Here is a 60,948-nt window from a genome sequence, read left to right on the forward strand (position 1 = left end):
AAATTTTAACTCTGGAACCCCAAAACGGGATTTAGCCAGGTTTATCGTCAGATTGGCTCTCGAACGTTTCGCTTATGATATCATCTAGGTAAACAAAAATGTACGGTTACAGCTTTCCTCGTCCTAACACCTGGTCCATCAGACGTGCCAGAGTGGCAGGTCTGTTAACGAGACCGAAGGGTAGACGAGTAAATTGAAACATACCCCTGCCGGGCACACTGAAAGCAGTAAACTTACGACTGCCCTTAGCCAACGGAACCTGGAGAAAAGCCTCCTTTAAGTCTATTGTAGACAGGTACTTGGCTTTAGGCAGGCTTCCTAAAATGCGCCCGGGATGGGGCAGAGGGTATGCATCACGTACTGTACGCTCATTAAGAGGCCGGGCATCTAGACAAAGCCGAATTGAGTCGTCTGGTTTGGTCACAGCGACAATATTCAAAGACCAATCGGAATCTGACTCTTCAATATTACCCATAGAACGCCAACGGTCGACTTCTTCCCAGACTTTAGACAGTTTTCTTGGGCTCATTTCATAAGGATATCGACAAACAGGCGCGGCACTTTGGAATTCTTCCCTAATTACGATCCTGTGCTCTGTTAGCGAGGTCGTGTTCAATTTTCCGGGCACTACAGCCTGAAAACAGGTCGTAACCTGTTCGATACAGGCCATCTGTTCCGGAGTAAGTATAGACTCACTCGGAGCATCAATCTCTACTTCTCCGTCCCGTTCCGAACCTGAGTTCAACAGAGCACAAGTTTGCAACTCGGGTGTTATTCCAAAGGCGCGCCAAAAGTCCATACCGAGTATTGAAGAAACTGTTAATTGCTCCACTACAAGGGTGCAAATAACCTTTGTCTTGTTTTGGAAAGTGTACGGAAGATATATTTGTCCAAGGATCGGTAAGGTCTGTCCATTTGCCGAACGAAGTTCAACTGGCCTTTCCAAACCTTTCAATGGACTTTTGGAAAACTTTCGGTACAACTTTTCGGTGATAATGGTGGCATTACTACCACTGTCGAGCAAAGCCTTGAAGGACTGGCCATATACTGCGACAAAAACGAAAGGACGATTATCGGACGGATCATCGAGGATGATGGTTTCAACAAACAACGGATCACGATAATCCTCATCATGAGCTGGTCGAAAACTGTTGTAAATTTGGGGGTCTAATTTTAGGCTTTCTATGGGGCGCACATCCTTACACAACTGCGACTTTAGTTGGTACGAATCCCGTTTTTAAGCAGTAGGGACAGCGAGAGACATCGAAACCCTTGAATCCACACAAAATACAGAAGACGCGTCTAGGATTTTTGCACGCCTCATGCTCGTGTCCAGTACCACCGCAGTTGTAACAGACTCCGAGACTAGGAGGTCGATGCTGTTCCACCAGATAGTCGAGACAAATCGCCGGTTTTTGTTTGGATTCCGGTTTCGAATTTCTCTCGACAAGATTCTTTTCCGTCTGAACACCTGGCTTTTTCTTCGTGTTTTCAGACGGCGTTTTGGAAGCAAAATTATCCTTTTGGGAATTTTTGCTCCAGAATGTTTTGGTTTCAATGTGGCTGTTATTCGAACCACCTCCCTTTCTGTTTTGTTGGGCCTTTTTCGAGGTGTTAATTGGTGGATTTACCGAATAAGCAGCGGCTTCCTTTTGAGAACCGAACACTTTTCGGTAAATCGGTGTTCTGTACGCGTCAATCGATTTACCTAAAGTCATCAATTCTGCAAGCGTACTCACTGGCTTCGAAATTAGTATTTGCTTATAGTCCGGCCTGAGGTTCCGCTTGAGCACGTCGAGTTTTTCGCTCGGTGTCATGGGAACCGTCATAGCACGAAATTTTTTTTCCATTTCCTGGAAATAATCCAGGAAACACTCGTTTCGCATCTACAGGCGCTGGGAAACCTTTGATTTGAGAGCGGCATCAAGTTCCGGATGAACGAAGTTTGCCTTAAGCTCACAAACCAAATGGTTCCAGTTGTAAAGCCTGTTCTGCGATCTCATAGCCCGATACCAAGTGAGAGCGTTGTCAGTGAGTAGGTGCATTGCAGAATTGAACAGCTCCTCCTCAGAAATTTGCTCGCATTGAGCATAATTCTCAACGGAGTCCAGAAATTCATTCAGTCCTAGCCCATCATCTGTCCCAGCGTATTCTCAATTTTCCAATCGGATGCACGCTGTGGTCGACGATTATAATGGTAGCCCGAGCAGGATGGTATTCCATTACCCGTATGATTGGGCAAAGGAAAACGCCCACCTGTCGGGCTTGACTTTCCATTCACATGGTGTTGTGGGGCCTGGGACTGAATGACTGGTAAAGCTGGTTTCGTGTTCCTAATCGGAAGTGACGGACATCGCTCTTTCAGGAAGTCCAGGAGTAACTTTCCCACCACGGTTTGGTTAATTGTGGGCGCCAGTGGTGGATCAGGTACTTCCGGTTCTTCTGGCTCTTCGATTTGGTCCGTCTCACATCTTTCGTCCAGATCGGTCTGCAGATCATTCTCGGGAACGCCAGCTGGCTTAGAATGTACCAGCGCCCGAAGTTCACTGACGGATTCACGAAGTGAGACAACTTCTTGAACCGTCTTTCTTAAAACTGAAGCATGCGTGTTCAGTGAAGCAATCCCGCCCATTAGCATCTGAGTAGCTTCCAAAAGACTATCAGACCTCTCAGCCGCTAGAGCTCTATCCTTTTGGGATTGCTGACGTAAAAGTCGAATCTCGTCCCTTAACTCGCTCAAGATAGACCCAACATCTTCTTCTACGAGCGGACCAGATCCTACACTTTGCAGGGAAATGGGTGCCGTTTGTGATGGTGGCACGTTCATGTCCAGTAAATCTCCCAAATCTGCTCCACCTTCCCCAGTATTTTCAATTGGAGGAAGCACTGCCGACAAATCAAAATGTTCTTGATATGTAGCTGCAACTTCCGCCAACAAACCCAAAATTTCCTGGTTGACCTCCCCTGCTGTGTATTTGTGGATTATCTGGAGTCTAGACACCAGATGGAGTAACCTTGTTCGGTAAACCTCCTTGTTTGGGCATCTATAACGGAGATCTTCCTTAATGGAACTCAACTTCCACAGGCAGATCTCCATTTCTTCCGCAGCATCCCCATGAAACACGCGCAAGTGTTCCACCGGAGACGACCGTTCTTCGGCCAACAATCCCTGTAAACGACGCTGCCGCTGAACCCCCGATGGATCCGAATCAGCCGAGACGACAACATTCCGTCGAAATGCAAATGGTCAACCCGCATCAGCCAATAAGCTCTGTTGAGCTCTTCCACAATCATCGCCATTCTCCCGATGTTCTAGGAAAAGAACTCAAAGGCACAAAGCATAAATATTGACACGGTATGAAACTTTGTATTTTTTTTATTTACACACTAACGATTCCCTTTTATTTTAGGAATCTGAGCGGAATTGGAAAAATGTTTCGAATCGGATTCAATTTTAAAGGTTGGCAACCACCTTGACTGGGAAAGACTCAAGCTTTCCACAACTCGTCTGGCAGTTCCACCAAAACCAACGCAAAATCACCGATTCAGAAAACAAAAATAATAAATAAATGTATATAAATACTTAATAAACAACAACAATATATAAATATTTAATACGACCGCGAACAATATTGCGGAAGAAACCTCACCACTTGCGTAACAAAAGTTCTAGCAAAAATCCTATTTTCGATAGAGGTACCCCACACTCGAGAAGAAAAAAAATATTTTTAAAAAAAATTATTTTTTTCAGTGTGGTTTTTGCGCTGTGCGCCAATTATTAGTATGTGTGTACCTCTAAACACTATCAGACTCTTGCTAGAACACAAAAAAAAAAACAAAGAAAACAAATAAATAAAATAAAAACTTATCAATTTTCAGTTTTCCTCTAGCTGTTGGTGGCGGGAATCTCCAGTTGTGGTCGTCTGGTGTTGCTTCCAAGCTGCTCCTGCTGCAGTCGTCGGCGGGGCTGATGTTTTTTCTGCTCCTTTACAATTAGCCGGGGTAGCGAGAAAATTAGCTTACCCTATTCGGCGAGCCAACACCAAACACAGTCGTACACACGCACTCGATCTACGGGCCAACGGAACAACCTTCGTTGGTCTAATAAAGCGGAACAACCTTCACTTTATTTTCACAAGAGACACAAACTGTAACGAAAACAACAGTTATAAACGCGCACTTCACAACAAACAAACGCCGCGTGTGTCTCTTCCCGTAGTCGAGGCTAAACTCATCATCCCGCGATGGCTGCCTATGTTGCCGACCACAACAAACCCGCCGAGACTGGATTCAGCACCACTTTTTCGCAGCTGGAGGAAAATACCGGCCTATCTATCCCTAACAATTATTCCACAAACATGACAAAAAAAATATCGAACCTAACTAACGCGACAATATCGTTCACAAACGAAAAAACGAACGAATTTAAACGAAAATAAACAAACTTATGTGAACGATATTCAGCGCATATGGTGACAGTTGTCATGTTGGGTACACGCTGCTGCGGGGGTGTTCAAGTGCGGGTAATTTTCACTTATACACTCTCTCGCAGCGGTACCCAAAATGAGGGTTACTTTTACGCGTACACGCTATTGCAGCGTTACACATAATTAAGTAAATTTTCCACTCGATGCTAAAATTGTAACCGCACTGGTTACAGATGGAAGCTGGGTACCAGTGTTACGTCTGTTAGTCTGTGATAAAACTATGTAAAATGAGTGGGTTAGTAACGGAAGGCTGAAACTCAAAAGACAAACACGAAAGGCTGAAAAGTTTGTATCATATACGAAAGGCTGAATCATAAAAGGCTGAAAGTTTTGTAATTTGAACCAGAATCAAAAATTTTCGTTAGGTGACAAAGTATAATTGTTTTGGTCGCATCTCGATAAAACAAAAAGTAATTTGTTACAATATATGCTTCTGAGGCAAATAAAGGATTAATGGCAATGGAATAGATTAATGGAGAAATGGAAACCTGCCACAAATTTGTAAAATTACTAGATTTTTCGTTGAACATACTGATTTAAAACCATACCAATTCCGCGAGGAATCGACGGCCTTGTCTCCAAGCCTCACCAACCCTAGGGTCACCAACCGCTCACCAACCGCTTCGTATGTCCATACTCATAGATATGCTCGTACCCATAGCTGTATACCTGATGCGGCTTTGCCGCATAATCGAGGGCAAGGGACTGCGGCGGCCCTCAAGGCCAGCACTGCTCCCACAGCCCGAGCCGGCCGCCGACCCGCCGTCGGAAGCGGCGGCCACGTGCACTCAAACAACTGATCTGTTGGATTTCCTAGGTCTATTCCAAACATAGGGGTGATCCCCTAGTTTACGTAAGAACGAGCGGTAGCGAGTAAGGACAGCATTCACCCCGGACAATCGAGTTGGCCAAAGGCCACGAGTGTGCTGCATCATATGTAGTTTTTACTATGAACTTATGTTTAAGTGCAGAAATTGGGCTATTGAATGTTCTCATAGACCGGAAGAGTCTTGGAGGTAAACATCGCATGAAAATAGGGTCAGAATTCGTGAAACGGATCACTAATAACGCGATGTCTATTTTGCAGTGGTGGGCACCATTCCGCTAATTAGCTAATTAGCGACGCTAACATTCAGTTCGCGTTTAGCGATTTCGCTAATTTTTGAGCTGGTTAGCGAAACTGTTAGCGTCGCTAACATTTTGGCCTTCGAAACGCTAATCGCTAATTCGTTAAATTTTGTAGAGAAGCGACAATAGGAATATTTAGAAAAACTGTGAATTGCTGATGGCGTACGTAAATTGCTTCGAAAGATGAACATACTTTACTGCGAAAGTTACTTTTGTCAGTTTTTTACCCTAGAATGGAGTTCTAGTTATCGTACAAGATACAGGAGCATTTTGAAGAACAAGCACAAGGTCTAGATTGAATTTTCGGCACACTAAGAACTTTGGTAAACTGCAATACGCTTGAAATTATGACAACTTTGGTTCTACTTTTTCGATTCAGATAATAATTGAATTTTTATGAAAACATTCCTAAGAGTATCTATTTTCAATGCAAGCTAAATAACTTTTGTTTTTCTTGTTTTTACAAAATCAAATATGAATACCGTTTCGTGAACCTCTTACTGTAAATAGCTTTAAAAAGTCTTGTTGGTAATACTCGAACAGAAAGAAAAGACCGGTTTGTAAATGACAGATTTATTTAATCTGTATCTTGGAGCGGTTGAAAATGAACTAACTATTCCTGGGTGAAAATTCTTGCTTCTATACCCTCCCAGGATGTTTATATGTTACCAAAGTAACGACGCTTATGTACAACAGTAGAAGCCGTCAGCCTGGTTGTTATTTACGAGATATCCTCGACAACTCCGATCCTGGCTTTGGTAAAACAACGGGTTGCTGATTTCACACAAAGTAATTGTTTTCGTTCGTTTAACCAAAAAGGATCAAAGTGGTCCAAATCTTACAAAACACGAGTAATAAATATAGCGATATGACTATTTACATATTAAAACGTTAGCGATTAGCGAAAGTTCCGCTAATGTGGGTTTAGCGTTTAGCGATCATCGAGCTTTCCGGTTAGCGACTTAGCGATTAGCGTCGCTAAATTTTCGATTAGCGTTGCCCACCACTGCTATTTTGTTTTTCAAAAAAATATCAAAAACTTCAAGAGTTTCGCTCTGGAAGTTGATTTTCCAATTTTTACTGAATTTGAGTAAGTTTTCAAAATGTTGTTTCTTTGAAATTTTCACAGCAGATGCATCCTAAGTTGTAGTTTCTTAAAATATTTTTTTGGACAAAAACATTTTTAATAGTAACTTTTTGAAACAATATGTCGAAAAACAATTTTCTGGGGCACTGAAAAATGTGAAAAAATCACAAGTATTTTCGACAAAATTTCGAAACTGTAATGAAAATTTTGAGTTGGTGATATTTTTTGTTCAAAGGATATGGGGTTTCAAAGTTGGTGCAGCCACGGATTTTCAAGCGAGAAACGCCCCTAAACCCACCTTTCTTCAGTTTTCGTATCAAAATTTGCAGCATATTTACCAAAAGCATTAGTATGGGTGCTCTTAACCCGCTGGTGCGTTTTGTACAGTTCTTTAACTAAATTTTGCATTGTTTTGTAGTAAAGTGTGTAGGTAGACTTGAGAGTTGTTCGGGGTATAAAGTTTATTGTCTTCGTCGTTAAATCGGGTAACAGACTAAGCATATTCTGACCGTTCTTCGGCTTAAAATCATTTCCATCAAACTTAGTTTACAAACCTTACAGAATGAAAACATAAATTACAGTAGAACCTTTCTGTTGTGTTTTCCGTAAAAACAGTACATATGAGAAACATCCTCTGGGAAAATGATTTATTCGGAAAATGGTACATTATTTTTCGGGGAAATGTTACATTCGGGGAATCGTTTTTCGGGGAAGTGTTACATTCGGTGAAATATTTTTCGGGGAAGTGTTACATTCGGGGAAATAATTTTCGGGGAATTGGTACATTCAGGAAAAAATCTTTCGGGGAAATGATCTTCGGGGAATCGGTACATTCGGGGAAATATCTTTCGGGAAAATGGGTTTCGGGATAATGGTTTTCGGGGAATTGTTATACAATCGTTTCCATCATTTAAACTTTACCATCGTACATCTCTAACATATGATGCAGCAATTCTTGGCTGGACTGTTCTAATCCGTTCCGCGGTTGAGCGGTTAGAAAAAAGATTCGTCTTCCCTTTGAAACACAGTTTATTCCGAATATATGATTGTGGATAACGGAAAAATAAAAGAATAGACAGTGTAATGTGCTATTATTAACAGATTAGTGAAAATTGCTTTATAACTTATGTATACCAAACATATGTGGAGTGTATTATATGAAGCACTTGAATTCCAGGGCTGAGAAGGCAAAGCTCAATTTGGCGAAAAACTTCATATGAATTCTTGAAAATTTTAAGCACTCACATTAGTAAGAAATACTCCCTGTGTTTAATAAAATTGCGTTTGCGAATTTCCGTATTTTTCTGCTGCATGGGTGAAACGCATATTAATTTCTGACAGCAACGCGAATGTCTACTTGACAGGTAACCTTCGTGACCCGTCAGCCAGCAAACCATCAGGCCAGGCAGCAGCAAAAGCATTATAGGCACAACGTGAAAGGAGGAAAAATTTGGTGCTACTGTGGAAAGAACTTTCCATCTTCGGCGCAAAAGTGAATTTTCGTTCGAAAAAATCAAGCAATCCGCAGGAGCTAACGATTGTGCACGTCGTACAGTGAGCGGAGGTTGTCCACGCGAACTTTGAATTATTCTGCGTGTCGGAAGCCGATCCACAGTGCGAGCGAAAAAAGTGGTTCTTGACTACCGTCCCACCAGTGGTGAAGAGTGGTTAATCATCCATCGCGCACATACACCAACACATAAGAACGTATTTCAGTAGGCGAAGCATTGGAGCAAATTGGAGGAAAAATGGCGTCGATAGATTCTCAAATGAAAAACCGAATGCAAGGTTTTAAAAACAAAGGAAAGGATCAGGAGGTAAGTGTTCCGGTTCGTTCGATAACCTGTTCGTGAGTAGTGTAAAGGAAAACTTCGTTTATAACTTAGTTCTCTTGAAACTGATGAATAGGATTTGTGCGCAATACGAATTTCACAAGAGGGCGGAAAGCACTGGAATTCTTGGGAACAGAAACATTCTGATAAATCATTTGTGATGCGAGCGGTCCGTGAAGTGGACTGCACTTCCAATTGGTATAAATGAATAATCATATTGGAGAAAAATGATGATTTTGACCTTTCGACTGCTGGCCGTCAACTCGCACCTATACAACAATAGTAGAGCAGATGCTGAGCCAGACAGCAAAAAGAACAAACGCAATAATTCGGGTTGAAGGTGGAAGCAGATGGTAGTCGGTGACAAAAAAAGAAAACAAAAAGGTGAAGGAAAATATGAACCGACAACCTTCGTTTGGGTCGAACAAAATCTCTGGGCGTAGAATTTTTGGTTGGGTTACACTCGATTGCCTTATGAACACATAATGCCAAATATTGTTAAATGGTGAACAATAATTATTTATTACAGTTATTGTTTTTCCGCAATAAATTTTGGTTAACATTTTTGATTAGGTACTTTAATCGGAAAATCAAACTTTCAATCGAAAACTGAACAGTGTAGGAAGAAAATCTGTATCTGTATATTTCAGAAATTCTAGATCATATATTATCGTAAACAAGAATAGATTTTTTGAAAGGTTGCATAATGGGTACGGCAGAAACGTTAATTGCATTCATTGACTGGTAAGTTGAAGTTGAAGCAATGTGAAGGTTGCAATTACTATAAAAACACTGCAATATTGAAACTGCAAAAAGCCGTACATTTCCATGGATCAATTTTATTCCAAATACGGCAAACTCAATTAACACGTAAATGCATTTTATGGATAACTAATATGTAGTGTAATGCAGTGGTTCTATTTCTGTAAGTTTGCTTATTTTATTTTTTCTTTAAATTAAAAACATGTTGCTCAATATGGACCAATTCAAGCCCTTTGATGAATTGACACATTTTACTCATTTTTACACTTTATAGGAGATGCGTCGTCGTCGTAATGAGGTGACAGTCGAATTGCGCAAGAACAAACGCGAAGAAACGATCCTCAAGCGTCGCAATGTGCCCCAAACTACAACCGAATCGACAGATGAAGATGACTACACATCGCCATCCAACCTGAAGAAGCTGGTTGAGAAGGCAGGAAACAGCTCCGACAAGGACGAACAGCTTGCAGCAGTACAGTCGGCACGGCGTTTACTTTCCTCAGATCGAAACCCGCCAATTGATGCGCTGATACAGAGTGGAATATTGCCAATCCTGGTCAGTTGTCTGGAACGGGACGATAACCATTTGCTGCAGTTTGAAGCCGCTTGGGCTTTGACAAATATTGCTTCAGGAACTTCGGCACAGACTAACCAAGTAGTTCGCGCTAATGCAGTGCCACTTTTCCTGCGTTTACTTGGCTCTCCTGCACCAAACGTATGTGAGCAGGCCGTTTGGGCGCTTGGCAACATCATTGGTGACGGACCATGTCTACGAGACTTCGTGATCAAACTAGGGGTTGTCCAGCCACTTTTGTCATTTATCAAACCGGAGATTCCAATACCGTTTCTGCGAAATGTCACCTGGGTTATTGTCAATCTGTGTCGCAACAAGGATCCCCCGCCACCGGTCGATACAATCCTAGAGATTCTACCAGCGTTGAATATGCTAATTCATCATACCGACATAAACATCCTTGTCGATACCGTGTGGGCTCTCAGTTATTTGACCGACGGAGGCAACGAACAAATTCAGCTCGTAATAGACAGTGGCGTAGTGCCGAAGTTAATCCCTCTCTTATCGCACGTTGAAGTCAAAGTACAGACAGCGGCTTTGCGGGCTGTTGGTAACATTGTCACCGGTTCAGATGATCAAACACAGGTATATCACTATTCTAACGTTTTAAATGCTAAACCTATGCTTAAGCTTACACTGTCAATTTAGGTTGTATTGAATTGCGACGCCCTGTCTCATTTCCCCTCGTTGTTGAGCCATGCGAAGGATAAGATTCGCAAAGAAGCGGTTTGGTTTTTGTCTAACATCACGGCTGGCAACCAGACGCAGGTGCAGGCAGTCATCGACGCCGGTCTTTTGCCCAAGATCATCGAAAATCTCACCAAGGGCGAGTTCCAGACTCAGAAGGAAGCAGCATGGGCGATCAGTAACCTGACGATAAGTGGAAACCGTGAACAGGTGGCACAGTTAATCAAAGACGGAGCCATACCACCCTTCTGCAATCTGCTTATCTGCAAGGACACTCAAGTGATCAACGTAAGCAGATAATTGTAACTGATCTTGTCGGTGTTGATTTATTGTAACAAAACTTTCAATAATAACAAACAGGTGATCTTAGATGGCATCAACAATATGCTGAAACTGGCCGGACCACACACGGAGGAAATAGCCAACATGATCGAGGAATGCGACGGTGTTTCGAAAATTGAAATCCTGCAAAATCATGAAAACATTGAAATCTATAAACTGGCGTATGATATTATCGAGCAGTTCTTCTCGGATGAGGTGAGTTGGGGAAATGCACTGTCAAATTCCGGCCAGCGATTAAAACTTCCCCGCTTTTATTTCAGACCGACGAAGCTGTTTTGGACGAACTGAGACCTGCTGCCGACGAGAATGCGTTCCAGTTTAATCAAAATCCTAATGTGCCCAGAGATGGGTTCAACTTTTAAAACAGATCAGCAGAATCAACCACGCAGGCACGACTACAGATAGCAGTTGTTGATTGGTAAATGGAACTGATAACCGGAAACACTATCGACTACTATATCTTCCTCTGAAATCCTACACACCTTGCTTAGGTTTTGTAACTTGACAAACCAGTCACCAGCTCTTGTTCTTTTTTTTTTCTCAACCTGCACCATTGAATCAGCTCAGTTAATCTGATCAGTTGCCAGACAAACGACAAGTTGAGCGCTTGGATGAGCAAGCAAGTAAGCTAGTTATCTTAGGATTCACTTCAAATCTTATTGAAAGAAGCAAGTTAATAATATCTATTTATTATATAAATCACAAACAGTAAATCAACAACAACAACAACAAAAATCAGTGCTGAGAAGACAGTTTAGCATTAACTGACGAGGAAACAGCAATACCATCATTAGTCAAACACACACATACACTCACTCACACAGCCCATATGAAGACGCTTATACATACATACATACAAACACGTGACCGTTGGAAGAATTTCTAACTTTTTTTTAATTGTAAAAAAAAGAAAAATGTAGGCGGATTTAAAGTTCCTTCCCTTCTTCTATTCTAAGAATAGGGCGTTTCTTGTAGGAAGATTTTTATGTCTATTTAAAAAACAAACAGTTGTCAGTGTTTATTTTTAGAAACACTTTAATCCTATCGATGCGTAATCATGCTGGTAGGAGGAGTCAAACGGGAGTTCAGTTGTTCTTATCATGTTCCCGCCCTTTAGGAAGAAGGGAAGGAGTGTTACGAGAATATAACAAAATTTCACAACATAAAGCATGATTTGATACTCGATCACAAATGTTGAGAATGGAAAAACGCGCATTTTGCTGTTTTTTTTTATTAGGAGGAACGGGCTGACAGGCGTTGAAAAATATAGTCGAATTAAAGCATTAGGGAAATGTTGCTTTCAAAAAAATCAGGATCCATTCGCTGGAAAGGAGAACATATATTTCCATGTATAAAGGCATATTTTTTTATATACTTATAAACACTACTCGGATCGAAATAAACCAATGGACTGTAATTTAGCAATTTGTTGTAACGCAACCGTTCCGAGCTGGAGCAAGAGTGCAGGAAAAATTGTAAAGATTATCGCCAAAGAGAAGTAAATTACTACGATGAAAAACTTCTCATTTTTCCGAGCCAGCCAAGGCTTCTCTCCTTTTGATTTAGTTTAAGCTTTAATAGTAGAGAACCAATAAGAAAAATGCGAACAGCAAGCAGCTCCTGTTTCGGTAGGGGTACAGGATATGAGAAGTAACGCGACATTGTTTGAAAATGCGTCTTCTCGGAAGTTTAACCATGAATCGCAAACGCGACAAAATGGCTCTTAATGTAATTAAGCAGCAGCGCACTCACAGAATTTTTGTAATTATTTTCACATTCACATAAAGAAAAAAAAAGCGAATCAAACTTAGGTTGCCAGTCCCTTGCGCGGGTAGCAGCGGATGTATTATCAACTGTGGGGGAGAAAACGAAACTCACACCACACGTAATATGCGCGCGTTATAGGAATTTTAAACAAATTTTGTTCTTAACGGTAGGCAATTGAACGTTGCTCTCAAAAAGAACGCACTATTTTTTGGTAAGTAAACCAAAAATAAAAAAGTTATTTAATGTAAACCGAACGAGAAAGCAAACAAACTTAAAGCGGAGACGACAAACTGAAACTAGAAAATTAAATTTTCGAACTATGGACTTGGAAAACAGAGATGAAAAATCGGTTAGGAAAATAAAACGACATTACCATTTTTTTACGTATCTAAGCCTAAAACAAGTTGAAGCAAAACGAGGAAGAAGAAGAAGAAACAGAAGAACAACACAGACATACACACACACCAACTGAACAGCAGAGGAAAAAAAATTAGACTTATTTTTGTCCTTACTGGAACGATAATAAAAACAACAGGCAGTTGAATGCGGAATATTAGGTTTTTTTCCGGCGGGGCGTCATTATCCGAATTGTCCTTCACGAACTGGTTTAGAAAATAATGAATGCATCTGCCGTAAGTAGCATTGTTTATGTTTGTTAATTGAGTATAGAAAGAGTACTGGGATGTTTCTATCGTACAACCGTTCAAAATATTATTTTCAAAATCGCTTTTTCTAATTAATTCGGGTTTCACAAAAAATCAGCCCTTCTTTATCCGATTTTGTTCCAACCAAATTTGTACTAAAGTATTAGAACACTGTTTGCTAACAACGAACAATGATTAATTATGGGTTCTTCTGTTCACGATTTATCAAAGTAGGCTTGATTTGAGGGAGTAAATTGTTCAGCTGTCATATTTTATGAATTGTGCGAAATTAAAAAAAAAAAAACTATTATGTTATCCAACAGTTAATCTGTGATTATTGTAATGTGGTTATTGCTATAAATTATAAAAAAGGGTTGACTATTTGACGTGTATCAGAAGTACAGGTGAGTACAAATAAAATTTGTCTCAGTTTGTTAGAGTAAACAACGCGAGTGTACATGAATTTTGTATAGTAGAACTTTTTAGAATAGATTCTCATAGTTGTTGAGAATGATTTCATTATTTTGAACGTTATAAACTGTAAACTTGCGGCCACGCACGGCTACGATACCAATTTAGTCATTTTGTTGTTGATGAAACGCGTTCTGCTTGGTTTTAGCACACTTGAGATACATTGACTCATTGCGAGAAACTAATGTCGTTTTCGTTTTTGCGGTGTAGCTACCCCGCGGACTACACTTTGTCCTATCACTGTTTTTTTTACATTTTCCGGACTATCCTTTTTCTGTCCCGGACAGTCCGCGCAAGAAACAGAGTGCAGTTTTGAAGACACCAACACATTCACACGTATGTGTCAAAATAAAAAAAAATGTGTCAAAATCGGTTTGCTTTGATTATTGTTCTTCGCGTGTCAAACATCAGGTTGAATTTTATTTATTTTATTTTGTTATTTTGTGATTTTTCAGTAAATTGGCAAATTTTTCGTACAGTAGCACAAACGCGATAAAAGACAATGGCGATAATGACCAAAACAAAAGTGACAGCTACCTTTGGTATTACGCACACCATTGCTACTGCTCGGGAAGTGTTTTTTTTAGCTGCAAAGCGTAGTCCGGGACGGGATAGTCCTGCCGTAAAAACGAATTCGACATAACGTTAAAAGCAATCAAAACATCGTTGTAATTTTCAAAAGTATAATGTTTAAAATACCTAATTCATTTTATTCATTTAATCTATTTCCATCTGACCTTATTGGTCTCCATGAAAGTTAGTGGATGGGGAAAAGTCTGTTTAAGACCGTTCTCGTGGAGGCATAACTCCATCATCTTTTGTTAAAAATATACACTAAGGTCGCTTTTTACACGGGTTTTTTTACGCGGATTCCGGAATTTACGCAGTTGTTTTACGCGGATCCCGGAATTTACGCGGTTTTTTTTTGCGCGAATTTCGGTTTCCCTTCACTCGGAATACAGAAATAACTCTGTTTTTTAAGCGGATTTCGGAATTTACGCGTTTTTTTTACGCGGCACGTATCCCCTGCGTAAAAAGCGACTTTAGTGTACATGAAATATTGTGTTAAGTCAATTTACGATAGGTCAATAACAAAACTACGAACATTACAAACGTAACCTCGAACTTAATATCACATTAGATTCAACTTCATCATTACATAAAACATTAATCCTATTATTAACCATCATTCAACACATTGAACGTTTCTTGACTTAAAATAAAATTGTATGACATTTCCATCATTTGAAAATACTTTAATGAACACCAATAGATGTCGCTTGACAGAAAAAATCACATAAAGTTAGTTTAGTATTGTAAGTGGACGCAGTATCTATCCAAAGTTGAAAAAAGTAAAATATTCACGGGGTATTCTGGACTGAATGGGGTTAAGCAATATGGTCAATTATAAAATATTCGGCATGGACACTTTTTGAAGAAATTTGTGTGACGGTTTGCCGAACTTAAAGATCTCCTCTACTGCAGCGAAAGCGTGTCGTAGTGATTCTCGCATCTTCTGTGAGTTTCAATACGCACAGCTCAGCTGCAAGGAATCGGACGGGTCGCAAGTTGTGGATAGCGAAACGGCTTCCAGATATGGAGGTTAGGTGCGAATATAATGAACAAGTACCCCCGAACAAGCAGCAGGAATTAGGGCCTGGGAGGTTCGTAGTGGGCTTTACACAATCTTCCCCTAACGACTTCTAAAAGCCGAGTCAACGCTGCCAAAACCCGGAGCGCCTGTTTTCTACGAAGAGCGGCCCAAATAGCGTCTGGTTTCCAGGGAAGAAGCTGAAGTAAAAATGCGGTTTCTCGTCAGCTACACCCAAGAAGGCAGCCCCGTCATGAGAATACGAGACGAGTAGAGCCATCAGAGAATCCGCGATGACTGCACTAGAAACAGAGGCGCCGAGTGGCAGAAACGACTGGTATGATGGGGAATGTCAATGGGAACTGGAACGGATCTGGGAGTGCCAGCAGTAGATGGAGCAGGTACGATTTTCACGGAGCGAAACTTTACGACGGTGGGAAAACCTACACCAGACTAAAAGCGGAAGCTCAGCGTATTGGACTGCTGATCGATGCGAGGATATGAAGGAAAGAGGGTTCAAGGAGAACAATGTTAGCCTCCCACCCCGGACCGTTGCAAACGGCGATGAGCTCGAGGTGGTAGACGAGCACGTGTACTTAGGATCGCTAGTTACCGCTGACAATAACAACAGCAAGGTGATACGGAGACTCATTCAAGCGGGAAATCGTGCCTACTTCGCACTTTGTAAGACGCTGAGATGCAATCGAGTGCGCCGCCGTACGAAGCTGAAGCTGTACAAAATACTAGTTAGACCGGTGGTCCTCTATGGGCTAGAGACGATAACACTGCTCTCAGGGGATCTCATCGCCTTTGGAGTTCACGAAAGACGTTGCTAACCATCTACGGTGGAGTACAGACTGAGGGCGCAGAATGGCGTAGACGCATGAACCATAAGCTGCACGCGCTGCTAGGAGAAAAACCCCCTTGCACATCTGAATGATGTGAACAGATTGCGATGTTCCGGACGACAACCCGGTTAAAATGATTCTTCTCAGTAATCCCATCCGGCACCAGAATCAGAGGAGCACAGCACGATGGTTTGATTAGATTGAAAGTGGCCTTCGAGTAATAAGGCAACCCAGAACTGAGTGAAATGGAGACGACTTCTTGATACAGCACGAGCCACCACGGCTCTAGTCTGCTGGTAAGGTAAGGTAAGAATGCAGTGACTGATTCATTATATGCAAACAATGAGTGATGTATCTTGGGATGAAGCAAGCCAATAGATCGAGTGTTTTGATTCACCAAGAATCATCAAAAAAGCGCATCAAAACGCACAACCAAAATTAGTACATACCTACACTGCCGGTATCCGGATAACTGTCCCATAATGAAAAACAACATGTTGAGAAATCGGCGATTTAATATAATCCGTGAATTTTCGGATTTCCAGCAATTAAATCCAGAACCAATGACCATAACAGTTTCATGACAGCATAAGTTTATCGTTGAGAACAAAAAACCATGGATGGAATTGGTTTTACGTTATATAACTTGAAAAAAAAAAATTGGACAAAATATGCGGGTACATTTCAAAAGTACTCGCATATTTTGTCCCATCACATATAAATTCAACCAGCAACCGGCAGTACTACAGAAAAACAACATTAGTCTAGTTAATTAAATGACATACTTCTATATGCCTAAAATAATCCGATATACACTAATCTGAAGCAAAATTATATGTTTGCAGTTTGTACCACTATGCAGTGGGACTGTAATGCGAGTACTTTCAATATGGGACAAAAACAACTTGGTATTTTTTCCATGTTTTTCCATACAAAAGTATCAATTTTTTTTTTTTCAGAAAATATGATAACAATTAAGTCGATTCCCGATGATAACTCAAAAGTGACCAAAATCAGTATGGGACAGTTATGCGGGTACCGGCAGTACAGCTTACATCCAGCACCTAATAGCAATGTCACATCGTTAAAGTAAAGCAGAAAAGCAGCGGCCCCATATTACTGCCTGGTGGTACTCCAGAAATGTGGAGGATAAACAAAAACTAAGCTTCAGACGTAGTTTTCAAATACATAAGAAAGATCGTAACCCAGTCGATGAATTGTAGCGATGCACCAAGTCGAGAAAGTATTCGATGATATGTAACGAAACGTAACGCCACCACCTACCCCCTTATAACAATTACGTAACGCAGGATAAGAATTTGCCTTATAAAAATATTCGTTTTTGGAGAGTCTCTCCAGAGATTTTTTGTTACGTTACGTTACGTTACGCTGATTTTACCTTCCCCCTCTCCTATACCAAATCGTAATGCTCAGGGATACTCCCTCTCCCCCGTATAAGCGTAACTGATTTTACTTTACTTTGTTGACTAACGGACCGTTCACCGGTCTAGGGCCGAACGCATTAGAGATGTCCAGCTTCTTCTGTCTTGGGCAGCCGTTCTCCAGTCTCCTCGTACGCAGATCGTGCATCTTCTACCACCGCACACATGCGAGGCCTACCACGGAGTCGACGGCCTCTTCCTGGTTCTCTACTGAAGATAGTTTTGGCGGCTCTCGTCAGACATTTTGGCTACATGTCCAGCCCACTGAAGCCTGTCCCGCTGTATAACCTGCACTATATCAGCATATTTGTGGTCCCCGTGGCTCTGTGGTTAGCGATGTCGGTCGGCTACCTCTCCCACACGGTCGTGATATCGGGTTCGATTCCCGATCGAGTCGAGGATCTTTTCGAGCTGGAAATTTTCTCGACTCAGGGCACGGTGTATCGTTGTACTTATCCTTCATATGCAAAATGTGCCAAAAACAATATCGATATCGAATTCTCAACTAATCTAGTTGATCGAGACTGCTATTAGCCCCAAGGCTAAGCGTGTGTGTTCAATTCGCTTGATGAGTGCTCGAGTTCTGCAGAAATTGTTTTATTTTTATTGGAAATCTCCCTTCCAGAGAAGTGAGAGGTCTCGAACTATTATAATAACCTTTCCCAGCTCCAAAAACCCTACAAATTTTCACGCCGATCGCTTCAGTCATTTCCAAGTCTATATAGATCTGACAGATCGTTTTAGTGATGCACTCGCGGGGAGCCCAGGGAGAGGAAGCAGGCTTATTCACTAGTGGTAAGTTTAGCCCTAACCACTGGCATAAAACATTACTAAACAAGTTAGCAGATCATCAACATCATTAATTTCAAGTCATCCGGTCGAAACTATGTGAATACTCAGTGAGAGCCGTGAAATTATTTCGCGGTATTAGTTGTTGTTACTTCACATAGAAAAATATCAGTGAAAGTTTAACCAAGAATTTTCTACAAAAAAAAAATTAAATAATTAAGCGAAACCGCATCGCGAGGTCCTTTTACCCAGGTATTTCCAATCTTTATGTCTTTATAATTTAGTTTTCGGTTAATTGTCACAGCGATAAAACTACTCAAACACGCGAAGTATTGAATCTTTTGATATACAGCAATGTTACTGAATACGAAGTAACGGTTTTTTTATCCACTGTGCCCCTCGAATCCACCCAAATTGAACAAGTAAAATAGGACCATGTCATCTTGGGCAAGGAAAACTAGCATGTTTTCAAAAAATATAATCTTTTTTTTTAATATTATACTTTTCCTGTGACTGACTTCAACATTTTCGGGAAAATATCGAAAAATATCAACTATTTACAGTTCCAAAGATGAGAAAAAAATGTTTGCGTGCGGAAAATTGCCTACTCAAATGTTTGATTTTCGGTTCCAACAACAAACAGTATCTGAGAATACTTTCGCGCGTACAGCCAGCCGAGGGTGACTTAAAACTAGTTAAACTCGATTCGATAGTGTTGTGTTCATCCTTATTTGTCCTGTGCAATGTATTCAGCGTTCTGCTGTACGAAAATAGTTTCAACAATCTGGGTGCGCGCGATGAGTGTTTATTATTAAAAGTCGATGCAAGAAGGAGTCAATAAATAATTTAAATATACGATTTAAAAACCGCGCGATTGGTGAGTGTGGCGGGGAAGGACATAACAACAGATAATTAATGCTAACCACTGACGACATTTCAGCTGCCTAATAAATAATGGAGGGTAAAAAATTAAATACTATGAAAAAATATACTTTAAAACGAAGAAACAACAATCGTATTCTTTACGGTATATAGTTACAGTTTTACTGTTACCTCGTTTGCGGCTCATCTCATTGGTTGGGGGAGAGGTGGACACAAACCGAACATCGACGACACCCCGGAACAAAACTTAGTGTTTACAGAAACGATATCAACATGTCTTTTTTTTGCCTTCCCCCATGTAGTGATGCGCGGAATAACAGTAAGGTACATTCTATCAGTATATATGCTAACGGTAAAAGCGGACCAACTATCGTACGACTTTTGGGATTCGCTGCTGCATGCTGCCCGCGTCTCGTGCTGTATTTTTTTTTGTTTCGCGAGACCGAGCAAAAAATTGTTCTAGCTAATTAAATAGTATAAAATGAGTATTCGGATCGATTCCTTTTGCCAACCGAGCGAGAAGGTCTCGAGCATAGGCTGTAGGCATTGTTCCACGATTTTGTATTCGAAGTTTTTAGCTTTGCATGGTTTTTGGTTTATGCTGACGATCGCCCAGACTAGCATCCGACGACGACCATCAGCTGCTGCTAATGCTACTGCTGATGTTGCTGCTGCAGGGCCTCAGATGCTGGCACTAGGACGGTACTGGTCGTACCGTCCGAAGCGGTTTGCTGTTGAGCGACCAGTTGTGGAAGCGATATTTGCACCGGTAGTGTTTGATTGTCCGATGTCGGAACCTGTTGGGTATGGTAAGGTTGCGGGGTTAAATAAGCTGAGGGTATTTTTTAACAAATGATCCATTCTTACGTGTATTGTAACACCTTGTGGCAGGCAAATGCCCTGCGTGAGAGGGGAAGGCTGAGGCGGGTTAAGGTTCTGCATCGAGTTTGTACTTGTGGTTATTGTCAGACCGGGTGGTATTCCTGCCGGCAGAGCTAGCGACACCGGCGTCGCACCTGACGACGTCGTCGTGTCGGGATTGCTACTGCCATTGCTACTGTTGTTGTTGTTGTTGCGACCTGTCGAGCTGTTACCACTGCCGGACATTTCCTCCTTCAACCGTTTTGTCATGTGCGATTTTATGTGCTTGCGGAGGTGATCCTTCCGGTAGAAGCCTTTTCCACAGTCGCCGCAAATCTGTTGAAGAAGGCAGTATGTAAATTAAAAGTTTAATTCTTTTTTTTATCTAATTGTAAGTAAATTTCCTCGGGATTGATACAAATGTAGGTGGTAGGTCTTCGTAAAATAAAAAGGAATTTTACAGGCAGTCATGCGATGCCACCGGGACAATTTCGGTGGAGGTCCTTTGTATTTTGATAAATTATTTGAAGTATTTTAATGTACAAAACGGGTTTTTTTTAATTTTTTATTTCTCTTTCTTAAGGAGATTTTCAGCCTCCGGCTGGTTCATCTCCGGAAGCCCCGGAAGGGAGTTTCCCTGTTTGTTATACATAATTGTTACAGATAGTACATTCGAAAAAAAAGAGAGGTTTTTCCTTTCTCGTGTTCACTGTCGGAGTTTGTTCTGGTCGGTGTTATTTCGTTTTCGGTTGCCTGTCTAGGTACTGTCGATGAAATGCTTGACGTCTTGTTTGTCATCATGTCAGATTTGATTATATATACCGGTATCCTTCATGAAATTTAATAGTGTAGCTTCCGTTGATGGATCGTTCGCCAGGGCATCTCTAATACTGTCCGGGATTCCATGGAAATCCCGGATGCTTCGAAAACAGGGACAGTTTATAACCATGTGTTCCACCGTCATTGTAGTATTACAAGTGTCGCATCTTTTTTTAAAGGTTGTTTTTTCTGTCCTGATCGTAGGCGGGATAAAACGCGTTGGTCGCGCCAGTTCGAAACATCCACCCATTTGGTGGTTTCGCCTTTTACTTTACGGGTGAAAAGTGTCGTGTTACTTGACCATTCTGCAGACCAGGAAGAACGAAGAGCACATTTCACAAATTTTTCAGCGTCGTGTCCTGGGACATATTTGGTTGCCAGCGTGCCGGAACGTGTTGCCTTGGATTCCGCAGTGTCCCGGGATCCAAACAAAAACTGTATTCTGGGGGGCCCACTTTTGTACTGCTTGTATCCATGGGTGTTTTGATGTCGGTGATTCCAATGCAGCGAGGGCACTAAAGGAGTCGGACAGAATACATAAAGGTTCGTCAGCTGGTGTGGTGGCCGCGTAAAATATTGCTGCTGTTTCGGCCGAGAAGATCGAACATTGATCTGGCAGACGAGAGAAAACGCTGCAAGTCTGATCGGCAATTCCGAAACCTACCCTGTTTGCAGTCTTGGAACCGTCAGTGAACCGATGGTGAAAATCTTGATATTGCTTACCCAGCGATTCCGCAACGTGTGCGTGCATGGCACGAGAATCATCTCCTGCTCGAAATTTGTTACTAATGGAACGATCGATTTTAAGAGCTGGCGCATTCCATCTCCTAGTTCCAGTCCAGTGGATGCATGCCACCGGAGGGAGCTCTAGATGGGTGAGGGAGCTGAGAACTCTATTCCCCTCTTTGAGGAGAAAGACCTCAGAGTTTCCATAGGTTTTCTCTAAATAACTGATGGTTCTGCAGTTTAATATTTCCGCGAATTGGTACTGGAAGGGCAGGATGCCGAGTTCAGCGCAGGCGGATTCGGCTGGGGTAGATGGGAGAAGTCCTGCGATGATTCGTGTTGCATGATTGTATACGGGAGAAAGTTTTGTGTTAAACGAGTCGCCGGCCATGCAATATAACTCGATACCGTAAAATAATTTACTGTTTACTGTGGCTTTGGAGACTCGGAGAAGAATGTCTCTGTTGCTGCTCTTGTGTGGTTTAGAGAGCGTTTTGAGTATGTTCAAACGAGTCCTACATTTTTCTCTAGTATCGTTGAAATGATCTACAAATTTAAGGCAACGGTCCAGTCGTACACCGAGGATTTGAATAGCCTTTTTAAAAGGGATTGGGGTTCCGTTCGAAGTAACGGCCTTTGGTAGTGGACGATGGCGAGATCTGCATATGTGGGACCTCAGCAGCTGATACGGCGGCTTGAATTTTCGTGTGTAGTCTTTTCAGAGTGCGACCCACTGCTTGCAGGACAACATCGTCTGCGTATACGAAGATGTACACATCCTTCACGAGGGATTTGAAAATACCGTTCATGGCGATTAAAAAGATGGTGACACGCAGGAAATTCTTTATGAAGTGCAATAGATTTCCGCCTAGTCCCCATTCGATAAGCTGTTGAATAACGCGTGGGGTCCACGCGCGGTTGTATGCTTCTGCCAAATCCAGAGATACGATGTCCACGTGCATATCTTCCTCCACTGCGTCTTGTAATACGTCTGCGAGGCCTGCGAAGTACGTACTCGTCCCGTGACCAGGGCGGAAAGCGTGTTGGCGGTGGTCTAGAAGAGCGTTGTCCTCGAGGTGTTTAATCAGGCGACGGTTGACCATCCTTTCTAATATTTTGCTGGCACAGCACGTCAACGATATAGGACGATAGTGGCTTGGAGTAAAAGCTGCTTGACCTTGTTTAGGGATAGGGACTACTAGGCTGTGGTTCCAGGCTGCAGGTAGGGTGTTGTTTGTCCAATGACTGTTTAGAAGGTTCAGGAACGCTAGTTTAGTTTCGACTGGGAGGTATTTAAACATAGGGTAACCAATATCGTCAGGGCCGGCGGAGTTCCCTTTCCCTTTACACGCGGAAAGGAGCGTTGATAGCTAGGGGAGGGTTGTCTTCCGGGATGACCATGTCATTCAACGATAGTGTGGTTACGTTGTTTCGCCGTATAAAATCATTGTCTTATCTGTCGATGGCAGATAAGGAGGCGAAATAATCGGCAAGAGTGTCAGCGACAATTATGGGATCACGTGTGATACCATCTGGCGAACGGATAGCTATCCCTTTCGCTTTTCGTTTTCCGTTTAAGGCATTAATTTTGCTCCATATATCGGATGTCGATTGACCAGCGTTAATGCTTTCTAAGAACTCGTTCCAACTGTTTGTTTTCGCTGATCTAATGATCTGGCGGCATTCGTTTCGCCTCATTCGATATAGCTCGATAGCCTTATCTTTATCTGGGTGGCCGACAGGGAGTCGTTTAGCGGCTCGAAGTGCCTTCCTTCTGGCTTTAACTGCAACTTTTGTTTCGGGAGACCACCAATGAAGCGGTTTCCGACCGGGGTTTGAACTTGACTTAGGGATAGCCGCGTTGGCCGCTATGAGAATGCACTCCTCCAATTCCTCCATGTTTACCAATGGACTTTTCTTTGTTAGCTGAACCATAGTTTGTGTGTACATCTCCCAATTGGCCTGGCCGTATAACCATCTATGACGACGAGATGTTACTGGGGTAATGTTTCCCATAGAGACGATGATTGGGACATGATCGCTGCCTGTCGGGTCTTCCAAAGTTTTCCATATGAACCTGTTAACAATGGAGGAGCTGACGGCGGATACGTCGATCGCTGTTTCGGTTTGTCCACGGATAAATGTCATGGAACCGTCGTTAAGAACAACGAGGTCCAAATTTTCCAATATTTTGGCGAAAGTAGAGCCGCGGTGGTTGGCTTTTAGACTTCCCCACGAAGGATGGTGTCCGTTAGAGTCACTGAGAACTAAAAGTGGACCTGAAATATTCTCTAGTGTATGCTGAAGTTTGGGGTGAAGGTCGGCAAGTTTACCGTTGGGCAAGTAAATGCTTACAACCGTTATCGGAAAAGGGTAATCTAACTTTATACCGACGATTGGGAGATTAATGTCGAAGTGCATCGGGGAGAATTGAATGTCTTCTGATATGCCAATCGCTACGGAATGGTAGATGTTAGATTGGCTGCAATTATAGATCCAGCGATACTTTCCGCCGAGTGTACGATTCATATGTGATGGATCGGCTCTATGTACCTCCTGTAAAGCAATTTTAACGGGGGAGTAGTTTCTCACCAAGAGTTCTAGGTCGCCAAGGTTTTTATAGTAGCCATTGATATTCCACTGTATGGAAAAAGTTGGTTGCTGCGATCTTCCCGGTTCAAAGGATCGGGTGGTTAGATTGGCCGATGTGGGGGTAGTGAAGGGTCCCGAGGCCCTATTGGGTTGAAAAACTCTGGCCGTGGGATTAAGTTATGGGGCATTTCCTTTCCAGTGATCTTGCGGGGGGAAAGTGAGGTTATCACGCGACCCCGAAAGATGTTGAAGATCGGGAGTTAACATTTGTGGTATTGCGGGGCATGATCTGATGGGAGCAGTGTTTGAATGAGTCACACCGGTGGAGAATGATCGACTGTAAGGCTTTGATGACGATCCTGCTACGGGTAAGGCAGTGCCTCCTGTTTCCGCATACCAACGATCGTAAACTTCTGAATCGGTACGGGCGAGTATCGGTATGGTTTTTCTGTTGGGGGGTCTAATAGATCTCAGGTGGTTGGTGACATCCTGTAGGGGGGTCGTGAAGTTATCACTCGATTCAGCTTCCAGGCCTCCCTCGGTGTCCTGTTGGGAGATTGTGATGTTATCACTCGACCCGGTGGCGCCCAAAAAGAGTCCCGACCGAGTTTCCAAATAGGCCATCTCATCTTCAGTGTTCGAAAAGCTTTTGAGTCCGTTGTTGTCCTTAGGGGGATACAGGATAACTTGCTTTTCCGTCCCTTTCGCGACCCAAACAGAAGACCTAGGGTTGTCCGCCTCTTCGTTGCTGTGCGTACCGACAGGGCCTCGGTGCTCCTGTGATCCGGTCACGTTTGTTGTTTTTGTGGTGGTGGTGGAAAAGGTGTTCGCGGTAGCGGATCCCGAGGGAGTAGATACAAGGTTTTGGTTGGTTGGGATTGTGGTGTATGATGTGGTTATAATTCTGTTAGAGTGATTTTTGTCCTCAGCGGCTGGTTTCTTGCAGTTACGATTTTGAATAGGTTTTGGAGCCATTGGTGTTGTAGGAAGTGTTGTTTGTCGGTTAGGTGTTAGGCCAAGCTGAGGACGAGGATGAACAGGTTTTATTGGAGTTCCAACGAATCTATTTGATTCATTGGCTCGTCGCCCGATGATATCGCTAGGTCTAGGTTATCGGTAGTACCCGAGAGCATGTTACCATTCTGGCTCGGAGTTTCTTCGAAGTCCGAAAAAATGAATGGTGAGTCAGTTCCTTTTCTTCTTTTCGGTTCCAAATTCTTCTGTAAAGTGGGTTTTTTCTTAGTTCCGGTGTTCTTCTGATGCTTGGATTTTGATTGGGAGGTATTGGTTACATTGGATATTAGATCTTCGGTTGGTTTTGTTGTGTTAGCTGACAGTAGTTCATCTGATGTTGGTAGGGAGTTCTGGGTTTGGTTGGCACGAAGGGTAGCAATCTCGTAATCTTTAGAGGCCACATCTTTTTTGAGTTGCTGAACTTGGGAGACCAGGTCAGAGATTGTTCCGTATTTTTTCGTTAATGTCATCCTATCTTGTCCTGTAAGGGCGTTTTGCAAGCTTTTGATTCTCGCGTCTTTACATTGCAGTTCTTCGCGGAGCTCGGTGATAGCCAGCCTGAATTCGACTAATGTTTGTACATTAGAGTCATTAGCCACTGGGCTGGTCTTTAGTGTTTCTTCAAGAGCGTTAATTTTCCTGTCCTTATCAACTAGTTCCTTGATTGCTTGTTCCAGCCTCAATTCCAGAGTTTCAATCGTCTTATCTTTACTATCTTTGGTCACACCTGCAAAGGATTTGTTGCCAGTGGCCGTTTCAAAGATCCTTCTCGCTGCGAGGTACGAGATTCCCTTGTCCACCCGAATCCGCTGAATGGCGTCTTCTTGTTGATATACCGGGCAATTGCGACTAGAGATTGAGTGAAGGTTTGTTAAGCATCTGGGGCAGAAAGCGGTTGCAGTACAAGGGGAGTTTTCCACAATAGTGTGTTTCTGGGCACAGTGACCACAAGTAGAAGTTAGTTGCTGGCATCGCAGTTTAGTATGTCCGAAAGTGTAGCACTTGAAACACAACATTGGGGCAGGGTAGTAAGGACGAGTTTTGCATCGGAGGTATCCGATATCAATGTGCTCAGGGATCCGTGTCCCTTCGATTGTGAGAATGATTGTTGCGGTGGGTTCCCTTTCGTTTCCGGGGCCGGTTCGTCTCGTGATCCGGCGAATACTTTCGACTTTTTGTTGTTTTAGATTTGATAAGATAACTTCATCTTTTACCTGTGCGATTTCCTGGCAACTGATCACGCAGCGAACTGTGTTGAGATTTGCATGTTTGGTAATTTGAATCTTAGTTCCATCATCTAATTGGTTCAAAGAGAGCATGCGTTCCACTTGCCATTTAGATCTAACCTTGGGAGCATAGGTTTTACCTCTAGCCTCGGGAATAGCACCGTCAATTTTACCCTTAATCCACCCTTCGATCGATGAGCGGATCATGAATGGGTTTGATGGTAGTTTTCCATCTTCGAGAGCTGATTGAAGTTTTAATACCACCAGTTCGCCATGGAGTCCATTAGGATTCATGTAGGACGGTAACGTTGCGCCGGTGTACGAACTATCCAAATATTGAGATATTCCTACCCCCACCTGAATCAGGCAGAGGTGGAAACATCCCGTCCAGCGACATCGCTGGCACGGGGTCAAGTAGTGATATAGGTTGCCAGCAGTTTTTTTTTTCCGATAGCCGCTCAGATGAATTACAACCGATACAGGGGAGCGAAGGGATTTGCTCTACGAGAGAGGAACGGTAGAGAGACGAAGACTTGTATGCAAGTGACGCGCACTGCAATGGCTTCCGAAAAGATAGCGTCTTTGTGATCTGCCTGATTAGAACAAACGAATCTTTCCAAAAATATCACTCCGCTTAGATCACTGGTTATAAACACTTTCGCTTTTAGGAGGTCAGCAGTCGACCCCTAAAATGAAATTAGTGAACCGATCGGATATATATGCCCGATTTCAATCGCGGCGACGTAAGAATAAAACGATATATTGAGATGACGTCCGACCGCGACGAAAACGAACTGACGTGACGACTGTACAAAACGGGTTCTAAAAACCTTTAAAATATTAAAAAAAAATTCGACTAGAGCTGGATGTTTTGCTGAACGTTTGATTATAAATTTCTGTGATATTTAGTCCATAGGAGATAGGAAAACATGGTAGGTACTACATACTTCTATTCCGAACTGTGGACGAAATAACTTTGCCAAGTTTTACATGTTCTACACTTTAGTTCACTAACAATAACAGCAATACTAGATTTTGCCCATTTTGAAACAACACAATGCAGATCACAATAACTCGATGTGACAATTATAGTTTTTTGAGCATCTTGGGCGTTTATGACTTTCGAGGCAAGGAATCGCTAGAAATTTATGCTATAAATGCCGATTTTGAGAGTTAGTCTACAAAACACTCTCAACAAATCTTTTTCAATTTAGTATTTAGGAGTCCTTAAAAACTTGTACATTATTACGGATTAATACGGATTTCTGGTTCCTTTTCAGCTTATTAAAAAAACTTAAGTGCGGAGATTGTTTGGTTCTCCTAACAGTGTAAAAATTGGTTTCCTAAAGAATGATTTCGATTTACTTCTCCCAAGGCAGACGAGTCCAGGTTTGTGCTGATTCACACCTTCTTTAAACGTCACACAGTACTTTCAAACTGATTGCCGAATGAATCTCAAAATTTTGCTCTTATTTGTATTCATTTTTTTAATAATAAAATTAGCAAAAGCTCTAATGAGATCCACAAATAGTAAACATGTACAAATAATAGGGATGAACTAAAAACTATCAGTTGCCCACTTGAAACTCACCTCCGTCTTCACCCCGCTGTGAATCACGAAATGCAGATTCAAATGCTCCTTCCGCTTGAATCCCTTCAGGCACACGCCACAGATGTACGGTCGCTCCGGGTTGTGACCGAGTTTGTGCCGCTCCAGGTGTTCCTTCCGCTTGAGACCCGCCCCGCAGATGTCACAGATGAACCGCCGCTCGATCTTGTGCACCGCTAGGTGCTGCTCAAGGCACTCCTTCTCCGGGTAGGCCATGTGGCACTCGGGGCAGCAGAACAGAACCGTCCCGTCCAGGGCGGTGGTGATATGCACTTGTCCCGGTTTTTGGCGTTTCGGCTTCGGTGGTTTTGATTTGTACTTTCGCTTTTTCCGAGCCTTGGCGGTAACTGTGGGGGTTCCATTTTCACCGGGTGCCGTCGTGGAGGTGGCCGCCGCCGTCGTATGTGTGGAGGTTGCTTCGTGTAGGGTACTACTAGTGGTGTCCCCGGATACGCTGCTGGTGTCTTTAAAGCTGCTATCCGCCTGACTGCTGTCCGCTCCGAATTGTGTGTTGTCATTGGAGTTTTCTTCGATTATTTCCCGCTTGATGAACGCGGTGGTTCCGGGCGTGTTCGGTATGGACCCTCCGATCAGATGATCGCCATGCGCTAAAGGTACAGTCGGCTCGTTGTTGTTGTTGTTATTGTTGATCTTAAGGAACGGTTGCAGGTTCAAGCTGTGACTTCGTTGCTGCAGAAATTCCGCAATATCGGCACCGAAGGCTGGAGCTGCTGTGAGATTAGGGATGCTGTTCCATACGGCTTCCTGTTTTATTTGTCGTATGGGGGGAGGTTGGTCGTTTTCTATTTTTATAGCGGGATGAATGGGTGGATCGTTATTTTGGATTTGTTGTTGTTGCTGTTGCTGCTGCTGCTGCTGCTGTTGGAGCAGTGAGGCGTTCTGAGCTTGTGCTAGCAATTGCAGATCTTGGGGTTGTAAGGCGGCGACTATCGTCATTCCCTCCGGAAGACCATGATTGTGCATCATCTCTTCGTCCTGCGGTCCGTACGCAACCGTCAGAACAGTGGTTCCTTGCTGGAAACCTTGAATAGGTATTTGCATTTGTCCCATTTGAAACTTTGGAGCTTGCTGGGCCGGTTGGGGCATAGGATTGGGGTTCAGCACCTGGATCTGTACCGTCTGCTGCGCGTCTCCTGGCTTCGCACCGGGCATCGTTATCGGCAGGGTGATGTAGGCGGGTGTCGCTTGTTGCATGTTAGCCGCCGCAGCAGCCACTGCTGCTGCCTGTTGTTGCTGCTGAAATGCAGTCGCGGCTGCCATCGCATTTCCGTCCATCGGTCGCAGGAATTGCATCCCGCCATCAGCTCCAGATACTAAACCAAGCACCTGCAAGGAAAGAAAACATAGAGGAGTGTGAGTCTTGCTGCTAATTGTCAATATTAAATAAGATTTTCATAAACTTAGAGAAATGTTATACATGTGAACATAGTGGATGAGCAGTAACTATAATCGCAGTGACGAACCTCTACTGATAAAACTCAATTATCATCTGCGAATGCTCATCTCTTACCTCATCGTAAGCGAACTCGTATAGGTAAGTCGAAAAAATTCCAAAGCCACGCGATCAAAACATGACCAACTTGTTCACGCTAGCTTGACTGGCCCCGGAGGGAACCTCTACCTTTACATGCTATGTACGAGCCCAGAAAACTACGGTACATAGCAGAGAGGTGTATATCGTCGTTCGTGGCTGCCGTCCGTTTAATAAAATAGTTACCGAAGCAGGAACGTTGTTTTCTCCCGTATTGCTTAGCTGCAGCACGATCATGTCTCAGTAATCAACCACGTTGCTCGCATTTCCTATTGGCAAACCGATCACGATCGCTCATATTTTCATTTATTCCACCTTGGCAGGGTACACAAAAACGGCTGCTCACGGTACGAATTGCCACTGTCTCAGTTTTCAGTGTGGAATATAAATATAGATACCAACAACACGGCAAACATAGCCAACCGAGCGGCGGAAGAAAGAGAAGCATCGTAATAGCGGACATTCGACAATAACCTGGTGGTGGTTCGAAGATATTTGCGGCAGAGTAGAGTAGAGTAGAGCCGGTGGAAGCAAAAACTTTCACTTTTACTTGAACTTATTTAAACTTTATATGGCGTCGCCGACTGTGAACGAAAGGAATCACCACTCCGGAGCGACGTCACCAGGTGTAAATATCTTGTCCCAAGCGGTTGTTGCTTGGTGGAATTACCGCTTGAGGTTGAATTTTATGGTGCCTCTTGAACCGTTTGCTCCGACGAGGAAAGGTCATTTTCGGTTGATTTCTGGAGATCTGACTAATATACTCGGATGGGATAGAACTTCCGTGAGAATTTTTTCAGGCAGTTTTTGCTTATTGGCTAAAAGCGTAAATACGATGAAAAAACATAGAGATACTGAATATATAACAATTTATTTATAGAAATACAACTTTTTCGGTTCGGTCAGATTTAAATCAATGCTAATCTTATAACGTTCCGAATATAGCAAAAAATACACGTTACTATTGTATTAATCGCCTGCACGACTATCTATCGCTTTAGTGGCTTACCTCATCGGGACCATCAGATTTACTTCCTCATGCAATAAAACGGATCATCGTCACCCCTGAGCATTTGGATAATTTGAAAAATTAATTTCGATATGTCAGTCAAGACATGTAGCTAAAGTTTTTATGAGTTTTGTTGAAATTTGGTGAGAATTAAAGCGATAGTAGTATCTTTGATTAAGAAAAATATTCTGTGAAAAAGTTCTTCATAAAGTTACAAAAGACGAAAGCCGTTTGTGCCCTACATTCGAGGGTAGTAGTTTGTATAGTTTCTGTTTAAACGCAGTTTCTTATTGCATTTTTTTCTTATACCTTTGTTCGAAAATGGCTGCTTTTCAATTTCAATGGCTTCGGTGAAGCAGCTTTGGATTTGATTCCTCAACGGGAGTGTTTCGTTTATGAATGTAATCCGGAATCGGATGTGGGAATGCAATCCGGGGTTACGGGTATTCTTGGTTCAGACTGGAGCCGGACCAGCGCGCAAAAGCTACAAAATCGAGTGTGAATTTTTTTGGGTAACTTTTATCGATATTTTCTATTCTATGGTTGATGCATTGATACAACTATACGAAATAGCGTCGAATCGATACTTTATATGAAAAGTGTTTTCACTTTAAACTTCATTGAAAATGATATATGCTAATTAAAATCAAGGACTGTTATGCTAATAATTTGGACGTAGTACATCCACAGAACAAAAAAAAAATCGAGATTTTGTGGAACTTCTCATTCCCACAAAAAAAAAAAAACCTAGAAAACGCTAAAATTTTACATAGGGCTGTTATGCAAATAGCGGCAGCATACAGCATTGCATTTCGCAAAAATCATGTTTTGCTTTGGGAATGTTTTAAAAACAAGGAACCTAAGTGAGTCTACTCAGCCAAGGGATGTTGAGTGTCGTTTTTCGTCTGTGAACAATTGCCCTAGCGGCAAAAAAGGACGGGTTTTCTTAATCGCATCGTGACGAGTAATGAAAAATGTATTTATTACAACAATTTGAAAAAATATGTGTATTTGGTGTTTTTTATTATGAGCTGCTAAAACCGAACGAAACCATCAATGGGAAACTGTATCGACTTCAAATGCTACGATTGAGTCGAGCAATGCCTGAAAAAAAAAACCCATAAAAAAGAAGAGGCACGAAAAAATTATTTTACTGCATGACAATGCTCGACCTTATGCTGCCAAAGTCATAAAAACTTACATAGAAACCCTCACCATATTCCCTAGATATTGAGACGTCCGATTATGTTCCGTTCAATGACACGTGGACTTGGAAATTGAAAAATGGCTTGATTCGTGGATAGTCTCAATTCAAAAGACAGATTTACATTGTGTCTTAGCTGTCAATGGATGGAAAAATAGATCTTGAACAAAAACGTAGCGTAATGGTTATCTTGTTCTGAGCTATAAATCTTTCACCATCTTTGGATTCAGAAGACGTTATTCTGAAGATGTAAAGCCCTAAAATCGAGGAACTAAGTTGCCAGCCTCGAATCAAGTTTGTACTATGCGGTGGTGCATCGTCTTCCACACGTTGTGGTCAGTTCCGAAAAGTTTTCGAAGACTCGGGGCGACAATTTTATCCAAAACAATCATTATAATAAACATCCTTGACTTTGTTCTGTACACTAAAACAGTTGGCTGGAAAGTCTATGTATAATTAACCCTCTAGTGCCCAAATTATTTTCAGACGGACTTCGAAAAAATCACTATGAAGCTTCATAAACATTTTTTAAGTATTGATTGAAGCTTTTTAGGGGTTTGACTGAAGACCGTCTAAAGGCGGCACTGGGCACTAAAGGGTTAAACAGAAGATCGAGTTCCGAATCTGAATGTAGCACCATGGCTCTGTTTTTTTGAAGCTACTCCAGGACAAATAGTTCTCATAAAAAAAAGTAAGATCGTGACCAGCATGCCGTGGTAGTACCATTTTCACTCTATACAAACTCTTTTTCTGAGAGGACTCGGAAGCCCCGTGAACTTTATGCATCTTATAGGTTTTACATCCAACGTCAGTAGACAAAATTTTGTGGACAGATTTAATAGTTATAGAATATTCAGAATAAAGAGCGAATAAAAGTTATTGAGTTTTAAGAAGGCTTGTAAATTTCAGGATATGAAAGATGGTACCGTCTGCCGGGATGACATTAGGCCACGGGAAATGTTTGAATGTGAAATTAGTCGAGATTTCTAGAACCTGATGCCTCAAATTTAATATCACATTTAACACGACATATTTATTCACAACTTGAAATGGAATATAGATAATATTACTGAGCTGTTGTACCTAAATAATGTTCCAAAGCACAGGGTGGAAAACACGCGCAAATAACGTTACCAACAAAAGTCCCATGCAAACCAACCCGATCAAGAAATCGCATTAACTTACTACTCAGATGGAACGCCAGGATGTCGTCTCCAATGTGTTGAGAAAACATTATGTATTGAACCTGTCTTGATTCAGAAAATAATGTTTTTTCCAAACTATGCACTTTTCGAGCTCTCCGGAGGTAAGATTGTGCCAAGCTATAAGGATCGGTGCAGTGTGCCTAATTCACACTCTCGACAAAATTATATCAGTGTACATCGAAACACTTGCATTGTTGACATAGCTATGATGTTATATAGAATAATGACTAGAAGCTTGAGAACTGTAGGCTAATACTTTCCAAAAGGAAAATTACAATGACTGAGTGTAGCAAAAATTGGTACACTTATTCTATTTAAGCTTGATGACTTACAAAGAAAGGCAGGAGGGTTATGGGTGCGTGTCCAGCGGCTTTGAGATCTCCAATAGAATATACAGTGGTAAATGACAAATGATAATTGAAAAGATTAGTCTTCTGAGGCGTTATGCTCTCCCTACCTTTAAATTCGATCCAGTCATACATTTTTTATAATTTCTATGAAACATAATTTCTGGTCAAGCCAATTAATATTCCACGTAGTAAATAGTCGGATCTACAAATACTATTTTATAATTTTATTCATGCGTATTATTGGTAGATACCATGGAATGGGGTGAAATTGATCAATTTTTATAACAATTTCCAATTAACTAGCTTCATGTACATTTTTCCCGAAATAGTATAATTTTAAAACAAGTACTGGTATGTGCTCCAGTAAACCTCTATGGCTATTGGTGAAATTTCTGTCGTCTACTTCATGAAATAAATTCGATAATTCTATGGTACTAGGTACTATGAGGTTAATGGGGGGGAAATTGCTCACTATTGAAATTCATACATTCTTTTGGCAATGTGCTTTTTTTCGATATGTTCAAGTTAAATGATGATTTCTGTACTGAAAAATATCATTTACAGCTAGTTTGGAAACGAAAATAACGATATTTCAGGTTAAAATTTGTTTATTTTGGTTCACGAGCTGCTTGTTGCTAAATTTGCTCTTATTTGATTGTCGTTAGACCGATTCAATTCGGTTTGTTGCAAAAGCTCAAAAACTAGCTCTGAAATTAATATCTCTGTGGTTTTCTGCGAATTCATCAGTATTTTTTTAATGGTATAGAATGATCATTGTTGAAAATTACATTTTTTGAGCTTTTATCAAACTTTACACTTCTCCAAATTTAACGTAATTATCCCTCAGCTAAGATTACTTTAAGAAAATTCAATTCTTTTTTTTGTTATTTGGAAACTTGTTTGATCAAATTTGATTGTGTTTTGACTGAGTTAGAGGAATTTTTCGAAAATATGAAAAATTGCATCGGGCATGCAAGGGTAAACTTTGACAGGTATGTGAATCATGCAAAAGTTGCGTTTAAGGACACGGTTATATTGCCTAGTGTTGTAAGAGCAATATCTTTTGATTAGTATTTTTTATCACGAATTTTCAGGTGATCAATTTCACCCCATTCCACGGTACACTACTTTTAATTTTTCATGTATTAAACTCAACTTTTTGCTTTTGGCACAATGTCACCTTCTATATGGTGGGGTGTTATTAGGCCAAAGTTCATGTATTTTTAGCAACATTATAGTTTATAGTAACTTATTGCGTAACCATATTTGCGACAGTTGTTAACTAAACATCCAAGTATGCATTGACGCGTTTTGGATGAAATTCATTGCTTTAATGTGTGCATTACAAGCTAAGGAACAAATACGTATCCTTATTTGGCACAATCTCAACCCGGCAGATGGTATTACCGGTGTACTTGCATCATAAACCCCAAACGATAATATGAACGAGAAATGGAAAAAGAGACCATTTTAAGTGAAAAAAGATACCTTTCGTAGATAAAAGAAACTTTTCATAGACTAGCTTTCAAAAAGAGACCAAGTTTCTGAAAAGAGACCAGTACTAGCCTTACACCGGATACACTCAAACTCACAACTTTGATGATCTGCTGTTTTTGTAGATCGTTACCGACCTGATTTTCTACGGTCTTTCAAACGTTTGAGTATGGTGCAAGGGCGGACACCGGCCAAAATTCACTTTACTACGACTACTCGAAGTTGCTTCATCGTGTTTGATACAACACACATCTGACTGACAATCAACACCATGCGCATTTGTGATTGCATACATATGTCGTTTTCGTTTTCGCGTGTAGCTACACTCAAACGACACTTTTGACACCGTAAATGTTTTATTTGACTTTTCGGACTACCCTTTTTCTGTCTCTGACTACACTTTTTCTGTCCCTGACGACACCCGAAAAACCAACACATTCACACGTATTGTCAAAACTGGTTTGTTTTGTTTTTCATTCCACGTGGTAAAGGGTCAGGTAATTTTTTTTCAGCACATTTGCGAGATGTACATATGAAATGAAAACGAGACAAAATGACGAATGTGATAATGACCAAAACAAAACGAATTGACAGCTATCCCATTATTACGCATACCAATGCAATGACACTGAAAATATTTTATTTGAAGCTGCAAAGTATTGTCCAGAAAAAGTGTAGCTACACCGCTAAAACGAATACGACAATAGAGTGAGAACTCACACTAATATAATAAACGAAAGGAACAGGAAAGAGAAACACTCGAAAACTAGCATTTGAATAAATTGAACACGGTGTAAATGCGAAATGCTGTACGTAGTGTTGTGTTCGTTTTTGAGGCGTATGCTAATGTAGAACAGCTGATAACAACCAAATATGGTAGTTTTCGGGATGAGGATGATGCCCAGAAGCCGGAAAACCTCGAACGCTATTCTTAAATCAAAGATGACACTTTCCAGTTTCTGAAAAATAGCCTAAAATGGTCAAATATTATCCAATATTTGCTGAATCGGGATGATACCCCGTGTTGTTGGTTTTCGCGGCATTTCGCGGATTTGCCGGATTTGATAATTTCGCGGTCGATGCTGGATTTCGCGGAATTTGCGACTTCCGCGAAATCGCGATTTACCACTGTCCCTACTCATACCTATAGCTAACCACCTAGAGACTGGCAGTTCGCTACCACTGGCGTGTTGGAGGTTGACCCGCTACACACGTTGTAGCTCCAGGGCTATCTGAGACGCGGCTGCACATACCGCACCCCAAATATCCGTATCCTTGCATATCATCCGAACTAAGTTGTCCGGAATAGTGTCTGGCTTACTCACTTCTCCACATCCACGAACTCGGGACACATGGAGAACTCCGCGTGTCCGAACTTTTGTAGGGAAGGCCTGAAGCTGCCATGGCCTGACAGAATCTACGCCAGGTAGAAGTTTTTTCTCCATCCACCCTTCGCGCAATTGGACCATTTCCGCTGCCATCTGATCATCGAGAATGACCTTCTGGTACCTCGTATGCTCCTTGATCACAATAATCGAGGTATTCTACATCCTCCTTAATGGTGATGCTCATAGGCACCACGCTGGTCCACCATATCTAAGTATGGACGAAACCACGCCGGCAAGAAAATCGCGGTTGCTCTTGAACGTAAGCTTGTCGTCAACCATAACCCTCAAGAGTTTCAAAGATCGCTTTGAGGTAATGGTGCAGTCTCCGACTCATGTTGCTTTGATTTACAATTATTCACCGTGACCTCCGTCTTATGGAGTGCATCTAGTCTGCGACCTTGCGTATGCAGTGCCCGGTCATCAGCTCGACTTCTTCGATCGACTCGCCGCAGACCTCCAGAGTTATGTCGTCCGCAAAACCAACGATCCCAACCCCTGCAAGGAACTTTCGCTTCAACAGTCCGTCATATATGACATTCCACAACACCGGGCCCAGGCTGGAACCTTGCGATACTCCGGCGGTGATTGGGATGCATTCTGACCTTCCTTCATGCTGTAAACTAGTACTCGATTCCAGAAGTAAGTTTCAAAAATCTTGTATAACGACACCGGTACCGGAGTCCCAGCGCCATTGAACGCATTCTTCACGTCAAGCGTGATGTTTGCGCAATAGTGAATGCTCCTTCTTTTGAAACTTCGGCAATAGGACCAGTGTCTGTCGCTTCCACCTCTCCGGAAAGATGCACTTCTGCATGACTATTTGAAGCAGCTTGGGGGTCACTTTAATGGCTGGCTTGATGGCTAGGTTCGGGATTCCATCCAGTTTAGGTGCCTTGCTTACCTTTCAGGAGTTGGCGAGTTCCTCATTCGTACCCCTCACCTCCTCCTCAACCACCGACATGGCTGTCGTCGCTCACGGATTGGATGTCCGACAGGTTGGCCGACCAGCCCTGGTCTGTGTCTAAGATACTCGGTTGTCGGACGTGAGACTGGACCGCCGGTGGCCAAGGACTTGGCTCTTGGCGTGAAAAAAATCCATCGATGATACGCTCCAGCATCGCTGGTGATCGTTCTGCAGCAAAATTAATCAAGTCTATATATTATATTGTATAGTTCTATATAATATTGTGATTCTAGTGGTTTTGACAGTTAAAAAAAATCTAGGGACCTTTTACTTTATTTGGCGCATTTGGCTTCCACATGAAATTAAAGCTCTTGAGTCATCTTATCTCTTTGCTATATATTGTGACCATGCGTTTTGAAGTACCGTAAGCCGTGGTGAGATTGTGCCATATAAACCCATTGTTTGTCAGCCATCTCATGGCGATCACCATCCAAACATTCTTGAATAAGTATTGTTGAATACTTAACCAAGAAAGACTAGTCTTCTGACCCGGGAGAGATGAATGACAAGTCATGGGTTGGATGGCACAATCTCACCTCGGCTGACGATACTACTAGTGTACAATAATAACACAAATTTTTAGAAAAATCCATCAAGTCTAGCAGGAGTAATTGCACTTTTTGTGGTTCGGGGTTCTCTTCAAATGTTTTCCGCTAGATGGCAGTAGTGATATTTGATTTTGGGACATTATATTAGATTAGTTATACTGGGTCGTTTTCGACTCTTCAAATTGTAGTGCCATTTTCATGGATATGATATTTCGTAGTAAGATGATTTTGTTGTAAAATTATCATTAACGAAGATTATCGAACGAAGAAACGAAATCGTTTTCAAGAAAAAACAAAATGAAGAAATTGGTTGTTTCTCAGAAAAGACGTGTGATTAAGTCTTTTCAGCTGGTAGCAAAAACGAATATGTTTCATGGAGAAGGCGATTCGGATAATATGTGTTTCTCATATTTCATTATTTTCTCCATGGGTTACCATACAAAATACGACTTTAAGCTTGGAGTCGAAAACTACCCGCCAACGTAAGGTAAGTCGGATTTTCTTTACGTGGGTATACGATAATAGCATTTGTTTAGGAGATCATTGATTCTCGGTTCAAATTCAATTTTTTTTCAGTCAGCCTTCTACTTTTACATCTATATAATAAAAAAGGTTTGAAATTTATTTTGGAGGTCGTCGCAAGGTTTCTATTTTTTTGCATTTTTGTAGAGTGTTTCAATCCAGAAAAAAGTAGAGTCAAAAAAATTACGTTATATCGAATTACGTTGTATCGAGGTTACGTTATACCGACGTATAACTTTTTTCTTTCAAGTTTTGTATTTTTTTGTCAACAATAAATTCAACAATAACTTCTGAAAGAGTTCTTTGCAGAAAGGTAAAAAGATTAATGGAAAAATATATGACATAGTTCTAATCGATTTTTTTACTATCGAGAAAACTTTGCAAACGTATTTGCCTTAGATAAAAAAATTAAGATTTCTTAGACGCCCGTGGAAAATCTTCAGTTCGGCTTGGATTAAAAAAAGTACTGCCCATAATTGAAGAATGGGCCATCGGGAAGTTTCCGGTTTGGTCGGGTTCGCGTTTGAAAAACATCAAGCCCGACCATCTTCAATGCACAATCGTCACTTTCGCAAAGGGACAAGCATCCTTCTGCACAAAGTGAGATGTGAACGTTTACAACGAATGTGAGTGTTAATTTGCTCGTGTAATGTTTTTGTAATTTTTCTGTATTCCACTTGCTTGTTGCCGGAAAAATTTCTCATAATTTTAATCTTGTTTTCTGTTCTTATGAAAACAATTTTCTTATTATGACAACACTAGGTTTTATGCAAACATCATGTAGGCATAACCTTCGTAGCAACGAGTGCAAATTTTGTTTGAACTCGCAACCCTGATGTTTTTAGCAACATCATTTTTTCAATATTTTCTCTCTAGTTCTAGTCCACAGATTTCTATTCCAACCGATCAATGATTCACAAGCGTGATAGGTAACAACAATAAACTTCATTATTCCGAAATTATGTGCATTCGTTGTTGTAAACAAATCGTTCCATCAAAGGCACTCGATTATTCACCAATCGCAGTACGTATAATCACAGCCCGTGTGAACTGGAACTGGTTAACAGGAAGCCGCCTGAAGTTGCACATGGGCGCCAGTTTGTCCTGTGTCTCCATCTAGTTGCACACGTGCAGTAACGAGCGCAGCATCCATTAGTGGAGATGATAAAATCGAACAAATAGCTAAACCACATGCAAAGAACATTGCAGCCTCGACTTTAAGCTTGGTTGTCTGGGACTGAACGCGAACGCTCTGATTGGCTTTTGAAGAACAGTTTAGAATGGGACTCGGTAGAATTGTAGCTTCGGTGCACAATTATTAGCTATGCACGTATCGAGTATTCGAGACTAAGAAGCAGCTGAAAAATTGTGTATACATAGATGATGATGAGCTGAGCAATGCTGGTTTATGATGTTGTTGATGCTGGCGGTAGACCTTCACCTCACCCCCGATTGTGTTGTATGAATTTTTTTTTGTTGATACATGGCCCACTTTCAGGCTACCTTGTACTTCCAGCCGAGCCAAGGTACAACACTGAATCAGAGAAAACGGGGTAGAAAGAGATAAAGAAACATTCTTTCATTACTCGCTAATTACACACCCGCGCGAGTGTTTGATAGTTGCGAGTGCTTTTAGATTCGATCTAACCGTACAAAACCAGTCAGAACGCTGCTATTGAATGTTGGGACCATGCAAAAGCTTTTTATGAGCTGATCGTGATCGTTTTTAACTTCTAAAGTTAATCGATCATGCGAAAGAAAAAATATAGTAAGTGTAATTACCTGTCCATTGGCTGTGGTGAGATTTGGAGGAAATTTCGCTGTCGCAAACTGATTTGCTGCCAGTGCTCCGCCAAACGGGGACGAGAACTGTGAAAAGTTCATTTTGGAATACTGGAAGGGAAACAGAAAAATAGAAAAGTATTAAAAATCCATAAATTCTTTGTTTTCGATTAATTACAAGTTTTGTTCAACACATAACGCAACAGTCTTCCGTATAATGTCGGCCAAATTACCTCCAAATAGTTCTCATTGTCGTCCATTCTGGCGTTTTCGCTTGGTCCGGTTCTAACTTCCTTATACCTACAGACGTTTCTGTCGTTGTCTGCCCCTCAAATTTGTCTATCCTTCGTTGGGTAATAGCTTCAAATTAACCAAAGAACTTCCTTTTCGTGGTCGCCGTCGTTGTGAGTAAGTATAATGATGCTTTTAATGCATGACGTTATGCACTGGTTTTTTTTTTCGTTTTCGCTCTTTCTTTTGTTCTTCGTGGCAAAACCAATTGAAGCTAGCACAATCAATACCTGACTGTGGAATCACTTGGCTTCTGACTTCTAGACGACGAATGAGTGAGTTACTGACACACGTGCAACCTGGCACGTAAATTCATCAACCCATTTTCGATAATTTCATTTTCGTCAGACACCATTAAACTCGCCGAGAACCTGGGATTCGAAGGCAATTTCAACGCACGACCGAAACTTGCATATCGTCACTTTTGTTTAGTTTATTTTTCTAGCACTCGATCGCATGTTATGCGGATGAATTTCCCTTAAATTGGCTATTGATGTTTTTTTGACCGTGCTAAAATCGAAATTCCACTGTATCAAATTTGAATAAATTTAAAGAAAAACAACCTTATTTGAGGAACCTAAACTCGAGTTTTGAGAATGGTCGTTTTCCCATACTGCGTTATGAATATAATATTTATACAATTACGGCACTGGTAGTTAGTCAATTGTTGAAAATATAAAACTTTTTCTCTGTTTTACACGAAAATATGAATTTTAAATTGTACAGAAATTTGTTCTTCCAAAAAATTAAAAGAATAATTTTTCCTCTATCTAATGAAAAATTTCAAAAGTTTCTAATTGACTTAAATTTTACATACTAAAAATTTAAAAAATTGCTGATTTTATAAATTTGTTTCGAAATTTCAATTAACGTAGAAAAAAAGTATAATAATTATTATATTTTTCGATAGAAATCAATTTTTTACAACTTATCTATAGACAGTATTTTAGTGGAGGTGAAACCTTTTGATATACAATTATTCAGAGATTTTACTTATTTAAATATAACTAGTCAATGTATTCCAATTCGTTCTGCAGAAAATCTGATATTATTAAAATTCTATGCAAAAACAAAACCTTTAAAACCCGTTACAATTGCTCTTAAAACTGTGGGAATACGACCAAACAAAACAGCATCATTTTTATGTACATATTTTACTAAGAAAAAAATTCCAAATATTGTAGCTAAAATCTTTAACTTTGGATGGAAATTAAGTTACTTTTCTTGAAGGAAAAATTCCACTTTAGAAAAGCTTTCATTTCGATGCTGTTGGCTATTATCGAAAATTTGTTTTGATTGATTAAAGAAAGTAACTAGAAAAAGTTTAGTAGAAGATTTATTGAATTTATGACGCAATTTGTGGACCTAATTGTAGTAGAAAAAGTCAAATTCTTTTAAAATTGATCAACTTTGCCGGAGACTGTGTAGTTTTCATTGCTGGTTCGTTTGAAAGTAAAGTCATCTTTTCGGGAAGCAATATTATGATTTTATTCAAGGAAATCCATCAACCGAATTCGTAGCGATTCGCGTAACATCAGTCGACGAAAAGAAAAAAAAAACAAGAAGTTCGCCTGGTGTGGCCTCAAGGCCGTTCGCAGTTTACTTCCCTTCTTTGATCCACTCAGATCTGCTTTCGTTTTCTCCAAGCGCTGAATCACCAACAGAAGAACACCATATTTTTCCAACTTTCCCACACTCCCAATTCACACCTGTTGCCGAAAGCCGTGCACGTCGTCGTTTTCCCCTTCGATTGAGCACTACTACCTAATAGGGTTGCTGTCGTATTGCATAAAATTCCACACTGTCTTCGTTGTTCCGTTCGTTGGTGCGCACCACCACCCCTCCTTCCGAAATCTCTCCCTCTCTTTTACACCCTTTTGCAGAGATTAAATAAAGACGGCAACAGACAACCGCAGTCAACAACCAGAGATGACCTTTCCTCTTTCGCTGCGCGTACAATCACTTTCACTCTCGAAACGGCAGCAGCGATTTTTCACTCACTTCCTTTTCTCCTCTGCACACACTTCATTCGCAACTTTTCTCTAGTATATACCACAGAAAAACAAGTTTCACTACGGTTGGTCTCCTCCGGAAAGTGCACCCCCACACACCCCTCACATCTTGTTTCCGCACACACTTATCCGGGTGGTATGAAGTACTGTTGGCTTCGCTTTTCGCCGAGTTCCGCTACGTTATTCCCGGGCTAGCACCGTTCCCAAATGGAAAAGCTCGGCTCGAAAACAGCTCAGGAATCCAACCGCACTGAATCGAACGATTACGACGCGCGCCACAGACACGAAACGGTACAGTAACTGGCAAAAAAGCGATCCGCTCCAGTGCACGGTTCACGTCGTTATGTGGCTCGGTGTCCATCCGGAGACCCGATCGAGCCGAGTTTGCTTTTGCTTCCCCAGCCCAGGTAGGCAGAGGCAGGTTGGGCCTCAGTCGATCGAAAAGAGCATAAAAGTAAGAGAGGCTCACTGGAGTCGAGTGAATAATCGGGCTGAGCGAAATGAATTTGCTGTGGTTTTTTTTTGCCGTTTTGATATTGGCTGTTTGTTGTTGCTGGTACATCTTGGATCTTGGATAGATAATAAGTAATGAACGAGTTGATCTTTACTGGACGCCCGTGCGTCCGTCCGGCCATTCGAGAGACCAACGAACTAACCTAAGTCACAAAGCGAGTCGTCCTCGATTGTGCTTCACTCCTCTATTGCGTTTGATTTTTAACACGTTTCGTAACATGATTTATGGAACTGATTCGAAGAAGTTCACTGAAGTCGGATGGATTTGATTAGCTATTTTTTCTCGTTTATATTTGGGTCGACGATTTCCGGTGCGAGGAGCCGGCGCGTGTTATACACGGATGGATTTGTTTTTCCTGCGGTGATGTTTGAATTAATTCGAACATTTCTGTATGATTTCTAAAAGAGTTGACTGCTCAATCGAAACCGCATTGATTAGCGCTAATAATGATAATTTAAATTTTTCTGGTCAAGCATGGGGTAAATACAAAAACATAATCTAATCTTCTCTGGTTGTTGGAATATTCAAGTGCCTAAACTCCTCCGGAGATTTTCCTGATGTAATATACACAGCTACATACTTTCTTGAAGAAAGTATATTTTTTTCTGTACAGTAAAAACGAGATGGGGCTAGTATTGGAAAGTATAAAAACCTTTGTTTCTATGGTTCATTTATTGATTAAACATAAAAAAACGTCAGCAAAAGAATAACGGTCATAATTTCAAATTGAGCCTAGTACCACCTACACCACAAAAGCCATTGATGAAAAGAATCGCATTACATTTTTGCCTAAAAAGGCTGAGAAACCAAAGAAACAGATAAGGGTGAAGCAGAAATGGATTCCAAATTTTTGCTGTAAATGGTTTTAAAACTGGTAGAGACTAGAATAAAAATGATTCCAAAAGTTGCTGGATTTTTTTTGTCAAAAAAAAGCTGGCATGTTAATTTAATATTAGTTGTTGCATAAAATTATTAACTCATCTTCAAGCGTATAATAATCTAAATACTTGCAAACGGTAGTCGAGAAGAAATCGAAAAAAATGTAATCACAAATTATGCTTTGAAGGAATAAAAACGCATTGTCGAAGTCCCTTGCGTGTTTCAAATGGATTTGATATCGCACCAGAAATCTTCACACAGCACTGTGCACGATCCATCGTATCCTTAACAATTCTTGTTAGCTTCTTAGGGAGGCATTTTTCGACCATAACTTTACCTAGCTCCGTGACGACCGTGTAGGTCTAGAATGTCGTAAGCGGTCTTTAAATCGATTAGTAGGTTGTGCGTAGGAACTTGGTCTACGCGACATTTTTGGAAGATCTGCCGCAGCGCAAGGATTTGGTCCATTGTCGATCGCCCATCCCATCGTGCTAGCGTCGAGAGACGGTGAAAGATTATCTGGGAGAGCATTTTGTAAGCTGCGTTGAGAATCGTGATCGCTCGGTAGTTCTCACATTCCAACTAGTCGCCCATCTTGTATATTAGGCATACTACTCCCTCCTTCCACTCCTCCAGTAGCTGTTCTGTATTCCAGATTCCTGATTATTAGTTGATGCAGACAGGAGAGGTCAGTCAGGGCCCAGCTTGATAAGCTCAGCTGCGATGCCATCCTTTCTAGCTGATTTGTTGTTTTCGAGCTGCTTGATAGCATCCTTGACTTCACTCATCATGGGAGGCGGTATGTCTCGCTCATATGTTGTACTGACGAAGTCGTTTCTCCTACCTTCTTGGTCCTCTGCCTCTGTGTCATTCAGGTGTTCATTGTAGTGCTGCTTCCACCTGTCGATCACTACACGTTCATCCGTCAAGATTCGTCCATCTTTATCTTTTATACTGAGAATATCCATTGTCATTACATTCAAAAGCAGTTTTTCAGTCGTCCTTATATTGATACTCATGCGACCGTTGATATTCATGATATCAAACAACCGATGAACATCGACAAGATAAACTTTAACACTCGTGCTGATATTTTGATCGTCAAAAATAAAAATTATATCAAAATAGTGAAAATCAAAATTAACCTTGTTCAAAAATTTATACTGTACTGTGCAGTGTACAACATCTGAACAGACTTCCACTACTTGGATTGATGATCACCGAAGCTTCTTTGAATATCTTTACGAGGCCTTTTATATTCATTCCACTGTTCTATTATTGAATATTATAAACGATATTCATGTATCGTCGCAATGAGCATAGGTTACTGAGTTGCATCAGAAAACAAATATGCTGTCACTGAGATTAACTCAATTCATCTACTTGTGAATAAACATTGATATTCTAAGGCACTGATCCCGACACATTTCAGCTCGCAGCATAAAGCCTGTGCGGGATGCGATTAGTTTCTTGTGGATTCTACGTGTTTATTGAGAACGATAGAGCTGCTCCATTTTCTCATACTCCAACGATTCTAGGCGGCTCTTTTTGTTCCAGAAAAGATGGGTCTGATGTCTTCATTCCTGTCTATATCGACCCACGTTCTGACGGGTCCTTTGCTGCAGCATCAATGCCCGCGCTGCATTCTTTTCGTCTAGAATCGTCGAACAAGCCGTTACGTCGATTCCTCTCGACAAATTCAGCAACATCTTCCGCTGCGTTGTTAATGGCTGCTTCCACAGCACTCCAGCAGTCCTCCGGAGGGACTTCTGTAAGCTCTCCCTCATCCGGCAGCGCTGCCTTAAGGCTTTGCGCGTACTCAGTAGCAACTTCGAGGAGTTTATAACCCTCCAGATACCGTACCGTGGCGGGTGACGGTAGCGGATGATTTTGACAACCGGAAGTCTTTGGCGCATCTTTATCATCAGGGGATAGTGGTCAGGAGAGTCGTTAGCGGTTATCCTCCTCCTGACCAACCTGAGCGTTGAAGTCTCCGATAACGACTTTGACGTCATGTTTTGGGCAGCTATCGTAAAAGGCTTCCTCATCGTCATCGTTACTTCCTAGGTGAGGACTGTACACTAGGGTGGGGCAAAATGTTTTTCCAGAACCAATTTTTTTTGGTTCCATTCGGGGTCCCAAACAATCCTAAACTCACCGGAACTCAATTGGTTTTGTCTCCGCTTGCATTTCAAACTTGTATAGAAATTTGTAAAGGAAAACCTACATTTTTGCATTTCCTTTTCTAGAGAGGCTTGTGCTATCAAGTTTTTTTTCCGTATAACGGCACCCCACTCTACTGTGCACGTTCATGATGCTAACGTTGAAGAAACGGTCTCTGATCCTCAACATGCACATTCTGTTGTCGATTATCCACCACCCAATCATGCGCTTCTGCATTTTTCCACCTCCAAGCATACCTCCTGCAGCGCTACAATGTTGAGCTTGGGGACCCTCAATAAGTCGGACTGCGGGTACTCCGTTTCGTTGCCTAGTTCTATGCCCGTTGTTCCGGCCCATATTAACATAGTTTGCCTCCTGTACTGATTGTTTTTACGGCTGGCTTGTAAGGCCCGCACCAACTACCAGTCTCGCCGTAGGACCATCGTGACAACACTGCTTAGAGTCCAATGCTGGTATGGAGAACAGACGCTATTTTGACACCATCTTGGTGAACAGACGCTCGGGTTGGCGAAGTGGAGGAGATAGAAACTTGTAGGGACAAAGTTTGACGCTCCTTTTTGGTTGTCAATTTGAATCCCAAAATCCAAAAATCCAACTCCAAATTATCTTACGCCAGAAAACGTTCGAAAGGTCCTATAAAAATTACAGCCAAGGTAATAACCTCAAAAGACATGAGTCCATGCTGAAACATTTTTAAGAATCAGAGTTAGTCGAAAAGAAACTAATCCTGAATGTAACTTTAAGTGACTCCTCCCAGCTGGTCTCGAGGTACGATGCTTGCCTAACAAGCCAGTTGTCGTAGGTTCGAGTCTCGGCTCGGGAGAGACTGTTAGTGTTAGTAGGATCGTAGCGCTGGCCCTGCAGTTGTCCTGTACACTTAACAGTTGGCTGCGAAGTCTGTGTATAATAAAAACAGAAGGTCGAGTTCCGAATCGGAATGTAGCATCAAGGCTTTGCCTTTTTACCTTTGAGTGACTAAAATCATTTGAACGCGATAAAAAATTCCTAAGACGCATTTGAAGGTAAGCAAAATTGAATAAATTGACGAAAAGCAATAATATTTAATAAAAGCCATATTAACCAGAAGCAAAATGATCAAAAAGACACCCTGAAATAACCAGAGGAACTCAGAAAAAAAACTCAGACAAACAACCCAATAAAGAATATGGCTCTCAATGCGGCTTCAAAAGCATGAAAATAAAATAATCTCGAACATATCTCCAACTTCTAGAATACAGAACGACTGCCAAAATATCTGAAAAAATGTGAAACAGCGGAGAGGTAGAAAGGGATTCTGAATCTAAATTGAAAAGAAACCCGTTCAATGAAGCAGAGAACAGCTTCTAGAGCCAGAAAAACAGTTTGAAATTCAATTATTTGATTTATCTCATATTAGTGTCTAACAACTATAAACCAGATAAAATACCAAACTCATGAAAATATTATGTCAAACCTAATTTAAAATGCATAAAACTTGTGAGCGTAACTTGAAACATCTGACAAAAAATTTGAAACAAGAGAAAATTAAAATTCGTCAGGAATAGGGTATCGGACTACTACTTCTAGCAGTCTAAAGCAAAACTTGCCGAAGAAAACTGCTGACGGTGTAGTGCGATACCGTTAGTGAGGCCAATATGTATATATTTTTTTGGCAGATTTCAATATTCTTAAACATGGTGTCCCCGTGGACACGAGTTGACATTTGCGTTCTCGATACTCCTTCCTCTATCATCTTATCCACGTGAAATGTGGACGGCACTTTACACTGAGGTCGCTTTTCACGCGGGTTGTTTTTATGCGTTTTCTTAAACGGGACATTTCCACAATAACGCGGATTATTTTTACTCGATTCGGAAGACTATTCGTACGCAGTATCGAATACGTTTAGTATAAGTATGGCTAATGTAGTAATTTAAATGCGTTGCAACCAACCGCGTGAAAAGCGACCCCAGTGTATATATATTATAATAGAACTTTAAAATGCATCAAACCTCAAAGCTCAAAAATTCTTTTTCTCCTGGACCTGATGGGATTCCAGCTGTTGTGTTTCGTCGATGTATTGCCGCATTAGTTTCCCCACTCTGCTCAATTTTAATAGCTCATTCGAACAGCGTACATTCCCGAAAATATGGAAACGATCATTTCTGGTTCCAGTGTTCAAAAGTGGAGATAAAAAAAAATATCCGTAACTACCGAGGAATTACAAATCTCTCGGCAGCATCGATATTTTTTGAATTATTGTCAATCGAAGTCTCCTAGCTGGAATGAAATGTTATATCTCTACAGACACCAGCATGGTTTTATGCCTGGACGATCGGTTACCACAAATTTATTGGAATTTACGCATACTTGTTTTACACAACTGGAAGCTAAATGCCAAGTGGACGTGGTTTGTACAGATTTGAAAGTTGCATTTGACAGAATTGACCATCGCATACTATTACGCAAAATTAACCTGCTTGGTGCCTCTGACAGCTTAGTTGCATGGTTTAGTTCATACCTGTGTGATCGATCACTTCGGGTGAAATTGGGAGCGTGCAGCTCAACTCCGTTCGTTAACTTGAGTGGTGTACCTCAAGGAAGTTACTTGGAACCGCTGCTTTTTACAATATTTTTAAACGATGTTAGTATTTTGCTTGGTGATGGATGTAAGCTTATATATGCGGATGACCTAAAACTATATTACGCCGTGAAGTGCATAGAAGATTGTCACCGTTTGCAGCAGTTACTGGATGTGTTTGTAGAATGGTGCCATCGTAACAAGCTGATTGTCAGCATCCCTAAATGCTTTGTAATGACATTTCATCGGAACTCGCAGCCTATAATGTTCAACTACCATATCGATGGAGTCGTGCTCAACATTGTTAAAGAGATGAATGACTTGGGTGTGACGATAGATAAGAAACTTTTCTTTGCTAGTCATCGATCGGCCGTCATTGCTAAGGCTAATCGTCAGCTGGGGTTTATAACCAAAATAGCCAAAGATCTGTATTGCTCTTAAGTGCGACCTATTTTAGAGAATGCTTCACTGGTTTGGCTTCCACATCAACTGACCTGGAGTTTACGAATTGAAAGAGTGCAAAAGAGATTTGTCCGAATTGCTTTGGGTAATCTACCTTGGAGTGACCCACAGAAATTGCCTCCATACGGTGATCGGTGCAAGCTAATCAATCTTGTCACCCTAGCTAGACGACGGAAGATTGAGCAGGCAACATTTGTCGCTAAGCTCCTGAACAATCAAGTAGATTGTCCCAAACTACTATCTTTACTTGATTTTCGTGTTCCATTATGTGCTTTAAGAACTTCTACTTTTCTCCAAACATGGTTTCATCGCACAGCGTTTGGATTTAATGCCCCTATGTCTTCGATTATACGTGCATTTACTTCTGCTGAAGATTTATTCGAATTTGGTGAGCGTTCCAGTTGTGTCTACAGTCGAGTACCAAGATCTGCTTGTTTTACATTATGACGTTGACGATAGTGATATATTCATATTAATTAAGACTTTATGTTAGATGGATAAATAAACTAATAAAAAAAGTGATTTCTCATGCTTTCCATACTTCTCGTATTGCATTGATATTTTTAGGAATTGGTATCTGCTAGTAGATGTGTGAAAAAATTAACAGTGAAAAAGATTTAGTAGTTAAATGTAATTTATTTAAATACAAGATTTACTAGACACTACACTGAAGGGTTGCAATCGCTAAGCAGGGACCAGTTGCAGAATGCAGATTTGTACTCATTATATCCATTTTAGAAAAAAAATCTAATACCAACACAATATGTGCTCCTTCCACAAGCTTCAACCACGCGAGTGAAGAAGCGGATTTAGTATCAAATATAAAACGTGACAGAGCGCTACCAGTGAATACAGTCACACCTCGATATAAGGCAACTTTATTTTTATTTTCGTTACGTTACACGACGAACGAAGCAAATTTTTTTTTTAATTTATGCAAGAATGTTAATGGTTACTCAAATATGCACGAAAACCCATTTTCCATCACCTATCAGTATTTTTAAACCTTTCTTATGCCCATTTAGATATATTTTCAGAAGCAAAAAAAAAAATTTGTTACTGAAGGATGCGTGAAAACTTATTTCCCATCACCTATTAGTATTTTTAAACCTTTCTTATGCCCATTTAGGACAATTTTCGCATTAGTTTCATTAATTTTAAAACTTACTGCAAACATTTTTTTGAATCAATTTATACCCCGAAAACAGTTGCTGTACCATTTACTTTCAATTTTAATACATTTTCAAAGTTACGTTATATCGAGGTTAAAGTTACGTTATATCGAGGTTGCCTTATATCGAGGTTGCCTTATATCAAGGTATGACTGTACTCGTAAAAAGATGGAATAAATTTGATGAGTTATAGCCGTCACCACAAATCTTTTTTCTAAAATGTTTCCAAAAATTTGCTTCGAACGGTATTATTATTCAAAATAGGTACGATAAACCACTTTATTTATGCTACTTCAGCAGACCAAGAAAAAATCAATGTTTATAATAAGATGCGACATGCCTCCAGTGAGCAATAGTTGAAAGAACAAAAAACGTTCATCTAAGTTTATGCAGAAATAAATTTTCATGCAAGTAAAAGTTATTAGGTACTGAATGAAACAAGTACGGTTTCACAAGCTTTCTTTTCTTCCTTTCCGATCGATGAAGAAAACTAAATATTGACGAAAATAGGGATTAAACGAACCGATGTGGCAAGTTTTAACTATTTAATTTGAAAGTTCGGTTTTATTTTTTATTACTTTTCTTAAAGAAAATAAAAAAAGCATATCATCACATGTCAACATTATTTTTAAATGCTTCCTATATAAGTGAGATAACACATAAAAATGATTTTTGCCGATCTCAAAAATTTGCGTAGACAATTTTGCGTAGACAATCCGAGGTATAGAGTAGCAGAGAATATTTTTCCAAAAAGTTTAAACACTTGAATACTTGAACATTTGGACCTGATGAGATGGAGTTGAAACTAGCAGTCCATGCTTTAGCATGCACTAAAAATTTCACAGTAAAATTTCATGCTAATCCCAAGTAAAAAGCACAGCTAAGTTGAGGGACTAACATTTCGGTGCCGAAATTCGGCCTATTCATTGGACATATACTTTACAGCCAACTATCAGTTTACAGGACAATTGCGAGGATAGCGGACACTTTATCTCGATCGGGATTCGAACACACAACGACTGGCTTGTTAGGCCAGCATCATACCTCGAGACCAATTCAAAGGCTAGGAGGATAATCCAAAGTCCTGTTACATTTTTTCGGTGTACATTTTTTGCGGCTTGTATTTTTCTGAGTCTGGGATGCGAAAATAAAATCCACACGTAAGGAAAGAACATTCAGAACTACGCCAACAAAGTATAAAAGAGTTAGAGTTCTAATTAAATATTGCGCCTTTTCAATTCGCACAAATTACGATGTGATTTCGCATGCGAAAGTACACAATTAAATGTCATGAAGTAGATTTAACAGTTATTCGAAATAATTCATCAATAATAATGCAAAACGATTCTATACTTTATGAAACATATTATGGTACAATAATTACGTTATTGTAGTGTTTTTTGCCGACCAAGAAAGCATGGTTATAAGCTTTAAAAAGGCTACGTTATAATTTAGAAAAACTCGTTATCCAAGGCTGTCCCATACTGCCAAATCTAACTGGACTTTTAGATATTTCTTTTAGACGTTTGTAATAACAAGTATCAAAGAAATAATTTTAGTAAGAGAAGTATAAATTGTATCATAAACCAAACTTAATCCGATCGTGATAAATTTTCTGACAAAAGTTCTAAACAAAAAATCGTTTCTTGTTGTACAAAAATTTTCAAATTAGAAAAAAAAATTGTGATAATTCTCACAGAACGTCGATAATCTCAGTTTCCCCAGTAGTAAATGCAGTAGCCACGCTCGAATGTTTGACGACGTATGTTTGGTACCTACTGCAAACATTGTCCAAAACGCAGCACTTGCTTCACAGCAACGAAACTGGTGGTAAAGTACGACGTCGTTGTCGTCGCCGTTGCCTAAACATCCGGGACCGCTTGGAGAAATTGAACCCGTTTACATTCACTGTCTAATTTCGTTTAGAGCGAGTTAGACACGGAGGTACCTGCGCTAACAACGGTTACCTTATCCACCATTCTCTGTATGAATTCAAATGGATACTTGTTTCAAATGGTAATAGATTTTTACCTAATATCATGATTAAAACAACTCATCAACATACTACAAAAGAAAAAAAAATACGATTAAGTTTGCAAATAGATCGCTAGCCAAAATGTCAACGATTGCCGCCATCAGGAGTAGGCGCCCGCCAGTCACTATAGAAAGCAAAAGTGAACCGTAAAGGTTCGTCGTTTGCGTTTCTGTACTTGCGTTCAACTCTCTCGGATGCTCGTTTTACATAATAGTTAACGCTAACGTCGTCGTTCGGGTCGGGATGCGACGAAGAAATCGTTCTCGCTGCCTGTGGTTGTGATGTGAATGGATGGAGTTCTCAGATGATGGGTGGGTGGGTGGTTGGGTGGTGTTGCTACGGATGGATGCTGCCTAGAGTTCGACTTCACTTTACGGTTCCGTTCGAATTAAGGGGTAACCGGAGTGACGTACGCTATTTGTTGCGAACGGCGAATGATGGTGGTGGGGATTCGTGCATTCGCAAAACTGCGAGCGTGTGGGAATGCGTTCAAACGGGATAAACTCCCCGTCGTGGTCGTCGTAGTGGCGCGTGATGATGGTGTTGCTGTCGTGGTTGTTCTGGTCTTCCACAAACGAAGGCGGATCTAGATCGTCACTCGGCTGAAGCCGCTTGCTAACCGTGGTCGCTAGCCAGCAGTGTGTTGGCCAGTAACCGGAGTAACCGATCGAGGCTCCGCAGTCCGCTATACGTTGTGGCGAATGGTTTATTATTTTCGGCCGCAAACACGTTTTGTGTCTTATTTTTATTCCATTCCATTATACTTCTTTTCCGTTGCGCGCAAACCGCTTTCAGATTTGCTTGTATGTGAGAAAGAAATTTAGAAAGTGGAGAGAGTTTTAAATATAAATTTTTATAACTCAAACCTCATGACGGTAGCTTTTTACATACAAACTGCACTGTTTTCGGCGTTGATCGGCTCATATCATATAGATTACCATATTGCCTTTCATTTCAGCTCTGCAATTGATATTCCTTGCGGTTCGAAGCGATCAATGACGAAACACGGTCTATGGGGTATCGCCAGTAAATAGCTCGAAATGAACTCGAAATTCATCACGTGTAGTTTAACCGTAAACAGTGCAGTCGTCAGTGCAAAACTTCAAGATGCATCGCCACCGGCGTGTGCATTGCTCTCTCACTGATGCGACATAACGGATAGGATAGGAAAAAGACTAGCGCGCTCGATTGTGATGCGTTATGCAATCGGACTACGGTTTTAAAGGCAGCCAACGGCGGCGGTGCGAACACGGAAAATAAACAAATCTCGTAACATTTCAAAAGGCCCGATTTACAGCGTGGCATTAATTAGTCAGATTTATGATAGTGTCCTGTTGAATTTCGCATATCGTAACCATTTACATGTAAACTAAATTTGGCATTCCGTTGGTGGTAACGATGCAGAAGAGCAAGAAAAAAAAAATCGCAAATATTTCGAAACTGCGCTAGTTTGTGCGTGCGTCATCAGAAGATGTTCAGGAAGATGTTAGTCGAGTAGGAATAGAGGAAAACAATAGCTAATACCGTTCCAGACCGGGTCAAGCACTTTACTTGAGTATAATGTTGGGCAAAGCAGCAACTTGCTACTTTTGTAATCAGATATTTTTCATAACTAGCTAGAATTATGATTTAAATTGAACCATTTAGAAGTAGCAGAGCATGGCTGCTCAGATTACAGTCACCAGGCTAGTTGAATCATTGATTCAATCATTATGTCTGCCATTAGCTGGCTGCAGCAAAAGGTAATAATAAAACTTCGTTGCTTCCGCTGAAACAGATCACGGTGGATCAATGTGTGCGTTCAGAAATGCAGTGTTAGTTCGATAATCGCAGCCGAATTTGACCGCTTCCGATCCAACATTTGTCCAATTTTAACTCAGTCCATAAATTATTGAACTAATATTGATTATTCTCTATATCACGTTACATTATATAATCGTGACCACTTTTGAGGATCTAAGAACTGCAGATGCAGAAAGTCATAAGCGAAATAGAAACACAAAAAAAGTTTTTTTTTTGTCTCGACTGCCAAAGCAAAGCAGTGATTTGAGGTGTTCTAATCAAAATAAAAAATATGAATTTTATGTGAATTTTAATCCTACTGTTCCCCACTCAGGACTCAGGAACCGGTTGTCAAAACGAGAAATGGCTGAGAAACGCATGGTTAGAATTTCGTCATACTTCATGCATATTCTATACCAAAAATATCCCGTATAAAAAAATCATGGGTTCGTGCCTATGGATAGAGTTTAGGATCTATGTACATTGAAGCAGAAATCGAGCATCGCAGCATCGAATTCATTCAGTATTTGTGGACAAAAATAATTAGAATGAAAAATGTGCATTAACACTGACAAAATCTATTCCCTAAATGGAAATCAAACAACAGCAAAAAAAAAATTTTTTAAGGGGGGGGGGGGGGTGTCATTTGTAATTTAAGTATTTTAAAATGAATAATCAATTAGTTATTTTGTGTGGTCAATCGCAAAAGGTGATTTCTCAACACTATTAAAGGTGTGTAATTAGGACTGTCCGTTTGTTTAAGTCTGTTCCGTTTGCTTACGCAATTAAGGCTCATCATTCGTAGTGGCCTTCCTATTTGGAAAGAAGTGAAAAATAATCTCGCGACAAACTTGACCGTTGATTTATTGACTATCAAGAGAGATTAATATTATGTCTTGTTAAACAACAGCTTGATCTTGAAATTTGTTTGTAAATCAATATTTTATTCTTTACACAAGGTTTAGGATTCCTGGTAATTGGAGGAAATTAATATCTCATATATTTAAGGCACTTTGCTTGTGTACTCTTTACAAGATGTTCGAAAAAAAAGGTTTTTATTGTAAATTAGTCTCACTCTCAAGTATTTAACCTTATCAGCCAAATTTAAAATAACCTCATTCATCTTTTTTAAATTTAATAATGTGTCTTTAAAGCAACATTTAAACATTGTTCTAACCGCGTTGATAGGATTATACACAATCACACACATGAGCAATTCCCGCTGAAGCTGGCCCGTCATTCACATGATGGTATTGAAAATGATTCAAATTGTTTTTTTGAAACCCCATGTTGAATAAGTTAACCCCTCGTTAACTGGAAATCAATACTTTTTTGGACCCTTCGTTTTTCGTCAAAACCTCGCTCACCAAAATTGCTCGAGCTCTTGAATTCCTCGATAGAATTACTCTAACCCACATATCATTGGAAAGAGAAAAGATAGGGCCTTCTTCCGCAAATGGCGATGTGGGTGGTCGCGATATTGAATTTAGACGCCATATCGGTTTCTTCCAGAAAAATCGATTTTTGAATAGGTGCCACCCACCTGCCTCAAATTTGTTGAATTCATTCGAAAGATTATGCTTTTTTACATAAAATATGACAGAATCAGAGATGTATGTTGTCTAAAACAAAAGTTACATTCAAATTTTCATAACATGTTCGATTCGACCGTTTGGTTTTACGGTAAATATTACCTTACTAAAATTGCTGAAACACATGATATTCTTCATAGAACATCTCCAACCGACCCATCGTTACGAAAGGGATGAAAAGGACATTCAATTGAAAATCGTCAGGCGATAGTGACGCTGTTAGCTTCCGTTTTCAATTTAAAATCATTTGTTTTATTTTTCACAACCCTTTTTTTAAATGAACCGACGGCAAATAATCACATATTCAAACATTTTTGTCAGCAAAATGTTCAGCAAGTCACAAACCTCTTTCGCGACGTGGCCTGTCATCGGATGGAAGCAGGCGAACGTGCGTGTAGCAGGTTAAAAGTATCAAGGAAGTCTGTGTGCAACTTCACAATTATTATCAAATTTATTCAAAATTAAAAAAAAATCAATAAATAATTAATATTCGGGTAAGAAGTTAGGGTAAATCATTGTTACCAACTATTCATCAATTTGACTCACTTATTATAATAAAACACAAAGCTTAACCTAAAGTTTCCCAAATATGAAACATGAAGAGCGGAATTAGAGGCACTAAACGTAAGAGTACGGTTTTTGATCCTGGTTCGAACCATGCTAAAATTGATCCTGGTTCGAACTATTGCGAAAAATCCCGAATAATCATATTAATTTCAGTTATTTTAGATTAGAACGATTGCATAATATGCTTTCGATATCTGTCTTAACATAGGATTTTTTAAAAAAAATTACAGCCTTAAGTTCAATCATTTACAATTAAAAAAGGATTGAATTTGGCTTTGGTTGTTTATATACGACCTGGTTCGTCGTCATTATTATATAGTATCCAAACCAATTATATTAAAGCAAGAACAATTTTGAAACATTTACACATGAATGTTATTCCATTCCTGTAACATTTTTTCAATTGAAAGGTTAGTTAAAATAAATTTTAAACAAAAATATGACTGTATATTTTTGAACCTGCTTCGAACTACCGATGATCGTGGTTCGAACTAGCAAGCTTCCTTATACCACCGCTAGAGTCGCTGCGCATTTTTAATATTTCAGTCAAAGCAGTCCAAATATTTTAAAACTTTTTGGTAAATTAGTATGCTATTAGGGGTTATCCATATCCGTTCAGTATTTGTTTGAGTCATTGAAAAAATATTGGATAATTGGAGAGAAAAAAAAACTTCTGCACGATTCAATCTATAGTTCGAACCAGGATCATATAAATGGTTCAAACCACAATCAGCATGGTTCGAACCTGGATCATTATTTCTCTGTCATTAAATATCGAAAAGTAAATCATTCAGGCATTGAAATACAGTTTTGAGTACTACGATATAATCGTTAAAAGTGTGTTTTCACATTAGAAATCAATTTTGATACATAACTTCCATCATTTATTAGAAACGCTGAGATCAACCCAAGTGTATCATGAAAAACGCTGAAATTAGTTCGAACCAGGATCAAACACCCTACTTTATAACCTAGGAAAAAGCAAAGCAAAGCCTTGGTACTACATTTCGATTCGAAACTCGACCTTCTGTTTATTTATACACAGACTTCGCAGCCAACTGTTCAGTGTACAGGGCAATTGCGGGGCTAGCACTACGATCCTACTGACATTAACAGTCTCTTCCGAACCGAGACTCGAACTCACGACGACTGGCTTGTTAGGCCAGCGTCGTACCTCGAGACCGTCTGGGAGATACCTAGGAAAACTACTTCTAATAGTTGTTCTTCTTATATTAAATGATATTTTAACTAACCAAAAATCTATGTGGGGGTTGCAAATTCAGATTTGTTTATTTTAATATAACTTTTGTTTTAGACAACATACAGACATCTCCGATTTTTACATATTTTGTGTGAAAAAGCACGATCTTTCGAATTAAAAAAATTGAAGCATCTATTCAAAAATCGACTTTTCTGAAAGAAACCGATATGGCGTCTAAATTCTATATGGCGACCACCCACTTCGATATTTGCGAGAGAAGACGCCATTTTCTCCCTTTAAAATGATATGTGGGTTAGAGTATTCTATATATTCAAGAGCTACAGCAATTTTGGTGAGCGAAGTTTTGACGAAAAACGAAGGGTCTGAAATAAGTATTGATTTCGCCTTATACTAAGTTGTCGGAACATGACATTTAGTTGAACTATAATGTTTAAGTCTTCTACTGAACAAAAAGACTAGGTCTATAACCTCTTCAATTTTTTTATTGTACTCTGTTATCTTTCCTAATCCATCGATTAGTTCTACCGACTAGCGAGAAACTTAGCTGATTATTATATTGCACCAATAAATTCCTTCGTCGATACGTGACCGAGTTACAGATTCTAGGCCACCATCACACTTGATAAGCATTTGGTCCCAGATAGTTCGCGAATGTGATACGAAGCCCCACTTTTTTGTTTTGATAGTGAACGAGTGTTATCATGCATTAAAGAGCATTTCCTCGTGCTAATTAACCTGTACGGGGATTCGTATAGTAATGCCATAATCGTTGATACCAGTCAATCGATGATGCATTTAGATATACGTCACCATATTTACGAAAATAGAGCACTCCATTCAATGCAGTGGATATGAAAGCAAAAACGTTTGTGTATAAGCGACGATTATTTTGTAGAAAACTGTAATGACATTTTGTAGTCGGTTTGTGTCTACTCTTGACGACTGTGCATGGCGTTATCGTATGTTATTAGTTCAATGTAAGCGACAAATTGATCTTGAAAGTTCCCATTCATTTTCACTGTTAAGTATTAAAATAATAGTGATAAATAAGACATCACAGAAATTGTTCTACCTTTTATCTATCCTACGACGCATTAATGATTACCATCCGTTATGAGTTTGAATAGTTATTACCGTTTGAAATCTGATGTAACATTTGAGGAGGTTTCGTTTCCACAGCACTTACGCTGTTATAGAAAATAAAAATATATTCCAGCGTCAATAATTTGCCCTGTACCTTCATGAAGCAGTTAATCTAGTATTCAAGTAAAAATCTGTTAAACTTCACTCTCAATCTCATTCAATTTATCAAATGTTGTTAATCGCTCACACCACAGCGCAATCGCAGTCACGTTAGGTGCCGTTCCATATACACTGTCCCGATTCCCGATATTCCCCTTTGATATCGTGCTCATCCACCGCACAACATCAACATTACTATTACTAGAATGAATGAATGACGGGAGCAGCAGCATTTCGAACCGAACAGAATTCGAACGTCCGTTGTTTTGTTAATGGAAAGGCACAGGCAAAAATAGCGTGCACACTGAACACAACACAGCGCAAGGCATGAGCTCGTGTACGTATTGGTGTGTGAGGGTTTGTATAAATGCGTAGCTTGTGCTTTCACGCTTGCACAAACGACGGAATCCCTCTCTTTTTTTTGGCGACATTCTCCCTCCCTCCAAGCAGATGAAGCAGATTTTGCCCAAGCAAGACTTTCAGTTTTTTGGGAAGGGAGGTATGATCCCAGGCAAATTGCACACATTTTGCCTTCGGTCGGATTCCCCACAATGTCAGAATGCGTTTACGCATTGGTCGTGTTTTCGTTCCTGCTTGAATGCGTTCTTTCATAAATAATAATCAGACCAGAAATGCAGCTGGTACAGAAATGATGCGTTTTCTTTTTCGACGAATTGTCGGCTATGAAAATGCGCCATATTTAGTTGCAAAACAAAATGCTACCAACCTTCGCGTTATGCTGATGTTTCCCGGAAGAGAAGCAAGAAGAAAAATCAATTGCGTAGTCCAAAATCGGTGTCCGGCACTGTTACGATAACGGCACAATAACTTTTCACCCAATCACGAATACGTCTATGCTGCGAAGTTTCTTCCTCTAATAGCGCATCGCCTTCATTAAAACAAAATTTCCCCTGAAAATAGGGTCACTTTATCGTGCACATCATCACTAGGTCTTAGGCGGCGAATGTTTCAGTTTTGTTCATCACTTGCAAACTACGATTGGTACAGTATACCAAAACACACACGAATAATATGTTCTAAACATAAAATATACATTTTTTCTTGTCAATTTTCACTAAAATATGTTAGCTAGACTAACTTTTGATCATCACACTCAACACTACTTTTTTTGACAGCACCCGTAGAAGCAAATAGACGGACTAAAGAATTGACGTCTTTCGCGTGTGTGTTTGGGATATCGGGGATTAGACCGATGCTACGATGTCGATGTCCAGGGCATTCTCGACAACCTTTGTTTTTTTTTGAGTATTGTTACAATACAGTGCTGAAATACAATTGATGTTTTTTATTGAGTATGAGAAATAATTTCCTTTGATTGCAAAGTTTTCCAAATATCGTTTTATGTAGTATGGTATTACAGAGTTCAACAGAAAAAGTTGAAACGCCCTAAGATTTGTTTTGCTCATCGTAATCGCAAATGTGTCAATAAATATGTTCGTGTGTATGTGTAACCATTCGTTAAAATTGTAGGTATAGCATTTTTGCACTTTTTAGCAGTGTGAAATGAAATGTGACGTCACAGTAGGTAATTGAAACGATTAACGATAGAGAGAAAAATGAGAAGCAAGCACAAACGTGATGAAATTTTCTGCTTATAACTGTATTTTTTAATATTCTTCCATTTAAATTTGGCTAGAAGGAAGAAATAATAAAATCCGGAGTGATTTGCGGTAAGGGTGCAACTGGCAAAAGATAAACATTGGGAAATATCAGTTTGAAAATTTGCAAGTACATTTTCAAATCGTAATTTCAAAGGAAGTGACTAACATTAACATCAATACCAAAAATCGACGTAAAATAAACCTGGCTTATAGTTCCCTAACAATACTGCATTTAATTTGTGCATTTATGGCTTTAATATGCGCTTTTCTTCTAACCTTTTTCTAATGAGCCTTAAAGCATTCTGACAACGAGATACGCCCACCTTTCTTTCGTCTTGTTTTTATTTTTTCTCCAGTTGCGCCCCTTTAAATGCGCCTCTATTTTGAAAACAAAAGTTGATTCGCCTTTTACTGTCGCCTGTTTACGAAATATTTCGCAAATAAGCCCGTTGCTTCAAAACAATGTAAAGGGCCTAATTCCAAAGTATCTTTTGTTTTGAGTAAACTGCTTTATCGCCCTTCACTTAGAGCTTGTTTTAAATAATTCTATCGATTTATACAAAAGAAAGGATTCTTGCCATGAATTTCGTAAGTCTTTTCGAAACCAATAGTGT

General features: G+C 40.4%; 2 protein-coding genes across 5 annotated transcripts; one reads left to right on the top strand and one right to left on the bottom strand.

The window, feature by feature from the left end:
• The first annotated feature begins 8,080 nt into the window (after nucleotides 1–8,080).
• LOC129730402 (importin subunit alpha-3) lies at nucleotides 8,081–13,217 on the top strand. Its single transcript, XM_055689715.1, has 5 exons — nucleotides 8,081–8,519; nucleotides 9,571–10,455; nucleotides 10,519–10,845; nucleotides 10,918–11,094; nucleotides 11,160–13,217. The coding sequence occupies exons 1-5, from the start codon at nucleotides 8,451–8,453 to the stop codon at nucleotides 11,259–11,261; spliced, it is 1,560 nt and encodes a 519-aa protein (XP_055545690.1). The 5' UTR covers nucleotides 8,081–8,450; the 3' UTR covers nucleotides 11,262–13,217.
• A 5,699-nt stretch (nucleotides 13,218–18,916) lies between these two features.
• On the bottom strand, nucleotides 18,917–59,859 carry LOC129730694 (zinc finger protein 18-like). 4 transcript variants are annotated; one of them, XM_055690223.1, is made up of 6 exons: nucleotides 42,491–42,850; nucleotides 40,432–40,976; nucleotides 40,199–40,309; nucleotides 28,163–29,527; nucleotides 20,201–20,530; nucleotides 18,917–20,130 (listed from the first exon to the last, which is right to left on the bottom strand). In XM_055690223.1, the coding sequence occupies exons 2-6, from the start codon at nucleotides 40,456–40,458 to the stop codon at nucleotides 19,987–19,989; spliced, it is 1,977 nt and encodes a 658-aa protein (XP_055546198.1). In that variant the 5' UTR covers nucleotides 40,459–40,976; nucleotides 42,491–42,850; the 3' UTR covers nucleotides 18,917–19,986. The 4 variants fall into 4 exon arrangements, with proteins under 4 accessions (XP_055546198.1, XP_055546197.1, XP_055546199.1 ...); XM_055690222.1 differs by having other exon boundaries at nucleotides 42,254–42,850; XM_055690224.1 differs by lacking the exons at nucleotides 40,432–40,976; nucleotides 42,491–42,850 and adding an exon at nucleotides 59,440–59,859.
• Between the last annotated feature and the right edge of the window lie 1,089 nt (nucleotides 59,860–60,948).

The sequence above is a fragment of the Wyeomyia smithii genome, chromosome 3 (assembly GCF_029784165.1).
Source record: "Wyeomyia smithii strain HCP4-BCI-WySm-NY-G18 chromosome 3, ASM2978416v1, whole genome shotgun sequence".
Taxonomy (NCBI): Eukaryota; Metazoa; Arthropoda; class Insecta; order Diptera; family Culicidae; genus Wyeomyia; species Wyeomyia smithii.

Coding starts and splice junctions, on each gene's coding strand:
- LOC129730402 (XM_055689715.1), top strand. CDS start 8,451: ATGGCGTCGATAGATTCTCAAATGAAAAACCGAATGCAAGGTTTTAAA. Junction 10,456..10,518: donor GTTCAGATGATCAAACACAG/GTATATCACTAT, acceptor CTGTCAATTTAG/GTTGTATTGAATTGCGACGC. Junction 10,846..10,917: donor AGGACACTCAAGTGATCAAC/GTAAGCAGATAA, acceptor AATAACAAACAG/GTGATCTTAGATGGCATCAA.
- LOC129730694 (XM_055690223.1), bottom strand. CDS start 40,458: ATGGACGACAATGAGAACTATTTGGAG. Junction 40,310..40,431: donor ACAATGAGAACTATTTGGAG/GTAATTTGGCCG, acceptor TTTCCCTTCCAG/TATTCCAAAATGAACTTTTC. Junction 29,528..40,198: donor TCACCACAGCCAATGGACAG/GTAATTACACTT, acceptor CTTTCCTTGCAG/GTGCTTGGTTTAGTATCTGG.